A 72,089-nucleotide genomic window follows, 5' to 3' on the forward strand; every position below is an offset into this window, starting at 1 on the left:
GCCCACACTCGAGGGAGAGGGTAAGTCCTGCAAATTCCACAGTCTGGCTTTGCTAAATGTTAAGTACTGCGTGGGCTAACCATGCTTCGGTTCATGGGGATGTCTCCATCAGCTACGCTTCGGTTAATGCAATGTGCTATCATTCATCGTGGTCCTTCAAATGAGCCTGCTGCCTGTGCTGTGTGAGCCTACTCATATCACCCACCCTGCCCCCTCCTCTGCTGCTAACCATTTGTCTGCTCGCTTATATTTTGCAGAACCTGACCTAGGCTGAAGCCAAAGCAGAAGAAGATTCATAGAAACATAGAAACATAGAAAATAGGTGCAGGAGTAGACCATTCGGCCCTTTGAGCCTGCACCACCATTCAATGAGTTCATGGCTGAACATGCAACTTCAGTACCCCATACCCCATACCTTTCTCACCATACCCCTTGATCCCCCGAGTAGTAAGGACTACATCTAACTCCTTTTTGAATATATTTAGTGAATTGACCTCAACAACTTTCTGTAGTAGAGAATTCCACAGGTTCACCACTCTCTGGGTGAAGAAGTTTCTCCTCATCTCGGTCCTAAATAGCTTACCCCTTATCCTTAGACTGTGACCCCTGGTTCTGGACTTCCACAACATCGGGAACATTCTTCCTGCATCCAACCTGTCTAAACCCGTCAGAATTTTAAACGTTTCTATGAGATCCCCTCTCATTCTTTTGAACTCCAGTGAATACAAGCCCAATTGATCCAGTCTTTCTTGATATGTCAGTCCCGCCATCCCAGGAATCAGTCTGGTGAACCTTCGCTGCACTCCCTCAATAGCAAGAATGTCCTTCCTCAAGGTAGGAGACCAAAACTGTACACAATACTCCAGGTGTGGCCTCACCAAGGCCCTGTACAACGGTGTTAACACCTCCCTGCCCCTGTACTCAAATCCCCTCGCTATGAAGGCCAACATGCCATTTGCTTTCTTTACTGCCTGCTATACCTGCATGCCAACCTTCAATGACTGATGTACCACGACACCCAGGTCTCATTGCACCTCCCCTTTTCCGAATCTGTCACCATTCAGATAATAGTCTGTCTCTCTGTTTTTACCACCAAAGTAGATAACCTCACATTTATCCACATTATACTTTATCTGCCATGCATTTGCCCACTCACCTAACCTATCCAAGTCACTCTGCAGCCTCATAGCATCCTCCTCGCAGCTCACACTGCCACCCAACTTAGTGTCATCCGCAAATTTGAAGATACTACATTTAATTCCCTCGTCTAAATCATTAATGTACAATGTAAACAGCTGGGGCCCCAGCACAGAACCTTGCGGTACCCCACTAGTCACTGCCTGCCATTCTGAAAAGTACCCATTTACTCCTACTCTTTGCTTCCTGTCTGCCAACCAGTTCTCAATCCACGTCAGCACACTACCCCCAATCCCATGTGCTCTAACTTTGCACATTAATCTCTTGTGTGGGACCTTGTCGAAAGCCTTCTGAAAGTCCAAACACACCACATCAACTGGTTCTCCCTTGTCCACTCTACTGGAAACATCCTCAAAAAATTCCAGAAGATTTGTCAAGCATGATTTCCCTTTCACAAATCCATGCTGACTTGGACCTATCATGTCACCCCTTTCCAAATGCGCTGCTATGACATCCTTAATAATTGATTCCATCATTTTACCCACTACTGAGGTCAGGCTGACCGGTCAATAATTCCCTGTTTTCTCTCTCCCTCCTTTTTTAAAAAGTGGGGTTACATTGGCTACCCTCCACTCGATAGGAACTGATCCAGAGTCAATGGAATGTTGGAAAATGACTGTCAATGCATCCGCTATTTCAAAGGCCACCTCCTTATGTATCCTTATTCTGGGATGCAGAACATCAGGCCCTGGGGATTTATCGGCCTTCAATCCCATCAATTTCCCCAACACAATTTCCCGATTAATTAGGATTTCCCTCAGTTCCTCAGATGCGGTCGACCCTGAAGAGGAGAACACCTTTCAATCCCACCTTCCAGACCAAGAGCATGGGGGGGGGGGGGCGGGAGGGGGAGTGGGGGATGATGGATGAAGCCCTGTTAGTTCTCTTAATTTTCAATGAAATGCGAACTCCGATTGTAGTTTTAATGTAACTTTATTCGAAGAACATAAGAACATAAGAATTAGGAACAGGAGTAGGCCATCTAGCCTCTCGATCCTGCTCCACCATTCAATAAGATCATGGCTGATCTGGCCGTGGACTCAGCTCCACTTACCTGCCCTCTCCCCATAACCCTTAATTCCCTTATTGGTTAAAAATCTATCTATCTGTGATTTGATTACATTCAATGAGCTAGCCTCAACTGCTTCCTTGGGCAGAGAATTCCACAGATTCACAACCCTCTGGGAGAAGAAATTCCTTCTCAACTCGGTTTTAAATTGGCTCCCCCGTATTTTGAGGCTGTGCCCCCTAGTTCTAGTCTCCCTGACCAGTGGAAACAACCTCTCTGTCTCTATCTTGTCTTTCCCTTTCATGATTTTAAATGTTTCTATAAGATCACCCCTCATCCTTCTGAACTCCAACGAGTAAAGACCCAGTCTACTCAGTCTATCATCATAAAGTAACCCCCTCATCTCTGGAATCAGCCGAGTGAATCGTCTCTGTACCCCTTCCAAAGCCAGTATATCCTTCCTTAAGTAATGTGACCAAAACTGCACGCAGTACTCCAGGTGAGGCCTTACCAATACCCTATACAGTTGTAGCAGTACCTCCCTGCTTTTGTACTCCATCCCTCTCGCAATGAAGGCCAACATTCCATTCACCTTCCTGATTACCTGCTGCACCTGCAAACTAACTTTTTGGGATTCATGCACAAGGACCCCCAGATCCCTCTGCACCTCAGCATGTTGTAATTTCTCCCCATTCAAATAATATTCCCTTTTACTGTTTTCTTTCCCAAGGTGGATGACCTCACACTTTCCAACATTGTATTCCATCTGCCAAACCTTAGCCCATTCGCTTAACCTATCTAAATCTCTTTGCAGCCTTTCTGTGTCCTCTACACAACCCGCTTTCCCACTAATCTTTGTGTCATCTGTAAATTTTGTTACACTACACTCTGTCCCCTCTTCCAAGTCATCTATGTATATTGTAAACAGTTGTGGTCCCAGCACCGATCCCTGTGGCACACCACTAACCACCGATTTCCAACCCGAAAAGGACCCATTTACCCCGACTCTCTGCTTTCTGTTCGCCAGCCAATTCTCTAACCATGCAAATACATTTCCTCTGACTCTGTGTACCTCTATCTTCTGCAGTAACCTTTTGTGTGGCACCTTATCGAATGCCTTTTGGAAATCTAAATACATCACATCCATCGGTACACCTCTATCCACCATGCTCATTGTATCCTCAAAGAATTCCAGTAAATTAGTTAAACATGATTTCCCCTTCATGAATCCATGTTGCGTCTGCTTGATTGCACTATTCCTATCTAGATGTCCCGCTATTTCTTCCTTAATGATAGTGTCAAGCATTTTCCCCACTACAGATGTTAAACTAACCGGCCTATAGTTACCTGCCTTTTGTCTGCCCCCTTTTTTAAACAGAGGCGTTACATTAGCTGCTTTCCAATCCGCTGGTACCTCCCCAGAGTCCAGAGAATTTTGGTAGATTATAACGAATGCATCTGCTATAACTTCCGCCATCTCTTTTAATACCCTGGGATGCATTTCATCAGGACCAGAGGACTTGTCTACCTTGAGTCCCATTAGCCTGTCCAGCACTACCCCCCGAGTGATAGTGATTGTCTCAAGGTCCTCCCTTCCCACATTCTTGTGACCAAAAATTTTTGGCATGGTTTTTGTGTCTTCCACTGTGAAGACCGAAGCAAAATAATTGTTTAAAGTCTCAGCCATTTCCACATTTCCCATTATTAAATCCCCCTTCTCATCTTCTAAGGAACCAACATTTACTTTAGTCACTCTTTTCCGTTTTATAAATCTGTAAAAGCAGCAGCAACAAGTTCTTGGCTTTAAGCCAGGCCTTTATCCTTCTGAAACCACATGGCCAAAATGGCTGTACTTATATCTGGTTCAATTTACAGAAAAGAACTCGCCTTCTTTGACCTTATTGGCTCAATTGATAGTGTGTTAACCTTTAATTGGCTCGCTACCCAAAGGTCCTAAAATGTCAAGTTGTTTGATGACTTAATGCAACGTGGTCTGTGTTTTTTCAAAACTGCAGCCGGGCTGCAGAGCTTGAATTCTCTATTAATCCCCCCTTTGATTCTTTCACAAACTGAATCATAAAACATCAGGTATCACTGGTTAAACATTCTAAAAAATAATTTCATACATGTTAATGGAGTTTCCTTCTAAAATTTGTTGATGTGTTTCGCCACATGTCCGGACTACTAGCTTCCACACAAATTTACACCAACCCGAGTTCCATCGTGGCCACAATGGAAGTCTAGTTTTAGTAGGTTAATTAACCTTATTCCAATTTAATCCAAATCAATATCTTAATTCAACCAGTAAACAACCTTCCTTTAAACATAACATAACCCTGTGCCACGTACAGACGGTCAGCTGGGACCTGCAAGGTGTCTCACCTGTGGGACAGCAGCTACAGCCGCCTGGTCGCAACAACATTTAATCAACATAAACAAACAATATAAAAGTAAAATAATTACAATGAATAGAATTAAACCTTCCACCAATGACGTTCCTATTGAACCTAGTCATTCAGTGGCTCCGCTCCACAAAGTGAATGATGGGGGTTGCTTAAGTTTTTCTACCTCCTTTTGGATATGTTCTGGTAAGTGGATAATTTCTTCGGAGCTATCTGGGATATATTTTTCATACGGGTCGTTTTTCCCCAGACCCTTTTAATTTCGTCCAAGGACCATTGTCCTTTGGAGGTTCCGTACTTTTGTTCGATCTTAATACAGATTTTAGATAAGTTGAATTGTTGCTCTATGTATTCTTTCAACTGTTCGAGGATTTCATCTATCGAAACCTCAGGTGCTATCTGCCCACCTTTAAAAGTTGTCGGCAATTCTTTGCTCTTATCTCCTGCTGCCATAATACTGATTTCTTTACTGGGGTCTCGAGTCGTAGGCTTTCCAGCCGATCAGTGGGTCGGTGATTAATTAACTAACACACCGCCGAAGTTTAGACGTCTAGGGGACCTCGAGCCAACTACCAACCGGAGGGTTCGCAAACCGGAGGCTTTCAGAATCGCGTAGAAGGAGAGGCGAATTTAGACTTTTGACTGAGGACTTTTATAAAGAGGAGTCCTTACCTCAGTATGTAGGTCCGATGTCCAAAATTCAGTTTCTTCCCTCAGCGATCATGTTCATGATGCCAAAATTGTTAGATCTCTTAATTTTCAATGAAATGCGAACTCCGAATGTAGTTTTAATGTAACTTTATTCTGGCAGCAGCAACAAGCTCTTGGCTTTAAGCCAGGCCTTTGTCCTTCTGAGACCACATGGCCAAAATGACTGTACTTATACCTGGTTCAATTTACAGAAAAGAACTCGCCTTCTTTGACCATATTGGCTCAATTGATAGTGTATTAACCTTTAATTGGCTCGCTACAAAGGTATTAAAATGTCAAGTTGATTGATGACTTAATGCAATGTGGTCTGTGTTTTTTCAAAACTGCAGCCGGGCTGCAGAGCTTGAATTCTCTATCAAGCCCCCACTGTTGTACTCACTCTGGAGGATGTGCAGGTGCTGCCCATTGAGGCCCTTTCCTGAGTGGTACAAGTGTTGGGACATTCCATGGTTTCTCACAGTCCAAGGCTGCGGGTCCCAGTGGGGTGCAGTGAGCCACACCCAGGGTGAGGAGGGGAAGGAGAGCTCGACAGTGCTCTCCTGAGGTGCAGGATCTAACAGATGTGGTTCAGATGATGGCAGAGTGTGGAGAGCATTGGCCTTACACGATCACTCCTGGACAACATCAGTGGGGTGGGTGATGAGGTATCGGGCCTGTCAGGAGAAGTAATAACACTCTCTCGCGAAATGTGAACACTGTCCGGGAACATGAGGGAGGGAATTTCACAGGCAACTGATACAATGTCGGTGCACATGAGGGAGGGAATGTCACAGGTAGCTGATGCTCTGTCAGTGATCATGAGGGAGGGAATGTTGCAGGTAGTTGACACACTGTTGGTAAACATGAGGGAGGGAATGTTGGAGGTAGCTGAGACACTATCAGGGCAGATGAGGGAGGGAATGTTGGAGGTAGCTGAGACACTATCAGGGCAGATGAGGGAGGGAATGTTGGAGTTAGCTGCTGCATTAAGGGAACACGCCCAGACCCCGCACCCATTGACAGAATCAACTACCACTCCCACTCCAATCCCCAATCCAATCTGAAGAGGCCCAAGCCAGGACTTCCACATTACCCGAGATGTTCGAAAGAATAAGCTTGGCACCAACCCGAGAAATGCTGTGCCACTGCCTGTGGGCAGGGCTGGAGTCACCGAGACCAAGCGCAGCGGGCGGTCTTAGAATAAGGTGGACGAGAGATGGGTGAAGCCTTTCTTTGCTGTTGTTGTTGTTATTATTGTGTTACTTTTGTAACTATTCTCAAATTAAAAGTTTTTTGTAAGTTATGTAAATTTACAAGTTTAAAAGTTTGAGTAATCTTAAAGCTTTTAAGTGATCTTAGAGTTTGTAAGTGATCTTAAAGTTTGTAAGTGATCTTAACTTAAAACTTTAAAGTTTGATACAAGAATATTTTTATTGATGTTAAGTTAAGTACAAACAAGTGTTTGTTAATCTTTTGAATAAAATATATTTTAAATTATAACTGAATCATTTCCATTATTTGTTCCGTTATTAACACAACTTTTTGAAGTAAAGAAGAATCGTTTCATTATTTGTTCCATTAACACAACATTATGGAACAGGTGCAAACAGTAAACAAGGTCCATTTGTAATAGTTGCCGCTGAGCCTTCAGGCAACATAGCGTTCACAGATGAACTGCTGGCGCAAGGCTCGAGCAATCGTTACAGGGGCACGACGGCCTGCCCTCCTCCACCGTTATGCTCCAGGTTCAGGTAGTTGCATGGCTTCCCGTCCTCCTCCTCGTCATCTGCATCTTCCTCATCATCATCAGCCACTCTCACTTCAGGTGGGTCTTCTACTACCAGCTGCTGCTGCCTCATGATGGCTAAGTTATGCAGCATGTAGTGAGCAGCCCGACAATCTCAAGGGAATATTGCAAGCAGCAGCAAGATGACAATGGTCTTCTCTATTATGCTGCGCATCGCAATGTGTGACGTGTTGTATTGCCAATCATCTTCCGTCCGGGTTACGCGTAGGGACTTCATGAGTCAGGTGGCGAGGCGGTACCCTTGTCTCCCAGCAGCCAGCTCTGCCCTTCTGGCTGCTGCTGAAACATGGCTGATGTAGCTCTCTCACGTAGGATGAACACATGGGTGCTCCCAAGGTATCTCGCATCAACTGACATGATGCGATGCATGTTGTCACACAGGAGCTGCACATTAATGGAGTGGAAGCCTTTTCTGTTCCTGTACATCTCGGAAACCTCCAAACGTATTCGCAAGGCGATGTGGGTACAATCAATGCAGCCCTGTACTTTTGGGAAGCCAGCAATCCTGGAGAAGCCCACAGCCCTTTCACGAATTGCCTGGGCGATCATGGGGAACTTTATGTAGTCATTCCTTCGGGCATATAGTGCAGCAGTCACCTGCCGAATGCAGATATGTATTGCATGTTGAGAAATGGTGCACACATCCCCAGTTTTGGCCTGGAATGATCCAGATGCATAGAATGAAAGTTCAGCTGTAACCTTCACTTCCACTAACAAAGCAGTCCTCCTGACGCTTCGAGGTGGCAAGTCATAAGAACATAAGAAATAGGAGCAGGATTAGACCATTTGGCCCCTCGAGCTTCCTCCGCCATTCAATAAGATCATGGCTGATTTGATCATGGACTCAGCTCCGCTTCCCTGCCCGCTCCCCATAGCACTCTATTCCCTTATTGCTCAAAAAAGTGTCTTTCTCCATCTTAAATATATTCAATGACCCAACCTCCACAGCTCTCTGGAGCAGCGGATTCCTAGATTTACAACCCTCTGAGAGAAGAAATTTCTCCTTGTCTCAATTTTAAATGGACGGCCCCTTATTCTGAGACTATGGTCCAGACTTTCCATAATGGCCCTCAACGTCCGATTGCCTGCTGAGAAGGATCGCTAATGATCGATGAAAAAAACGGGCGAAAATTTCCATTTTGAGGGTGAAGGTGTGTGGAACTGATCGCCTGGAGAATAAATGGGCGTTGCACACTCATTCTCGGCAGTTTTCTCGGCTTTTTGTAGGTGCAAAGTTAGACAAATGGGCAGTCGTTACCGGAATGGACGGTAAGTACAAAAATTTAGGACGAGGCTGCAGTTGGGCCTATGGAGGGGGTAAACTTAAAGAAAAAATTATTATAAAAAAAAACACATACAAAGCATTCCCAAGACAGTTTTAACCCTAATCGCCATGGTAAAATTCTAAAAAAAGTAATTAAATAACCTTTAACTTAACCTTTCTTTGCAGGGTCCCCCCCCCCATTACCGCCCTGTTTAATCAGCTTTTACAGGGCGGGTCTCTCGGCGATCTGGACGTCGGCGGTTGAGCCCAAACTTATGCCCTGGCAGTTGTTCTCGGTGTTGCATGTTTGTGGTCTGGTCCTGGCGGACGACTTCAGATGTGGGCGATAACGCTCGAAAACCTACCTGGAAACTCTCGCCGGGCAAAAAAACAGCTGTAACGCCGAGAAAATCACCGACAATTAAGACAAAAATCTAGCCCTATGTCCCCTAGTTTTAGTCTCCCCCATCAGTGAAAACATCCTCTCTGCAGCCACCTTGTCGAGCCCCCTCATTATCTTATATGTTTCAATAAGATCACCTCTCATTCTTCTGAACTCCAATGAGTATAGACCCAACCTACACACCCTATCTTCATACGTCAACCCCCTCATCTCCGGAATCAACCTAGTGAACCTTCTCTGAACAGTCTCCAATGCAAGTATATCCTTCCTTAAATACGGAGACCAAAACTGTACGCAGTACTCCAGGTGTGGCCTCACCAATACCCTGTACAGTTGTAGCAGGACTTCTCTGCTTTTATACTCTATCCCCCTTGCAATAAAGGCCAACATTCCATTTGCCTTCCGGATTACTTGCTGTACCTGCAGACTAACTTTTTGTGTTTCATGCACAAGGACCCCCAGGTCCCTCTGTACTGCAACATTTTGCAATTTTTTTCCATTTAAATCATAATTTGCTTTTCTATTTTTTCTGCCGAAGTGGATAACCTCACATTTTCCCACATGATACTCCATCTGCCAAATTTTTACCCACTCACTTAGTCTGTCTATATCTCTTTGCAGATTATTTGTGTCCTCCTTACAATTTGCTTTCCCACCCATCTTTGTATCATCAGCAAACTTGGCTACATTACACTCGGTCCTTTCATCCAAGTCATTAATATAGATTGTAAATAGTTGAGGCCCCAGCACCGATCCCTGTGGCACCCCACTAGTTATTGTTTGCCAACCGGAAAATGACCCCTTTATCCCAACTCTCTGTTTTCTGTTAGTTAGCCAATCCTCTATCCATGCTAATATATTACATTACCCCAACCCCGTGAACCTTTATCTTGTGCAATAACCTTTTATGTGGCACCTTGTCAAATGCCTTCTGGAAATCCAAATACACCACATCTTCTGGTTTACCCTTATCCACCCTGCTCGTTACATCCTCAAAGAACTTCAGCAAATTTGTCAAACACGATTTCCCTTTCATAAAACCATTCTGACTCTGCTTGATTGAATTATGCTTTTCCAAATGTCCTGCTACTGCTTCCTTAATAATGGACTCCAGCATTTTCCCAACGACAGATGTTAGGCTAACTGGTCTATAGTTTCCTGCTTTTTGTCTCCTTCCTTTTTTAAATAGCGGTGTTACATTTGCGGTTTTCCAATCCGCTGGGACCTCCCCAGAATCCAGAGAATTTTGGTAGATTATCCACTATCTCTGCAGCCACTTCTTTTAAGACCCGAGGATGTAAGCCATCAGGTCCAGGGGAAAATTGAGGACTAAGTCTTGCTTGGCGATTTGACAACTAGGGGGCACCATACACAGCAGGATTTTCCCCTATTCCCCGGGATGCTGAGGCCAACTGCAGTACCCACTTCCACCTCAGCTGACTTTAGCATGGACAGGAACTTGAATATTGGATCGCACTGCATGGAGCATGTAAAGAAATAATTCGCAATTATTTTGTGCTTTTCACAACCTCTGGACATCTCAAAGTGCTTTTTAGCCAATTCAGTACTTTTGAATTGTAGTCACTGTTGTAATGTCGGGAAATGTGGCAGCCAAGTTGTGCACAGAAAGCTTCCAGAAACAGCAATATGATAACAACCAGATAATGTGTTTTTTAGTGATGTTTGTTGAAGAATAAACATTGGTCCAGGATCTAAACAACTTAATTGGAGTTTCCTTGAACTAAGTAAACGTTGCCAGGCTTGGCTCAGTTGGTGGCACTCCTGCCTTTGAGTCAGAAGGTCGGGGGTTCAAACTAGAAACTAGAGCACAAAATCCAGGCTGACACTCCAGTGCAGTACTAAGGGAGTGCTACACTGTTGGAGGTGCCGTCTTTTGGATCAGACGTTAAACTGAGGTCCCATCTGGTGGATATAAAAGATCCCATGGCACTATTTTGAAGAAGAGCAGGGGAGTTATCCCCGGTGCCCTGGTCAATATTTATCCCTCAACCAACACCACTAAAAAAAATTATCTGGTCATTATCACATTGCAGTTTGTGGGAGCTTGCTGTGCGCATATCGTATTTCCTACATTACACAGTGACTACATTTCAAAAAGTACTTCATTGGCTGTAAAGCGCTCTGTGACACTCTGAGATTGTGAAAGGCGCTGGAGAAATACAAGTCTTTCTTTAAAACATTAAAATTAGAGCGAGGCCGATGTCAGGAAACGCTTCTTCACACATGGGTAGAGGACATCAGGAACTCTCCTTCCCCAGAAGGCTGTGGATGTTGGGGGTCAATTGGAGCTTTTAAAACTTAGATAGATTTTTGTTATGTCAGGGTATCAAGATATATAGAGCAAAGGCAGACAAACTGGGCTGAGGTACAGATCAGTCATAACTGATTGGTGGAACCGGCTCGAGGAGCTGAATGGCCTATTCCAATTTCTATGCTCCTATAACTGTACCTTTTCATTCCCGGTATCATTCTAGTGTACCTACAATACCCTTTCTACAGCTCTAATATCCTTCCAATAATGGGGTGCTCAGAGTTGTGTGATATTTACCCTTATATGTTCAGGTCCTGGTACAGGGGCTCAAACCTGCCACCTTCTGCCTTGGAGGCGAGAGTACCACTGACTGAGCCAAGCTGTCACATCAGTTTCAGCCTGGCATGGGCGTTAATGGAAATAACCCTCGATACATCACTACAGCGAATAGTGAGGCTGATGCATCCTGCTCATTAGGAGAGAGTATACATGCTGTTCACTCAACGCTCATCAATGTTCAACGAAACCAAATATTTATGCTATTCTCACTATCAAAACTGTGTGTGGACACAGGGGCATTGGGAGGACGCTCAGCCATACCCATAGGATCATAGAAGGTTACAGCTCGGATACAGCCTCAACCCGCTGTCCTGCTCATTTCCCACACCCTCTAATGTTACTCTTTTTCAAGCAATTATCTTTTTTTTAATCCGTCTGGGATGTGGGCGTCACTGACAAGGTCGGCATGTATTGCCCATCCCTAATTGAACTTGAGAAGGTGGTGGTGAGCCACCTTCTTGAACCGCTGCAGTCCGGGTGATGAAGGTACTCCCACAGTGGTGTTAGGGAGGTCGTTCCAGGATTTTGACCCAGTGACGATGAAGGAACGGCGATATATTTCCATGTCAGGATGGTGTATAACTTGGAGGGAAACTTGCAGGTGACGGTGTTCCCATGCGCCTGCTGCCCTTGTCCTTCCAGGTGGTAGAGGTGGTGGGTTTGGGAGGTGCTACCGAAGAAGCCTTGGCGAGTTGCTGCAGTGCATCTAGTAGATGGTGCACACTGCAGCCACGGTGCGCCGGTGATGGGGGGAATGAATGTTGAAGGTAATGGATGGGGTGCCAATATAGCGGGCTGCTTTGTCCTGGATGGTGTCGAGCTTCTTGAATGTTGGAGCTGCACTCATCCAGGCAAGCAGAGAGTATTCCATCACACTCCTGACTTGTGCCTTGTAGATGGTGGAAAGCCTTTGGGGAGTCAGGAGGTGAGACATTCGCCACAGAATAACTAACCTATGACCCGCTCTTGTTGCCACAGTATTTATATGGCTGGTCCAGTTAAGTTTCTGGTCAATGGTGACCCCCAGAAATTTAATCGTGGGGGATTTGGTGATGGTAATGCCGTTGAATATCAAGGGGCAGTGGTTAGACTCTCGTTTGTTGGAGATAGCCATTGCCTGGCACTTGTGTAGCGTGAATGTTACTTGCCACTTATCAGCCCTAGCATTAATATTGTCCAGGTCTTGCTGCATGCGAGCATGGGCTGCTCCATTATCTGAGGAGTTGTGAATGGCACTGAACACTGTGCAATCATCAGTGAACATCCCCACTTCTGACCTTATGATGGAGTGAAGGTCATTGATGAAGCAGCTGAAGATGTTTCGGCCTAGGACACTGCCCTGAGGAACTCCTGTAGCGATGTCCTGGGGCTAAGATGATTGACCTCCAACAACCACAACCATCTTCCTTTGTGCTAGGTATGACTCCAGCCAGTGGAGAGTTTCCCCCCTGATTCCCATTGACTTCAGTTTTACTGGGGCTCCTTGATGCCACACTCGGTCAAATGCTGCCTTGATGTCGAGGGCAGTCACTTTCACCTCACCTCTGGAATTCAGCTCTTTTGTCCATGTTTGGACCAAGGCTATAATGAGGTCTGGAGCCGAGTGGTCCTGGCGGTACCCAAACTGAGCATCGGTGAGCAGGTTATTGGTGAGTAAGTGCCGCTTGATAGCACTGTCAACAACACCTTCCATCACTTTGCTGATGATTGAGAGTAGACTGATGGGGCGGTAATTGGCCGGATTGGATTTGTCCTGCTTTTTGTGGACAGGACATACCTGGGCAGTTTTCCACAGTGTGGGGTAGATACCAGTGTTGTAGCTGTACTGGAACAGCTTGGCTAGAGGAGTGGATAGTTCTGGAGCCGGGATGTTGTTGGGGTCCATAGCCTTTGCTGTATCCAGTGTGCTCAGCCGTTTCTTGATATCACGTGGAGTAAATCGAATTGGCTGAAGACCGGCTTCCTTGATGGTGGGGACCTCAGGAGGAGGCCGATATGGATAATCCACTCGGCACTTCTGAAAATGGTTGCAAACGCTTCAGCCTTGTCTTTTACACTTGCGTGCTGGGCTCTGCCATCATTGAGGATGGGGATGTTCATGGAGCCTCCTCCTTCCGTTAGTTGTTTAATTGTCCACCACCATTCACGACAGGATGTGGCAGGACTGCAGAGCTTTGATCTGATCAGTTGATTGTGGGTTCGCTTAGCCCTGTATATGGCAAGCTGCTTCCACTGGCACCTCATTTTTAGGTACACCCGGTGCTGCTCCTGACATGCTCTTCTGCACTTCTCATTGAACCAGGACTGAAACGGCCCTCATCAATTTCACAAATGGCATTCAACGTGACTGCGACAGTGGTAAACTATCCCTCCTCATCCTTCTTGACCTCTCTACAGCCTTTGACATGGTTGGCCACCGAATCCTCCTCCAACACCTCTCCTTGTTGTCCAGTCGGGTGGGACTGCACTCGCCTGGTTTCATTCTTATCTATTCAGTCATAGCCAGAGAATCACCTGCAACGGCTTCTCTTCCCCCCTCCTGCATCGTTACCTCTGGTGTCCCCCAAGGAACTATCCTCGGCCCCCTCCTAGTTCGCAACTATACACTTCCCCTTGACAACATCATCTGAAAAGACAGCATCAGTTTCCACCTGTACGCGGATGATACCTCATCACCACTTCTCTCAACCCCGCCATGGTCTTCTAATTGCCATACTGCTTGTCTGCCATCCAGTCCTGGATGAGCAGAAATGTCTTCCAATTAATAACTGTGAAGATAAAATCCATTGTCTTCGGTCCCTGCCACAAACTGCTTTCCCTAGCCACCAACTCTATCCCCCTGCCTTGCATTTGTCTGAGGCTAAACCAGACTGTTTGCAACCTTGGGGTGTGTTTGACCTTGAGCTGAGATTCTGACTCCACATCCTCTCTATCACCAAGACCGCCTATTTCCACCTCCGTAACATCGCCCGTCCCCGCCCCTGCCTCAGTTCATCAGTTGCTGAAAGCCTCATCCATGCCTTTGCTATCTCTAGACTGGGTTATTCCAATGCACTACTGGCCGGCCTCCTATCTTACATCCTCCATAAACTTGTACTCATCTGCCTGTACCCTAACCTGCACCAAATCCAGCTTACCCAATACCCCTGTGCTCGCTGACCGACGTTGGCTGCTGGTCCGCCAATGTCTCGGTTAAAAAATGCTCGTCCCTCCATTGCCTAGCCCCTCCTGCACTCTGTCATTTTGGCCAGCCCTCCAAGCCGCCGAGATCTCTGTGCTCTTTCAACTCCCGAATTTTGCGTATCCCCCACTCCCTTCGCTCCACCACTGGCTGCCATGCCTTCAGCCATCTAGCTTTGGAATTCCCTCCCTAAACCTCTCTGCCTCTCTACCTCTCTCCTCCTTTAAGACGCTCCTTAATCCCTACATATTTGACCAAACCTGTCCGAACATCTCCTTATGTGGCTCGGTGTCAAATTTTTGGTCTGATTAGGCTCCTGTGAAACACCTTGGGATGTATTACTATGTTGAAGGCGCTATATAAATGCAAGTTGTCGTTGAGCTCAATACATCCACGTGTTAACAAGCTACTCGATTCCCCGTAAAACAATCACGGCGGGGGGCAGCCAGCCAGGGTTGAACAGTATATTGAACGGATAGACAGGCTGGAGTGTTTCTTCATTACCTTTGTGAAACCGGGGGGGGGGGGGGCGGGGTTGCTGGATTGTCCGCCTTCCGCCGCCTCTGTTTTCACCCCGGACAGGCAGCAATGGTAAGGTGGTAAGCTCTCTTTGGCGGGCGGCCAGCCAACAGCGCCCCGCCGGAACTTTCGGTGACAGTATCGGCGGGGCTGGGAGCATTACCGCCCGGAAGAGGCGAGCCTGTGTGCAATGCCCCATGGTTGCGATACCGGCTCGATTTTTGGCTGCTGCCCGATCCGTAGAGCGCCCCCTGCTGGGAGCGCCCGTGAAAGATGGTGGTCCCAGCTGCAGCGGCCACAGTGAGGCAAGTAATGCCCAGCTCAGGTACGTGTGATCGGTTTTATTTTGTTGTGATTTATGTTGTGCTGGTGTGAGTTATTTATTGGGAATGTTTTACCTGTTTTTTTTCCAGGTTTCCCCCCCCCACCCACCCCGTTGCCCAGGCCTCTCTCAGAGGCCAGCTCTTTAGCTCGGGATTTTCTGCTCAGCTGTCCTAGTGCCCTAAGAGAGGTGTGCAACGCCCTCTGTAGCGCCCACCGCCCTCCCCCCTCCCCCACTCAGGGCCCAGCTGCTGAATTTTCTGCCTGAGGCGCAAACTGTTCCCGGGCGCAAACTTTACCGCTCCCATTATCGCCCCGAAATGAGCAGAAGCGAAAATCCAGGGCATTCTGATGCTGGCTTTCTGTTAGGAGATGAAATGGGTGGGTGGTGTCCCCTTACTTAAGGAAGGATATACTAACGTTGGAGGGGGTACAGAGACGATTCACTAGGCTGATTCCGGAGATGAGGGGGTTACATTATGATGCTAGATTGAGTAGACTGGGTCTTTACTCATTGGGAGTTCAGAAGGATGAGGGGGTGATCTTATAGAAACATTTAAAATAATGAAAAGGTTAGACAAGCTAGAGGCAGAGAGGTTGTTTCCACTGGTCGGGGAGACTAGAACTAGGGGGCACAGCCTCAAAATACGGGGGAGCCAATTTAAAACCGAGTTGAGAAGGAATTTCTTCTCCCAGAGGGTTGTGAATCTGTGGAATTCTCTGCCCAAGGATGCAGTTGAGGCTAGCTCATTGAATGTATTCAAGTCACAGATAGATAGATTTTTAACCATCAAGGGTTACGGGGAGCGGGCGGGTAAGTGGAGCTGAGTCCACGGCCAGATCAGCCATGATCTTGTTGAATGGCGGAGCAGACTCGAGGGGCTAGATGGCCTACTCCTGTTCCTAATTCTTATGTTCTTATGTCCACGATGGGAAAGTTTGTACATGGGCTGTGGAAGGTGCCACGTGAATATTAGTTGCAATAAATATATTTTTGGTGTCATTGTTGGATTGCGTGGAAAGTTGGTATTTTTCTGCCGTGATGTTCTGAAGGGAAAGTCACATGAATGAATTATCATTCTTCTCTTGTAGACACAGGGCGGGTGTGGAGCCGTAGGGTTTGGCAGTCTGATGTTGCAGTGCTATTGCATCAGATGAACTCAGTGTACACAATCGCTGACTCCTCCCTCAGCGGCTAAGCTGTCCACCCATTCCACATGATCGTTCCCTACTTCTTACACACATCATAAATATTAGTTGGAGACAGCTCGAGATGCTGTCAGGTGACTCGTCGAGAACTGGAAACAAGCCAGGAAGGAATGTTCCTCGTTGCTTCGGTGGCTGAGTGCAACTTTGCTGTGTGGTGCGGAGTCACGCTGACCCAGGGAGGCTCCAGGCTCCACCACCGGGCTGCCTCAGCTGAGCAAGTGAAGGGAGGAGGCCTCATCACTAACAACAGACGATCTGGTCATTATCACATCGCTGTTCCAGGACAAAGGTAGCGTGCGATGTCCTCTTCAAACATCTATCGGCAGAGGACAAGAAGAAAACAATATCCTCCTGCGGTAGAATCGTGGAAGTTTACAGCGCGGAAGGAGGCCATTTCAGCCCATCGTGACCCCGCCGGCCAACAAGAGCCTACCCAGCCTAATCCCACTTTCCAGCTCTGGGTCTATAACCCTGCGGGTTACGGCAATTCAAGTGCACATCCAGGTACTTTTTAAATGCGGTGAGGGTTTCTGCCTCTACCACCCTTTCAGGCAGTGAGGTCCAGACCCTCACCACCCTCTGGGTGAAAACATTTCCCCTCAAATCCCCTCTAAACCTTCTACCAATTACTTTAAATCTATGCCCCTTGGTTGTTGACTCCTCTGCACGGGGAAACAGGTCCTTCCTATCCACTCTATCTAAGCCCCTCATAAATTTATACACCTCAATAAGGTCTCCCCTCAGCCTCCTCTGTTCCAAAGAAAATAACCCCAGTCTATCCAATCTTTCCACATAGCTAAAATTCTCACGTCCAGACAACAACCTCGTAAATCTCCTCGGTACCCTCTCCAGTGCAATCACATCTTTCCTGTAATGTGGTGACCAGAACTGCACGCAGTACTCTAGCTGTGCCCTAACTAATATTTTATACAGTTCAAGCATAATCTCCCTGCTCTTGCATTCTATGCCTCGGCTAATAAAGGCAAGCATTCCATATGCCTTCTTAACCACCTTATCTACCTGGCCTGCTACCTTCAGGGATCTGTGGACATACACTCCAAGGTCCCTTTGTTCCTCTACACTTCTCAATATCCTACCATTTATTGTGTATTCGCTTTCCTTGTTAGCCCTCCCCAAATGCATTACCTCACACTTCGGATTGAATTCCATTTGCCACTGTTCTGCCCACCTGACCAGTTGATTGATACCTTCCTGCAGTCTGCAGCTTTCCTCTTCATTATCAACCACACAGCCTATTTTAGAATCCTCTGCAAACTTCTTAATCACATCCCCTACATTCAAGTCTAAATACCACAGTATGTTGATGACTTTGGTCCTCCGGAATCACACGCTGCTCTGCAGCACGGTTAAGATGTTCAGATGCTAACCTGGCCTGTCTCTTTAAGGCCGCTGCTCAAGCATTCCCTTTGGGGATCCAAAGAATTGTGGCTGAGTGTAAAAGGCTGACGTGAGTCAGAGGCTCGAAGATTTCAGGCTGCTGGTCAGAAGAATCCGGGATGAAATGCCTGGCTTTCGATCTCTTTCATGAAGTTTGTTTTGAAACTGTAACATGGTGTAATGACTGGAGTGTAATATGTTTTTTTATTGGTTGTGAGCGTCATTGGCAAGGCCAGCCATATTGTCTCCGAAAAGGTGATGGTGAGCCACCTTCTTGAAATAACTGAGTGGCTCGCTAGGCCATTTCAGAGAGCAGTTAAGAGTCAACCACGTGTGCTGTGGATCTGGAGTCACATCTAGGCCAGATCAGGTAAGCATGGCAGGACATTAGTGAACCAAATGGGTTTTTACAGCAATCCAGTAGGTTTGTGGTCACCATTAATGATACTAGCTTTTTATTCCAGATTAATTTAATTTAATTTTTTAATTTCCCAGCTGCCGTGAAGGGATTTGAACTCACGTCTCCTGCCGAAGATGGATATGTTCTGGGTGCAAGACCTTTACAGGTGTAGAACTAACGGATATCCTGTGACTTTGCTCAGGTTTTGAAAGAACTGTGGGGTGGTGGGGGTGGGTATGGGGCTTATATTAAATAATATTACCAGGGACACTGATTTATCCGGATTGGCAGTGACTTGGGATCTGGGAGATTTGGGACCAGGGTTCGGAGTCTGGCAGTACTGGAATGGGGTCTCGGAGTCTTTGAGGGGCCTTTTGGGTTTGGTAGTTCTGATGGCTCCAGTGTCTCGAAGTACTATGGAGCGGATCTCTGGGGGGAATGAAGCAATACTGGGAACTGGAGGAAGAAGTCCCCCAGTCTGAGAATATTGGGGGATGTTTATGGGATCAGGGAACACTAGTTAAGGGGGGGGGGTCCCAGGGTCTTGTTGAATTCCAGGCATTTCTGCAGTCTTGGAGTTTCTGAGCAATGAGACGGGTTCCCAGGATCTGTCAGTGAGGGTGGGAGGAGATCAGAGGGTTCTGACATCCAGGAGGATTGGGGAGGGGGTTCCAAGAAAACTGGGAAGCTAGGATTTGGCAGCCATGGGGGCAGGGGAGCGCCCAAGAGAATGAAGCCCTTGTCTCATTTCAGCCATCGGATGTCCTCCACTAGTCTCCTGTCCTGACCTGTCTGATGCCCTTTTCTCTATTGTCACGTAGGCCTTGCCTTTAAGTACATGCCTGAATGCACTCAGTATGTTTGCTGACTTATGCAATTTTAAATAAACATAAATTATCTTCATAAAACATTCACCGTTTAAGCAGTTTCCAGGTGTTGAACACGAGAAAATATCTTTTGATCCCCCAAAATTACTTCTTGACTTGCTCAGACGAGAACGATTTTGTAACTGAAATAAAAACAGAAAAAGCTGGAAATCTCAGCACATCAAGCAGCATCTGTGGAGAGAAACAGAGTTAACGTTTCAGGTCTGTGACCCTTGGTCAGGACTGGATAAGTTTGAGATGTATTAGATTCTTAAGGAAGTGCAAGGGGGAGGGGAGGAAAGAACAAAAGGGAAGGTCTGTGATACGGCGGAAGGCAGGAGAGATTAGAGAGACAAAAGGGTTGATGGGCAAAAATAAGATGGTAATGGGACAAGTTAAGAAACAAAAGATAAGTCTAGATAGAGTGTGAATGGCGGAATCATGGGAAAGAGAAAAAAAGGGAGCGGGGGTGTGTATAAAAAAAACGGGAAAATAATAAGGGCAGAGGTTATGGTCAACAGATCTTGTAACTGATTTTGGAGCATGAATGAAGAGAGGAGGGGCTTGTAGTGATAGACAGGGTCAGCGGCCAATCAGGAAAAATACAATTAATTTGAATTAATTTTCCAGGTAGGGTTAAATTGCTTCAAAAAATAGACAGAAATACGAGTTAACTTTTCCTTTCTAAATGTCAATAAAATAAATCACTGGGGCTTCTAATCACAGCTGTTGTCGGATTGTAAGGTAAAGGAAATCAACTTATTATTTTAAATGGGTAACCTGCCTGAAATAAAACTTGAGGAATTCAATCTTCATTGTGCCCTGAAGCCGTTTGGAAAAAGCAAAGAAACTCCCAAATCCTCACAGAATGAATTACACAGAATCTACAGCACAGAAACAGGCCCAACGGGTCCGTGCCGCTGTTAATGCTCCACTCGAGCCTCCTCCCACTCTATAAACATATCCTTCTATTTCTTTCTCCCTCATGTGTTTATCTATGCAGCAGTTCGGGAGATCGAGGCCCCGATAAAAGGGCGCGGAGCTCCGGAGGAGGAGCAGCAGTTCGGGAGATCGAGGCCGAAGGTAAAACAAAAAAGTAAAAAGAAATCGAAGAGTGACGTTATAGCCAAGTGGGTAAGTGATTGGCTGGTGGATTGGTGAGTATTTAAACTTTTTTTTTCTTCTGTTATTTCCTTATCAGTAGGTAACCTTTGACATTGTTGCCAAGTTAAGTTAATCTAAGGGTTGAGTCATGACAGGAGAGCCCAGACCCGTAACATGCTTCTCCTGTGCTATGTGGGAGGTCAGGGACGCTCCCAGTGTCCCAGACTGCTATGTGTGCAGGAAGTGCATCCAGCTGCAGCTCCTGACAGACTGCATTGCAGCACTGGAGTTGTGCATGGATTCAATCTGGAGCATCTGCAATTCTGAGGATGACGTGAATAGCATGTTTAGTGAGTTGGTCACAGGGCAGGTAAAGTTTACTCAGGCAGATAGGGAATGGGTGACCATCAGGCAGAGCAGTGGAAGGACGGTAGTGCAGGGGTCCCCTGTGATCATCCCCCTCCAAAACAGATACACCACCTTGGGTGCTGTTGCGGGGGATGACTCATCAGGGGAGGGCAGCAGCAGCCAAGTTCATGGCACCGTGAGTGGCTCTGCTGCACAGGAGGGCAGGAAAAAGAATGGGAGAGCTATAGTGGTAGGGGATTCTCTTGTAAGGGGAATAGATAGGTGTTTCTGCGGCCGCAATCGAGACTCCAGGATGTTATGTTGCCTCCCTGGCGCAAGGGTCAAGGATGTCTCGGAGCGGCTGCAGCGCATTCTGGAGGGGGAGGGTGAACAGCCAGTTGTCGTGGTGCATATATGTACCAAAGATATAGGTAAAAAATGGGATAAGGTCCGACAAGCTGAATTTAGGGAGCTAGGAGTTAAATTAAAAAGCAGGACCTCATAGGTAGTAATCTCATTTTGCTACCAGTGCCACGTGCTAGTCAGAGTAGAAATAGCAGAATAGCTCAGATGAATACGTGGCTTGAGGAGTGGTGCAGGAGGGTGGGATTCAAATTCCTGGGACATTGGAACCAGTTCTGGGGGAGGTGGGACCAGTACAAACTGGACGGTCTGCACCTGGGCAGGACCGGAACCAATGTCCTAGGGGCAGTATTTGCTAGTGCTGTTGGGGAGGGGTTAAACTAATATGGCAGGGGGATGGGAACCTAAGCAGAGAGTCAGAGGGAAGTAAAATGGGGGCAAAAGCAAAAGATAGAAAGAAGAAAAGTAAAAGTGGAGGGCAGAGAAACCCAAGGCAAAATTCAAAAAGGGCCACATTACAGTAAAATTCTAAAGGGACAAAGTGTGTTAGAAAGACAAGCCTGAAGGCTCTGTGCCTCAATGCGAGGAGTATTCGTAATAAGGTGGTCGAATTAAATGCGCAGGCAGCTATTAACGAATATGATATAATTGGGATTACGGAGACATGGCTTCAGGGTGACCAGGGCTGGGAACTCAACATCCAGGGGTATTCAGCATTCAGGAAGGATAGACAGAAAGGAAAAGGAGGTGGAGTAGTATTGCTGGTCAAAAAGGAAATTAACACAATAGTAAGGAAGGACATTAGCTTGGATGATGTGGAATCTGTATGGGTAGAGCTGCGGAATACCAAAGGGCACAAAAATGCTAGTGGCAGTTGTGTACAGACCACCAAACAGTAGTAGTGAGGTTGGGGACAGCATCAAACAAGAAATTAGGGATGTGTACAATAAAGGTATAGCAGTTATCATGGGCGACTTTAATCTACATATAGATTGGGCTAACCAAACTGGTAGCAATACGGTGGAGGAGGATTTCCTGGAGTGTATTAGGGATGGTTTTCCAGACCAATATGTCGAGGAACCAACTAGATGGCTGGCCATCCTAGACTGGGTGATGTGTAATGAAAAAGTACTAATTAGCAATCTTGTTGTGCGAGGCCCCTTGGGGAAGAGTGACCATAATATGGTAGAATTCTTTATTAAGATGGAAAGTGACACAGTTAATTCAGAGACGAGGGTCCTGAACTTGGGGAAAGGTAACTTCAGTGGTATGAGACGTGAATTGGGTAGAATAGATTGGCGAATGATACTTAAAGGGCTGACAGTGGATAGGCAATGGCAGACACTTAAAGATCAGATGGATGAACTTCAACAATTGTACATCCCTGTCTGGAATAAAAATAAAATGGGGAAGGTGGCTCAACCGTGGCTAACAAGGGAAATTAGGGATAGTGTTAAATCCAAGGAAGAGGCAAATAAATTATCCAGAAAAAGCAGCAAACCTGAGGACTGGGAGATATTTGGAATTCAGTAGAGGAGGACAAAGGGTTTAATTAGGAGGGGGAAAATAGAGTATGAGAGGAAGCTTGCCGGGAACATAAAAACTGACTGAAAAAGCTTCTATAGATATGTGAAGAGAAAAAGATTAGTGAAGACAAACAGGTCCCTTGCAGTCAGAATCAGGTGAACTTATAATCGGGAACAAAGAAATGGCAGACCAATTGAACAAATATTTTGGTTCTGTCTTCACGAAGAAAGACACAAATAACTTTCCAGAAATAGTAGAGGACCGAGGGTCTAGCGAGAAGGAGGAACTGAAGGAAATCCTTATTAGTCAGGAAATTGTGTTAGAGAAATTAATGGGATTGAAGGCCGATAAACCCCCAGGGCCTGATAGTCTGCATCCCAGAGTACTTGAGGAAGTGGCCCTAGAAACAGTGGATGCATTGGCAATCATTTTCCAACAGTCTATCGACTCTGGATCAGTTCCTATGGACTGGAGGATAGCTAATGTAACACCACTTTTTAAAAAAGGAGGGAGAGAGAAAACGGGTAATTATAGACTGGTTAGCCTGACATCGGTATTGGGGAAAATGTTGGAATCAATTATTAAAGATGAAATAGCAGCGCATTTGGAAAGCAGTGACAGGATCAGTCCAAGTTAGCATGGATTTATGAAAGGGAAATCCTGCTTGACAAATCTTCTAGAATTTTTTGAGAATGTAACGAGTAGAGTGGACAAGGGAGAACCAGTGGATGTGGTGTATTTGGACTTTCAAAAGGCTTTTGACAAGGTCCCACACAAGAGATTGGTGTGCAAAATTAAAGCACATGGTATTGGGGGTAATGTGTTGACGTGGATAGAGAACTGGTTGGCAGACAGGAAGCAGAGAGTCGGGATAAACGGGTACTTTTCAGAATGGCAGGCAGTGACTAGTGGGGTGTCGCAGGGCTCAGTGCTGGGACCACAGCTACTTACAATATACATCAATGATTTAGATGAAGGAATTGAGTGTAATATCTTCAAGTTTGCAGATGACACTAAGCTGGGTGGAGGTGTGAGCTGTGAGGAGGATGCTAAGAGGCTGCAGGGTGACTTGGACAGACAAGGTGATTGGGCAAATGCATGGCAGATGCAGTATAATGTGGATAAATGTGAGGTTATACATTTTGGTGGCAAAAACATGAAGGCAGAATATTATCTGAATGGCGACAGATTAGGAAAAGGGGAGGTGCAATGATACCTGGGTGTCCTGGTTCATCAGTCATTGAAAGTTGGCATGCAGGTACAGCAGATGGCGAAGAAGGCAAATGATATGTTGGCCTTCATAGCTAGGGGATTTGAGTATAGGAGCACGGAGGTCTTAATGGAGTTGTACAGGGCCTTGGTGAGGCCTCACCTGGAATATTGTGTTCAATTTTTGTCTCCTAATCTGAGGAAGGACATTCTTGCTTTTGAGGGAGTACAGCGAAGGTTCACCAGACTGATTCCCGGGATGGCAGGACTGACATATGAGGAGAGACTGGATCGTCTGTATTCACTAGAGTTTAGAAGAATGAGAGGGAATCTCATAGAAACATTTAAAATTCTGAAGAGACTGGACAGGTTAGATGCAGGAAGAATGTTCCTGATGTTGGGAAAGTCCAGAACCAGGGCTCACAGTCTAAGGATAAGGGGTAAGCCATTTAGGACCGAGATGAGGTCAGAGTTTACTCAGGCAGATAGGGAATGGGTGACCATCAGGCAGAGCAGTGGAAGGACGGTAGTGCAGGGGTCCCCTGTGATCATCCCCCTCCAAAACAGATACACCACCTTGGGTGCTGTTGCGGGGGATGACTCATCAGGGGAGGGCAGCAGCAGCCAAGTTCATGGCACCGTGAGTGGCTCTGCTGCACAGGAGGGCAGGAAAAAGAATGGGAGAGCTATAGTGGTAGGGGATTCTCTTGTAAGGGGAATAGATAGGTGTTTCTGCGGCCGCAATCGAGACTCCAGGATGTTATGTTGCCTCCCTGGCGCAAGGGTCAAGGATGTCTCGGAGCGGCTGCAGCGCATTCTGGAGGGGGAGGGTGAACAGCCAGTTGTCGTGGTGCATATATGTACCAAAGATATAGGTAAAAAATGGGATAAGGTCCGACAAGCTGAATTTAGGGAGCTAGGAGTTAAATTAAAAAGCAGGACCTCATAGGTAGTAATCTCATTTTGCTACCAGTGCCACGTGCTAGTCAGAGTAGAAATAGCAGAATAGCTCAGATGAATACGTGGCTTGAGGAGTGGTGCAGGAGGGTGGGATTCAAATTCCTGGGACATTGGAACCAGTTCTGGGGGAGGTGGGACCAGTACAAACTGGACGGTCTGCACCTGGGCAGGACCGGAACCAATGTCCTAGGGGCAGTATTTGCTAGTGCTGTTGGGGAGGGGTTAAACTAATATGGCAGGGGGATGGGAACCTAAGCAGAGAGTCAGAGGGAAGTAAAATGGGGGCAAAAGCAAAAGATAGAAAGAAGAAAAGTAAAAGTGGAGGGCAGAGAAACCCAAGGCAAAATTCAAAAAGGGCCACATTACAGTAAAATTCTAAAGGGACAAAGTGTGTTAGAAAGACAAGCCTGAAGGCTCTGTGCCTCAATGCGAGGAGTATTCGTAATAAGGTGGTCGAATTAAATGCGCAGGCAGCTATTAACGAATATGATATAATTGGGATTACGGAGACATGGCTTCAGGGTGACCAGGGCTGGGAACTCAACATCCAGGGGTATTCAGCATTCAGGAAGGATAGACAGAAAGGAAAAGGAGGTGGAGTAGTATTGCTGGTCAAAAAGGAAATTAACGCAATAGTAAGGAAGGACATTAGCTTGGATGATGTGGAATCTGTATGGGTAGAGCTGCGGAATACCAAAGGGCACAAAAATGCTAGTGGCAGTTGTGTACAGACCACCAAACAGTAGTAGTGAGGTTGGGGACAGCATCAAACAAGAAATTAGGGATGTGTACAATAAAGGTATAGCAGTTATCATGGGCGACTTTAATCTACATATAGATTGGGCTAACCAAACTGGTAGCAATACGGTGGAGGAGGATTTCCTGGAGTGTATTAGGGATGGTTTTCCAGACCAATATGTCGAGGAACCAACTAGATGGCTGGCCATCCTAGACTGGGTGATGTGTAATGAAAAAGTACTAATTAGCAATCTTGTTGTGCGAGGCCCCTTGGGGAAGAGTGACCATAATATGGTAGAATTCTTTATTAAGATGGAAAGTGACACAGTTAATTCAGAGACGAGGGTCCTGAACTTGGGGAAAGGTAACTTCAGTGGTATGAGACGTGAATTGGGTAGAATAGATTGGCGAATGATACTTAAAGGGCTGACAGTGGATAGGCAATGGCAGACACTTAAAGATCAGATGGATGAACTTCAACAATTGTACATCCCTGTCTGGAATAAAAATAAAATGGGGAAGGTGGCTCAACCGTGGCTAACAAGGGAAATTAGGGATAGTGTTAAATCCAAGGAAGAGGCAAATAAATTATCCAGAAAAAGCAGCAAACCTGAGGACTGGGAGATATTTGGAATTCAGTAGAGGAGGACAAAGGGTTTAATTAGGAGGGGGAAAATAGAGTATGAGAGGAAGCTTGCCGGGAACATAAAAACTGACTGAAAAAGCTTCTATAGATATGTGAAGAGAAAAAGATTAGTGAAGACAAACAGGTCCCTTGCAGTCAGAATCAGGTGAACTTATAATCGGGAACAAAGAAATGGCAGACCAATTGAACAAATATTTTGGTTCTGTCTTCACGAAGAAAGACACAAATAACTGTCCAGAAATAGTAGAGGACCGAGGGTCTAGCGAGAAGGAGGAACTGAAGGAAATCCTTATTAGTCAGGAAATTGTGTTAGAGAAATTAATGGGATTGAAGGCCGATAAACCCCCAGGGCCTGATAGTCTGCATCCCAGAGTACTTGAGGAAGTGGCCCTAGAAATAGTGGATGCATTGATGATCATTTTCCAACAGTCTATCGACTCTGGATCAGTTCCTATGGATTGGAGGGTAGCTAATGTAACACCACTTTTTAAAAAAGGAGGGAGAGAGAAAATGGGGAATTATAGACCGGTTAGCCTGACATCGGTATTGGGGAAAATGTTGGAATCAATTATTAAAGATGAAATAGCAGCGCATTTGGAAAGCAGTGACAGGATCGGTCCAAGTCAGCATGGATTTATGAAAGGGAAATCCTGCTTGACAAATCTTCTAGAATTTTTTGAGAATGTAACGAGTAGAGTGGACAAGGGAGAACCAGTGGATGTGGTGTATTTGGACTTTCAAAAGGCTTTTGACAAGGTCCCACACAAGAGATTGGTGTGCAAAATTAAAGCACATGGTATTGGGGGTAATGTGTTGACGTGGATAGAGAACTGGTTGGCAGACAGGAAGCAGAGAGTCGGGATAAACGGGTACTTTTCAGAATGGCAGGCAGTGACTAGTGGGGTGTCGCAGGGCTCAGTGCTGGGACCACAGCTACTTACAATATACATTAATGATTTAGATGAAGGAATTGAGTGTAATATCTTCAAGTTTGCAGATGACACTAAGCTGGGTGGAGGTGTGAGCTGTGAGGAGGATGCTAAGAGGCTGCAGGGTGACTTGGACAGACAAGGTGATTGGGCAAATGCATGGCAGATGCAGTATAATGTGGATAAATGTGAGGTTATACATTTTGGTGGCAAAAACATGAAGGCAGAATATTATCTGAATGGCGACCGATTAGGAAAAGGGGAGGTGCAATGATACCTGGGTGTCCTGGTTCATCAGTCATTGAAAGTTGCATGCAGGTACAGCAGATGGCGAAGAAGGCAAATGGTATGTTGGCCTTCATAGCTAGGGGATTTGAGTATAGGAGCAGGGAGGTCTCACTGCAGCTGTACAGGGCCTTGGTGAGGCCTCACCTGGAATATTGTGTTCAATTTTTGTCTCCTAATCTGAGGAAGGATGTTCTTGCTTTTGAGGGAGTACAGCGAAGGTTCACCAGACTGATTCCCGGGATGGCAGGACTGACATATGAGGAGAGACTGGATCGTCTGTATTCACTAGAGTTTAGAAGAATGAGAGGGAATCTCATAGAAACATTTAAAATTCTGAAGAGACTGGACAGGTTAGATGCAGGAAGAATGTTCCTGATGTTGGGAAAGTCCAGAACCAGGGCTCACAGTCTAAGGATAAGGGGTAAGCCATTTAGGACCGAGATGAGGTCAGAGTTGTTAACCTGTGGAATTCCCTACCGCAGAGAGTTGTTGATGCCAGTTTGTTAGATATATTCAAGAGGGAGTTAGATATGGCCCTTACGGCTAAAGGGATCAAGGGGTATGGAGAGAAAGCAGGAAAGGGGTACTGAGGTGAATGATCAGCCATGATCTTATTGAATGGTGGTGCAGGCTCGAAGGGCCGAATGGCCTACTCCTGCACCTATTTTCGATGTTTCTAAGCTGCCCCTTAAGTACATTGATTCACTGCAGCACTGGAGAAGTACCACCAACGCTGCTTCCTCAAAATTCTGCAAATTCATTGGCCTCCTTGAAAAATGTAACATCCCCACGACTCATGGGGATCCTTGGCCCAGGACCGCTCAAAGAGGAGGAGAAGCGTCCGGGAAGGCACTGAAAACTTCGCGTCTCTTTGCCGGGAGCACGCGGAAGCCAAGTACAAAGAGAGAAGGACAACCCAAGCACCCCCCTCCACCCGTCCCTCCAACCACCGTCTGCCCCACCTGTGACAGAGACCGTAGGTCCCGCATAGGACTCCTCAGTCACTTGAGAACTCATTTAGAGTGGAAGTAAGTCATCCTCGACTCCGGGGGGCTGCCTCAGAAGAAGAACATGGTTCGATTCTACTTGCCTAAATCACTCCCTGTGGCAGCGTGTTCCACATTCCCACCACTCTGGGTAAAGAACTTTTTCTGAATTCCTTATTGTATTTACTAGTGACCATCTTATATTTATGGCCCATAGTTTTGGCACTTTACACTAGTGGGAACATTTCTATATCTACCCTCGGGAAACCCAGGGAGGTGAAGGAGGAGATCCTGCAGACACAGGTTCCATCCTACAAGGTACGAGGTGCTGACTACCTGTGATGATAAGCAGAAAGACTGCGGAAAGGGAAGCCACAATTCTGACCAAGGCGCCACGGAGCAGAATGCTGTCTAATGGGGGGGGGGAGCGGAACAGAAATGTGGTAGTTGTGGGGGAATCAATAATTCGGGAGATAGACAACGTTCTCTGCAGTCACGAGCAACAGTGAAGGGTGTGTTGCCGACCTGATGGCAGGGTAAAGGATATTATTAGGGCTGCAGCGGAATCTAGATAAGGAGGGGGAAGATCAGTTGTCGTGCTCCATGTTGGGGCAAACGACATCGGAAAGAACAGTGAGGAGTATTAGGAGCTAGGACCTGAACAAACATCGTCAACACCTTCACCGAGGCGCACGAAAGCATGGGCCTTACACTAAACATCCTTAAAACAAAGGTCCTCCATCAATCTGACCCCACTACATTGCCCCCCAGTCATCAAAATCCACTGCGCGGCCCTGTATAACGTGGACCACATTCCATACCTCGGGAGACTATTATCAGCAAGGGCAGACATCAACGACGAGGTCCACCACCACCTCCTGTGCACCAGCGCAGCCTTCGGTCGCCTGGGGAAGAGAGTGTACGACGATCAAGCCGTCAAATCTGGCACCAAGCTTATGGTCTGCAGGGCTGTAGTGATACCTGCCCTCCTGTACGGCTCAGAGATGTGGACCATATACAGTGGACACCTCAAATCTCTGGAGAAATACCACCAATGATGTCTCCGCAAAATCCTGCAAATCCCCTGGGAGGACAGACGCACCAACGTCAGTGTTCTCGATCAGGCCAAACATCCGCAGCATCAAAGCACTGACCACACTTGACCAGCTCCGTTGGGCGGGCCACAATGTCCGCATGCCCGACACAAGACTCTCAAAGCAAGCGCTCTACCTGGAACTCCTAAACGGCAGGCAATGCCCAGGTGGGCAGAGGAAACGTTTCAAGGACACCCTCAAAGCATCCCTGATAAAGTGCAACATCCCCACCGACACCTGGGGGTCCCTGGCCAAAGACCGCCCTAAGTGGAGGAAGTGCATCCGGGAGGTTGTTGAGCACCTCGAGTCTCGTCGCCGAGAGCATGCAGAAAGCAAGCGCAGGCAGCGGAAGGAGCGTGTGACAAGCCAGGCTCCCCACCCACCCTTTCCTTCAACCACTGTCTGTCCCACCTGTGACAGAGACTGTAATTCCCGTATTGGACTGTTCAGTCACCTGAGAACTCACTTTTAGAGTGGAAGCAAGTCCTCCTCGATTTTGAGGGACTGCCTATGATGATGATAAAAGGCAGGATCTTAAGGGCAATGATCTTGGGCTTATTACCCAGTCCACGTGCTAATTAGCACATGGACAAATAGATCAGGAAGCTAAACACATGGCTGAGGATTGGTGTGGGAAAGAAGCGTTCCATTTCCTGGGATACTGGAACCTGTACTGGGACAGGAGGGAACTGTAATGCTGGGAAAGATGGAACGGTAATGCTGGGACAGGAGGGAACTGTAATGCTGGGACAGGAGGGACTGTAACACTTGGACAGGAGGGAACTGTCATGCTGGGACAGGAGGGAACTGTAACGCTGGGACAGGAGGGAAGTGTAATGCTGGGACAGGAGGGAACTGTAATGCTGGGACAGGATGGAACTGTAATGCTGGGACAGGAGGGAACTGTAACGCTGGGACAGGAGGGACTGTAATGCTACGACAGGAGGGAATTGTAACGCTGGGACAGGAGGGACTGTAATGCTGCGACAAGAGGGGACTGTAATGCTGGGACAAGACGGCTGTAATGCTGGGACAGGAGGGAACTGTAATGCTGGGAAAGGAGGGAACTGTAATGCTGGGACAGGCTGAGCCTGGACTGGGCTGGGACCAGGATCCTAGCGGACAGGATAAATAGGGCCATAGAAAGGACTTTAAACCAATACAATGGGGGAGGGGAGGGGAGGGCTCAGGCAGAAATAAAAATAAAATGAACATAGCCTAAAGATTAGAAAAAGGGATGAGAGCAAAGTCCAGATCATAAATAGTGCTAACGGTGAAATAAATACCACAGGTTCAGATTAAAATATCAGAAATAATAATAAAATAACTGATAAAATTACAACAGGAGTTATGAAAAACAAGGAGTGTGAGAGGTTAAAATGTGTGAGGAAAACAGTCCCAGGGTTACATTGCATTAGCAATGAAACAAGTGAATTAGAAGTGACTCGGTGACCATCACTGGCCGGCTACATGCTGGGCATTACTGGGAGATAAATATACCGGGAATAAGGTCTTTAGAAAGGACAGCGATACTGGAACAGGAGGAACAGGGGCCATATTGATAAAGGACCCTATTGCAGCATTGGAGAGAGGCGATATCAATTAGGATGATCAGGCAATAGGAACGCTATCGATAGAACTGGGAGATAGAAAAGGATTGAAGTCTTTGGTGGGAGTTGTGTACAGGCCTCCTGATAGTAGTGATAAAGTAACGGGATGTATAAGCACAGAGACCAGAGAAGGTTGTTGGAAGAACAGAGTAGTTAAAGTGGGTGACTTTACTTTTCACGAAGACTGATGAGGCAGAACACGAGTCCCAAAGGCAGCAAATTTTTAAAAAATTGTCCCTGCGATGTCACCATCGCTGGCAAGACCAGCATTTATTGTCCATCCCTGATTGGCCTTGAGAAGGTGATGGTGAGCCGCCTTCTTGAACCGCTGCAGTCCGTGTGGTGATGGTACTCCCACAGTGCTGTTAGGGAGGGAGTTCCAGGATTTTGACCCTGCGACGATGAAGGAACAACGATATATTTTCAAGTCAGGATGGTGTGTGATTTGGATGGGAACGTGGAGCTGGTGATGTTGCCATGCGCCTGCTGCCCTTGTCCGAGGTGACAGAGGTTACTGGGTTTAGGAGGTGCTATGGAAGAAGCCTTGGCGAGTTGCTGCAGTGCATCTTGTAGTTGGTACACACTGCAGCCACGATGCGCCAGTGGTGGAAGGAGTGAATGTTTAAAATGGTGGATGGGCTGCTTTGTCCTGGATTGTGTCGAGCTTCTTGAGTGTTATTGGAGCTGCACTCATTCGTGCAAATGGCGAGTATTTCATCACACCCCTAACTTGTGCCTTTTAGGTGATGGAAAGATTTTGGAGAGTCAAGTGTCGAGTCACTAACTACAGAATGCCCAGCCTCTGACCCGCTCTTGTTGCCACAGTATTTATGTGGCTGGCCCAGTTAAGTTTCTGGTCAGTGGTGATCCCTAGGATATTGATTGTGGGAGGTTCGGTAATGATAATGCCGTTGAATGTCAAGGGGCGGTGGTTAGACTCTCGCCAGTTGGAGATGGTCATTGCCTGGCACTTTTGTGGCACAATTGTTACTTGCTACTTAACAGCCCAAACCTGAATATCGTCCAGGTCTTTCTGCAAACATCCCCACTTCTGACCTAATGATGGAGGGAAGGTCATTGATGAAGCAGCTGAAGATGGTTGGGACACTGCCCTGAGGAACTCCTGCAGCAACGACCTGGGGCTGAGATGATTGACCTCCAACAACCACAGCCATCTTCCTTTGTGCTAGGTATGACTCCAGCCAGCGGAGAGTTTTCCCCCTGATTCACATTCACCCCAATTTTACTGGGGCTCTTTGATGCCACACTCGGTCTAATGCTGCCTTGACGTCAAGGGCAGTCACTCTCACCCCACCTCTGGAATTCAGCTCTTTTGTGCATGTTTGGACCAAGGCGGAACCCAAACTGAGCCTCGGGGAGCAGGTTGTTGAAAGAAAGAAAGGCTTTCATTTATATAGCGCCTTTCATGACCACCGGACATCTCAAAGCGTAGTCTCAATTAATGAGCGAGTGCCACTTGAGACAGTTTCCTGGAACAATATGTTCTTGAGCGAATTAGAGAAAAGACCATCTTAGATTTAGTGATGAGTAATGAGCCTGAATTAGTCAATAATCTAATGGTAAGGGAACACCTCGGTAACAGGGACCATACATGATTGAATTCGACATTAGGTTTGAGAGGGAGAAGGGTGCGTCACGATCCAAGGTTTTAAATTTAGATGAGACGGACTTTAGATGAGAATGGCACAGCCCCGACCTGGATGTCCGTTTTTCGCGCCTAAAAGTGCAACAGAAAAATACCTCTTAATTCTCCAGCTCCTTGCTGGTCCCTGGGAGCTCGGCGCGGCGTGCAAACAACAGCGGGCGGCGGAGCCACAGAGTCTTGGTAGTTGGGTTGTATATTCTGCACACAAGTCGAGTCCAGGGCCCGTTCAATGGTAGGTTTCCCAGCCGGTAACAGTCCGTCTCCGTTCTCTCTCGGTTTCTGTCGGTCTGTGACTGCTACTGCTTCTCGACTCCTTCTCCTACCGCTCCAGCGGCTTATCTCCTTCCTCACTGCTCCAGCGGCTTCCTCTCTGTTCTCCCAGTGGTTCTCTAGGTCCTATATTTGTACCCAATTGTGTAAGTTTGGGCGGAGCGATAGCTTTGAATGTTTAATCAGAAGATGTTCATAATTTGATTAGGGGTGGGTCATATTTTCAAACTGGGCCGGGTAGTCCCCATTGGTTGAGGATTTCCCCGCTTCAGGCCCAACTTGACCCCTGATTGGCCTGCCAGAATGCACTTTTCCCCCATTGGCCTGTGCCTCTGTCTCGCTTGTGAGCCAGACTCTACAATGTCTGTATCCGCCCACACATTTCCCAGCCTGCCTGGTCTGAGGATTTTACTTGGCCAAAAATGTTCATTTAAAATGTATAGAACGATCCCATTTAGTTTTCGTGTCCTTAGGGTGTTCCAATAAAATGTGGCCGTGGATTTTCGAACCTTACAAGGTAAACACGGAAGATTTTTAGAAGTATATTAAGAGAAAGAGGATGTTTTAGAGTAACATGGACTGCTTAAAGGCAGTCGCAGGTGATATTGGACCAAATCTTCCTGGTCTTATAACGGTGTGTTAACGTCGTCTGCCGTTATTAATGTATAAGTCGGCCAGTAGATTCCGGACATTCAGAGATACGGCGGGAGTTGCTAATCTTTTGAACTTGCTGGTCGATTTACGCCGCTCCGCTGTTTGCTTCACACAGACGGCATCTCGCCTTCAGCCTCCACGATATTTTTAAGAACTTGCTGGATTTCCACATCCCATCAAAGTCGCCACAGAAAGTATGGGCTCATAATTAGCAGCATAACCTGTAGCCAGAGAGGATTGGAAAATGATGGTCAGAGCCCCTGCTATTTCCTCTTTTGCTTCGCTTAACCACCTGGGTGGTGTCAGGAAGCACTTCTTCACACAAAGAGGAGTGGAAATTTGTAACACTCTCTCCCAAAAATATTTTGAGGCTGGGGGTCAATTGAAAGTTGAGATTAATAGATTTTTGTTCGGTAAGAGTATAAAGAGTTACGGAACCGAGGCAGGTAGATGGAGTTAAGATTTAGATCAGCCACGATCTCTTTCCACTCTCTCATCGTTACCTCTGGTGTCCCCCAAAGATCTATCCTCGGCCCCCTCCTATTTCTCGGGGCCGAAATTGCCCCTCTGAGAAAGGCCCGCTTGCACCTCAACCCAGCGGTCGCGCTGCGGAGTCCAGTGGCCACTGAGCTCCCGCCAAATGGCCGCCAACTTCGCAATTCCCCTGAGGTGGTCTGCAGCTCTCCACCTCTTCCCCTTCACTTCTGCGCCGGTGGTTGACAGCACTCAGCGTGTCATCACTCCGCGCACCGCCGAGGTCACGGGAAGGAAGCGAGATTCCGGTTCCAAAGTCATACGGCCGCTCGCCAGTCCCAAGAGTTGCTTTTTTCCGGTGTTGCATTGTTGCAGCTGCTCACCGCCGGAACGTATCAAAGGCTTGTTGCTGGAACAGGATTGCGTGCCGACGACTTTTTGACATTGTTCGACTTGCAGCGACAGGCTTCAGTGTGCTCTGCTTGCCGAGTGCTGGAAGCGCCTTCCAGCTGTGGAAGAGGGAGGCCACTTCGAGGAGGCTGCACTTGTGGAGGGTCTTGAGATGGGGGCAGTGCTGGCAGGCCAGCGCCTCCTGCGCATTGTGCGTGCCGCCGAGGCAGGGAGGGGGAGACGGCGCTGGGGGCAACGGCTGCAGGGGCAGCGGGCAAGGGACGCAGGCATCACTGCGGCCTAGCGTGGAGAGGGCCAGGGAGATGGCCACAGAGGGCAAGCAAGCGAGCTGGTGCACGAAGGCCTACAGCAAGGGCCTCCCCCAAGCAGGAGAGTCAGGTACGCCGACCCTCACACCAGATACTGGGCCAGCAGCCCAGGAGGCAGCCTGCAGAGGAGCCAGAAGCTGGGCAGCAGCGGCCGGCAGAGGTGGAGGAGGCAGAACAGCAGCAAGATGGCCACACAGAAATGGGGGCGAGAGGGCATATCGTGGAAGGGTTGCCCGCCAAAAATTTTGCATGCACTGATATGAGTGCCTGTGAGATTCTACTTAAGCCTGCATCTGGCCATTTCCATGGCCCAACCTGTGAGCCCTCTCACACATTATTCCCGCACACTGTCACGAGAAAGCTGGTCACAAATTCCAAACAATAAAGATTTATGACAACCCAAACAATGGGTCTCAAAAACACTTACATTATCCAGTCTCACTTTGTCCAACTCCTTACGCAGACCTATCCTTACAGTATGCCACACCCCACCTCCCCCACCAAGCTGCTGGACCACATGTTGGCACTGTGTGGTGGAACCCTTAGGTCCCCGGTGAACCGTCGTGGGCACAGCCGCAATGGCAACAGTCAGAAGTTGCTTAGCCTTCAGCTGACACTGCGTGGCAGCAGCCACATTCGGGAAGCCATCAGAGGCTCCATGCCCTGTTGCCCAGAGTGCATGAGAGCATTCTGAGCTTCCAGGGCAGCGGCCATTCTGTCCAAAGAAAGGTCAGGACAAACTGAAGACACAGCTGTGTAAGTGGTTTCCCTCAGGTGTTTTCGAAGCACCCCCACTTTACAATAGTTCTAACGCTGGGAGTGATTACTGTACTGAACAGATTAATGAGTCAGGGACGGGTACCTTGGTCCGAGTACCAGCAATGCTTTTATTAAAGTTAAAACACACACCTGCACCCAGTAAAACCACACACACCCTGGTGTGTAAAACAAACAAATGCAGTACAATACACAGTCTGGCCCATCTAAACAGGCCCCTTAGGCGAAGTACCCATGTCTAAAACACCCTTGCTCAGATCCAAAATTGCATCACTAAATCTGTCCAACAGAAATGTGCGTACGCTTATGATCCTTGCAAAAACCTCCCCACTAAAACATCTAAAGTTTGGATGGGACACACGACACCCTTTCACACTATGCGGTGGTCTTAAAGATGCGTGGGCTGGGATAAATGCTCACTCATTACCCCTCTGGCTTACTCGCTGCTTCTCCCGATGAGGCATATCTTCTGGGTCCATACCAAACTGTGGTCTTCAAGTCCAGTCTCAAGATCAGGCTCCCAGTCGAAGTAGCGAGGCCCCCTTGGCTCGTAGATGGTGGTTTCTTCTCTCCGTTCCAGATGGAGTGCTCGGTCCTTGTGCGTTGCAAGCAGGCCTAGACGAAGGGAGAGAGAGAGAGGTGGCTTCCAACTGCTGTTCTCTGCAAGACTGCTAAAAATCCTACTGTCCTTCCCGCCTGAGGCTGTCCAACTGAAAAGCAAATCACATCTGCAGCCTGTCTCTTTGTCAATGGGGCTGTCCCTTGATGGGTGACTCTGATGAGTCTGTGGTCAAAATAGCTTTCCTTTGTCTTTCGATGGCCTGAAACACTGGCCTCTTTACTTAATGTCTCAATGATGGGTTCCCAGTCCATGACATTCCATGCCTGTCCTTTCCCGCCCCGTTGATGTGTATTCAACTTAAAACACATTTGGACTTGCCCAGATTAGCTCTTCTGCTGTACAGTGAATGTGTCCTAGCAAAGTTCAAAACTTATAAGTCCAAAGTTTTATGCTGATGTTTACGCCGAATCACACAACTACAGAACCTGTCCTTTGAGAAGGCCAGGGGGTAGCTGCATCATAAGCATGGTGGTTTTGCATCAAATGGATGAGGAGAATTTCTCAGCACAAACACCACATCACTGAAAGCAGCCATTACCACCGGGAATTAAGACTCCGCTCGGTTTATGACCATAAAAAGGAGCAATTTCGATCTTATTACCACTGCAATCATATCGGTGGTAACGGACAACCACCCCATTTCAGGCAGAGGGCAATTTCGGGCCTCTGATCTACATATCGCCCCTTGGCGACATTATCTGATAACGGAGCATCAATTTCCACATGTATTCGAACAACACTCAGCTCTACCTCAACACCACGAGGCCAATATTGCCCTCCGCTGCCTCTGCACCCCTTGCCACCGGCGGCCCTTGCCCGCTGCCTCTGCATCCCTTGCCCCTGGCGGCCCTTGCCTGCTGCCTCTGCACCCCTTGCCCCCGGCGGCCCTTGCCCGCTGCCTCTGCACCCCTTGCCCCTGGCGGCCCTTGCCTGCTGCCTCTGCACCCCTTGCCCCTGGCGGCCCTTGCCCGCTGCCTCTGCACTCCTTGACATCCAGGCCTCGGAGCCACGCACAATGCGTAGGAGGCCTGCAAGCACTGCCCCCACCTCAAGACCCTCCGCAAGTGCAGCCTCCTCGAAGTGGCCTCCCTCTTCCGTAGCTGGAAGGCTCCTCCAGCGCTCGGCAAGCAGAGCACACTGAAGACAGCGGTGCAAAGTTATGGAACATAACGGAGTTTAAAAGGGGGAAAAAGCTCCTCAGGCTGAATAATAATTTGATGTAGCGAGATACTTTAAACAGAAATAAAGGTGTGAACTCACTCCACTGGTCTTTCCCCCCCGCAGCCGGCACGGAATTCTGTTCCATCAACAAGCCTTTAAGAGGCTCCGGTGGTGAGCGTCTGCAACGATGCAACACCGGAAAAAAGCAACTCTTCGGACCGCCGAGCAGCCGCGCGACTTCAGAAGGGGCATCTCGCTTCCTACCCGAGACCTCGGCGGTGCGCAGCGTGATGACGTACTGAGTGCTGTCAATCACTGGCGTGGAAGTGAAGGGGAAGGGATGCGGAGCTGCAGACCGCCTCGGGGGAATTGCGATGTCACCGGCCATTTTGACGGGAGCTCGGCCGCCACTGGACTCCGCAGCGTGGCCGCCGGGTTGAGGTGGTGACGGGCATTGCTCAGAGGGGCAATTGCGGCCCTCATCTCTCTCAAACCCTCCACTGTCTCTAAATTGTCAAACTGCTTCTCTGACATCCAGTTCTGGAGGAGCAGAAATTTTCTCCAATTAAATATTGGGAAGACCGAAGTCATTGTTTTCGTGCCCCGCCACAAACTCCGTTCCCTAGCCACTGACTCTATCCCTTTCCCCAACTCCTGTCCGAGGCTGAACCACACCATTCGCAACCTAGGTGTCATATTTGACCCTGAAATGATCTTTTGACCACATATCCACAGCATAACTAAGACCGTCCATTTCCACCTCTGTAACATCACCCGTCTCCGCCCTTGCCTCAGCTCATCTGCTGCTGAAGCCCTCATCCATACCTTTGTTACCTCTAGACTTGACTATGCCAACGCACTCCTGGCTGGCCTCCCACATTCTACCCTCCATAAACTAGAGGTAATCAAAAACTTGGCAGCCTGTGTCCTAACTCACACCACGTCCCGATCACCGATCACCCCTGTGCTCGCTAACCTACATCGCTAAAATTCTCATCTTTGTTTTCAAATCCCTCCATGGCCTTGCCCCTCCCTATCTCTGTAATCTCCTCCAGCCCCACAACATCCCGAGATGTCTGCGCTCCTCTAATTCTGCCCTCCTGAGCATCCCTGATTATAATCGCTCCACTATTGGTGGCCGTGCCTTCAGTTGCCTCGGCCCCAAGCTCTGGAACTCCCTGTCTAAACCTCTCCATTTCTCTACCTCTCTTTCCCCCTTTTTGACCTTAAAACCTACCTTTTTGACCAAGCTTTTGGTCATCTGCCCTAATTTCTCCTTATGTCGCCTGATGTGAAATGTTTCTCTTTTAACACTCCTGTGAAGTATCTTGGGAAGATTTACTACATTAAAGGAGCTATATAAGTACAAGTTGTTGTTGTATGATCTAATTGAATGGTGGAACAGGCTTGAGGGACTGAATGGTCTCCTCCTGTTCTTATGCTTCTAAATTCTCGCTTTTTATCTTTCTTTCTTGTAAGAACATAAGAACATAAGAAATAGGAACAGGAGTAGGCCATACGGCCCCTCGAGCCTGCTCCACCATTTAATACGATCATGGCTGATTTGATCATGGACTCAGCTCCACTTCCCTGCCCGCTCACCATAACCCTTTATTCCCTTATCGGTTAAGAAACTGTCTATCTCTGTCTTAAATATATTCAGTGACCCAGCTTCTCTGAGGCAGTCAATTACACAGATTTACAACCCTCTGAGAGAAGAAATTCCTCCTCGTCTCAGTTTTAAATGGATGGCCCCTTATTCTAAGATATGCCCCCTAGTTCTAGTCTCCCCCATCAGTGGAAACATCCTCTCTGCATCCACCTTGTCAAGCCCCCTCATAATCTTATACGTTTCGATAAGATCACCTCTCATTCTTCACGAGGCCAGAATTGGAGGAGCGCAGCTATCTGGGAGCGGGATGGGGGAGGTTACAGAAATTGGGAGGGGCCAGAGATCACGAAGGGAGTTGAAAGCAAGGAGGAGAATTTTAAAATCGAGACGTTGCCAGACCAGGATCAAATGCAGGTCAGCGAGCACAATCGAAACCGAAACCTGACCCATTTAGTTTCACGGAACCTGTGACAAGGTTCCAGGAGGGAAAAGGGAACCTTTAGCCATAGAAGTGGCTGGGGGAATTTACACTGAAAGATGAGCCACATATCATCCAGGCAGACTGTAAAACGGGTTACTGAAAACCAGCACCGTTCTGAACAAGGTTAACCCTTACAGCATTGTCTCGGAGTCTGCAGGAATGAAAAATTAATCTCCTGGCTTGAATGTCTATGTGAAGAGTGGGTAACTGACGAAAGATGTGCAAGCTTGCCTTTAATAATACCTGATCATACCCTCAGGACACTCACTGATTTATCTTTGAAGTACAGTCCCTGTTATAAAGGAAAAATCTTGCATTTTTATAGCATCTTTCATCCCCTCAGGTCATCCCAGAATGGTTTACAGCCAATTAAGTACTTTTTGAAGTGTAGTTACTGTTTTAATGGAGGAAACATAGTGATACCCGCCCTCCTGTATGGCTCAGCGACATGGACCATGTACAGTAGACACCTCAAGTCGCTGGAGAAATACCACCCAACGATGTCTCCGCAAGATCCTGCAAATCCCCTGGGAGGACAGACGCACCAACATCAGCGTCCTCGTCCAGGCCAACATCCCCGGCATTGAGGCACCGACCACACTTGACCAGCTCCGTTGGGCAGGCCACATAGTTCGCCTGCCCGACACGAGACGGGCGGCGGACATGTTACAAGGACACCCTCAAAGCCTCCTTGATAAAATGCAACATCCCCACCGACACCTGGGGAATCCCTGGCCAAAGACCGCCCTAAGTGGAGGAAGTGCATCCAGGAGGGCGCTGAGCACCTCGAGTCCCATTGTCGAGAGCGCGGGCAGCGGAAGGAGCGTGCAGCAAACCAGTCCCACCATCCTTTCCCTCAACCACTTGTGACAGAGACTGTGGTTCTTGTGTTGGACTGTTCAGCCACCTAAGAACTCATGCTAAGAGTGGAAGCAAGTCTTCCTCGATTCCGAGGGACTGCCTATGATGATGATGATGATGATGTAGGTAACGCAGCAGACAATCCAAGCACAGCAAGATCCCACAAACAACCATGTGATCATGACCAAATGATCTGGGGCTGAAACTGCCCCTTCCCTGCGCCCTATTGGTGCCGCCGGGTGGGGGCTAATGTGGTGCGATTGCCTTCTCGCCTGGGGGGGGGGGGGGTGGGGTCGGGGGACGGGCGGTGGTGGCGCTTGGGACAAAATTGCTCCCTGAGACTTTAGGGGCGATTTGGAGTTTGTGCCGCGCCCCCGTGATTTGCAGCCCGGGCTGGCGCACACCCGGCCATGAGGTCATCGGCGTGCGCACCGACCCCTGTGCGCCCCGTGGGGGAAATCGTCCCGCTGACGCAGACCGACGTGGGGGCCCGCTTTGCGGAGCACTGGCATCCGTCCGGGGCATCCCTTAAAGGGGAGGCCGTGTGCGCTCCGGGCCGCCATTTTGTTTTGTCGGTCGACTTCTCCATTGCGCTGACTTGTTCAGCGGGACACTCAACGCCACGCTGACGATTCGGGAGCACACCTCCAACAAGATGGAGCGCCTGAGACAGCTCCACACCTCACTTGAGGGGCGCAAAGGGCAATTGCACTCTCGGGGGGAGGGGGGGGGGGTGGAACTTCCGCCCCCGCCGTTAACATACCCGGACCCGGAAGGTTACCACCCCCCGGACGGGCCGCGGGGCAATTTCGCCCCCTCTGTTTTCTAGTGATGTTGGTCGAGGGATAAATATTGTCCTGCGCACTGGGGAGAACTCCCCTGCTCTTCTTCGAAATAGTGGTCGTGGGATCTTTTACGTCCACCTGAGAGAGCAGACGGAGCCTCGGTTTAACGTCTGGTCCGAACCAGACGACATCTCTGACAGCGCAGCACTCCCTCATTTCCTTGGGTCAGAGGTTATGCTGTATTGCATTGTGGGGCCTCGGCAGGATTGGCGCCACCAAGAGAGAGCCCGCTGTGGCAAGCAAGGAAAATTCAGGCGATCCCTCAGTGGAACCACTGCTGTAATACCTGAGGAGCAAGGGGACACGGAAAGGGGGCGGTACACCCCATGGATTGTGGAGGGACTTTTTTTTACTGAAAAGGTGAGTGTTTGCATCCTGAGAAGTCTCCAGGAATTAAACATTAATCTGCAACCGACCCAGTTATGACCATTAAAAAACTGTGCATTGTTTTTTTAATTTTCTTTGAGCACTTCCATTTATTCAAGATGGAGATAGACAGATTTTTGAGCGATAAGGGAGTTAAGGGTTATGGGGAGCGGGCAGGGAAGTGGAACTGAGTCCATGCTCAGATCAGCCATGATCTTATTGAATGGCGGAGCAGGTTCGAGGGGCCCAATGGCCTACGCCTGCTCCTATTTCTTATGTGCTTATGATATGAAAATATTAAAGATGGGGAAAATGAGGCTTTTTGACTGGGCTAGGCGGTTGGAGACAGGGACTCCTGAGACGAAAGCTCCAGGTAACGTTCACCCAGAGTTGGGAACTCTGGTCCTGAGTGAAGGGAGAAATTCCCACTCCCTCCACAAGAGGCGTGAGCTGGCCGTCCTCTGCTTCTCTCTCCTGGTGGTCCCTGGTGTAAGACAGGGACAACATTCCCAGCTGGTGCGGAGGATGGAAGATTGAGGATTGGGCTGGAAATGCGACCGATTTTTTTCCAATTTTTCCTCAGTGGGAAGTAATATCTGGCGGTGTATAAACCTGCCACCCGAACCAATCCTGTCAGTTTACCACCAGGTGGATTAGGTTCAAATTACCCAGTCCCCCCCCCCCGCCTCTCTCACTCCGTCTCCCTCTCTCACTGTCCCTCTGTCTCTCTATTTCTTTTCCTTCCTCTCTCTGTCTGACTCAGCGTTTCTCAGTCTCTGTTCCTCTCTCTGCCTGCTGAACAACATGCAGCAAGACCTGGAAAATATTCAGGCCTGGGCTGATAAGCGGCAAGTTACATTTGCGCCACGCAAGTTCCAGGAAAGGACCATCTCCGACAAGCGAGAGTCTAACCACCTCCCCTTGATATTCAACTGCATTACCATCGCCGAATCCCCCACCATCAACATCCTGGGGATCACCATTGACCAGAAACTTAAATGCTGTGGCTACAAGAGCAGCTCAGAGGCTGGGTATTCTGCGACGAGTGTCTCACCTCCTGACTCCCCAAAGTCTTTCCACCATCTACAGGACACAAGTCAGGATGAGTGCAGCTCCAACAACACTCAAGTACCACTCGACACCATTTTGACAAAACAGCTCGCTTGATTGGCAGCCCATCCACCACCTTCAACATTCACTCCCTCCACCACCGGCGCCCCCTGGCTGCAGTGTGCACCATCTACAAGATGCACTGTAGCAACTCGCCAAGGCTTCTTTGGCAGCACCTCCCAAACCCGCGACCTCTACCACCTAGAAGGACAAGGGCAGCAGGCCCATGGGAACACCATCACCTGCAAGTTCCCCTCCAAGTCACACACGATCTTGACTTATATATCGCCGTTCTTTCATCGTCGCTGGGTCAAAATCCTGGAACTCCCTCCCTAACCGCACTAATGGAGAACCCTCACCACACGGACTGCAGTGGTTCAAGAAGGAGGCTCACCACCACCTTCTCAAGGGCAATTGGGGATGGACAATAAATGCTGGCCTTGCCAGCAACACCCACATCCCATTAATGAATTTAAGATAAAGTTTCTCCCTCTCATTCTCACTCTCTGCCTCTCTCGGCCTGTGATTCTTTCATTTTCTCCTTCTATCTCTATCCCACTCTCTCAGCTAGTTTCTGCTACTATCTGTCAAACAGTATTACCCTCGCTGCCTAATTCTCTCACTCATTTTCTCTCACTATCCCTCTCTCTCTCACTCTCTGCCTGGCCCTCTTTATACCTCCCCCTCTCTCTCTTTCTCTCACTCACTTCTTTTCCCTCCGAGATAATTGTATTTTCTCTGTATATCCGCTCCCGAGTGCCGCGGTGTGATCGACACATGAACGCTGCCCGACAGGTGCATGTCCTCTGGCCGACCTAGGAGACTCTCCTCCGTGACCTTCTGCTGATGACCCGGGGATGTTGCTCAGTCCCCACACCGTCAAACACACACAAACCCGTTCCTTGACAAGAGAATTAATCATCACCGGCCTCCGGTGTACTGTCTCGGAGATAGACTTGCAGTTGAGGTAAATTGAATTTGACTACAATTTAAAGAAAAAAAAGAACTTGCATTTATATAGCGCCTTTCATGACCGCAGGTCGTTCCCAAAGCGCTTTACAGCCAATGAAGTATTTTTGAAGCGCAGTCACTGTTGTAATGTAGGAAACAAGCGGCCAATTGCGAACAGCAAGCTCCCACAAACAGCAATGATCAGATAAGCTGTATTAGTGATGTTGTCAAGGGATAAACATCGTCCAAGACATCAGGGAGAACCCCCCTACTCTTCTTCAAAATAGAACCTTTTAATCGTTTACTTCCACCTGAGAGGGCAGACGAGGCCTCGGTTTAACATCTCATCTGAAAGACGGCACCTCTGACTGTGCAGCACCCCCTTAGCACTGCACTGGAGTGTCAGCCTAGATTTATGTGCTCGAGTCTCTGGAGTGGGACTTGAATTCATGATCTTCTAACTTGGAGGCGAGAGTGCTACCCACTGAGCCACGGCTGAGGACATTTAATGATCTTACACAATGGGGTTAGGAGTTCATAGAAACATAAAAAATAGGTGCAGGAGTAGGCCATTCTGCCCTTCGAGCCGGCACCACCATTTAATATGATCATGGCTGATCATGCAACTTCAGAACCCCATTCCTGCTTTCTCTCCATACCCCTTGATTCCTTTAGCCATAAGGGCCACATCTAACTCCCTTTTGAATATATCTAACGAACTGGCCTCAACAACGTTCTGTGGCAGAGAATTCCACAGGTTCACAACACTCTGAGTGAAGAAGTTTCTCCTCATCTCGGTCCGAAATGGCCTACATCTTATCCTTACACTGTGACCTCTGGTTCTGGACTTCCCCAACATTGGGAACATTCTGTCCAATCCTGTCAGAATTTTATATGTTTCGATGAGATCCCCTCTCATTCTTCTAAATTCCAGTGAATACAAGCCTAGTTGATCCAGTCTTTCTTCATATGTCAGTTCCGCCATCCCGGGAATCCGTCTGGTGAACCTTCGCTGCACTCCCTCAATAGCAAGAATGTCCTTCCTCAGGTTAGGAGACCAAAACTGAACACAATATTCCAGGTGAGGCATCACCAAGGCCCTGTACAACTGCAGTTCAGCTCAGGCAAGGCTTTTGGACACATGCCATATAAGGATGACTGATTATTTGCATTGCTAACTTCCCTTCCTTTCCAACTGCAGTTACAGATATCGGGTCGCGCTGCCCTAGTAGGTTCTGAGTGTACCTATTCCCCTCTGAACCTTTTGTTCTCAGTCACAATGAGAGTACACAACGTATCACTTTGTGTCTTGCTCTCTGTGTCCTCCTCACTGAGCTGGGGTCAGGGTATTGTGTTCCTAACACAGATGAGGCTGCACACAGGGAGGTTAAAGTAACAGTGACCTCAGTCTTTAATAAGACACTCCAGAGTTAGAAACAGGTCTTAGGGGCCGGCTTATATACAGTGCTCCGAAGGGATACTGGGATCCCTTGGGACTACAGGGGAGGCGATCCCTGGTGGCGGAACATGGGAGTGCATGCTTTACAGATACACAACATCACTCCCCCGCCAAAGTCAAAGTGAAAACTATTTACAAGGTGAGGCGGTCGGGAGCCTTTCTTTCCCTGGTGGACCGCCTCGGTACAAATGTCTGTTCTGGTGTGTTGGCTGTGACCTCGCTGGGCTGGCGTGTTGTTGGCCCTACAGGGCTGCTGGGTGAGCCTTGGCTTGCTGGGTTGTTAGGCATGATGGGTTCGATTTCCTGGTCCAGTGTGGTGTCGTTGATCCTTTGGCTGTGTGTTGTGGGCTCGAAAAATTGGTGTCTGCTGTGGGTTGTTCAAGGCAGTCTGTGAACCGCAGCCTCGTTTGGTCCAGGTGCTTTCTGCAAATTTGTCCATTGTCTAGTTTGACCACAAACACTCTATTCCTTTCTTTAGCTATCACCGTGCCCGCGATCTACTTGGGACCATGTCCATAGTTTAGCACATATACAGGGTCATTCAGATCAATTTCCCGTGACACAGTGGCGCGACCATCATTTACATTATGTTGCTGCCGCCTGCTCTCTACCTGATCATGCAGGTTGGGGTGAACCAGCGAGAGTCTGGTTTTAAGTGTCCTTTTCATGAGTAGCTCAGCCGGGGGCACCCCTGTGAGCGAGTGGGGTCTTGTGCGGTAGCTGAGCAGTACTCGGGACAGGCGGGTTTGGAGTGAGCCTTCTGTGACTCGTTTAAGGCTCTGTTTGATGGTTTGTACTGCCCGCTGTGCCTGCCCATTGGAGGCTGGTTTAAACGGGGCCGAGGTGACATGTTTGATCCCATTGCGGGTCATGAATTCTTTAAATTCGGCACTGGTGAAACATGTCACTGACCAGTATGTCAGGCAGGCCATGGGTGGCAAAGATGGCCCTCAGGCTTTCAATGGTGGCGGTGTGTAGGGGTTTTTTGCTCTGCTCAATTACGGGGGCCTTTGGGGGCTGTTGGTGTATTGGGCCTCTCTGTCCCTTCTAGGTGACGGTCCAGCAGCTTATGGCTCGCTGACCACTAAACTGGCGGTTTCGAAGCGCCCTAGCACCCCTATCTGGTTCTAACCTCAGAATTTTGGTGGATTATGAGCTTCCACAAGGGAAAACAAAACACTCAGAGACAAGTGGTCCTTGGAACAAAAAAAAATGGGTAAGTGCAATTTATTAACCACGGTAAGTTTTCAACAAGGTCAAACTTCATCAAAACCCATATCTGACACACACTTATAAACTATGAAAATCTATGGGAAGAAACGGACACAACGAAAACCTTACACAATTTTATCTTTACAAGACAGTTCTAACACCACCCCCACCCCGCTTTTTACCTGACTGACCTCGGCTGACAGTTGGGAAAAGAAAACCCCAGGATAATACTTACGATCCCTTTTTGACAGTTATTCCTTTCAGCCTTAGGATGGTTGGTTTACGGGGTAGCTGGAGTGAATGTTGCCTCTCCCAGTTACTTCGGTCTCCGGTTCTTCAGCTGGTTGGCCTCGGAGCGTTGTTCGGTGTGCGGCTCGGCTTCTTGAGACGATGTTGGGCCTCTCGGTAGTTGGGTTGTATATTCTGCACACAAGTCGAGTCCAGGGCCCGTTCAATGGTAGGTTTCCCAGCCGGTAACAGTCCATCTCCGTTCTCTCGCGGTTTCTGTCTTGTCTGTGACTGCTTCCTATTGCTCCAGCTGCTTTTCTCTACTATTTTCGAACTGGGCCGGGTAGTCCCCATTGGTTGTGGATTTCCCCGCTTCGGGCCTGACTCGACCCCTGATTGGCCTGCCAGAATGCACTTTTCCCTCATTGGCCAATTCCTCTGTCTCGCTTTTGAGCCAGACTCCACAATGTAATCAGAAGATGTCACAGGTAGGTGTGAGGACAGGGGTATTATTTCAGTGCACATTGGTGCCTCAATGTCTGCTGGTCCATTGACTCCCAGGTCTGTTACAATCACCGCAGTGATCTCAGGACTATTGTCCACTGTCCATATTAATTAGGTAGATAATGGTCCACATTCATAATTTGATTCGGAGTGAGTCATATTTTCAAACTGGGCCGGGAAACATAGAAACATAGAAACATAGAAAATAGGTGCAGGAGTAGGCCATTCGGCCCTTCTAGCCTGCACCGCCATTCAATGAGTTCATGGCTGAACATGCAACTTCAGTACCCCATTCCTGCTTTCTCACCATACCCCTTGATTCCCCTAGTAGTAAGGACTTCATCTAACTCCTTTTTGAATATATTTAGTGAATTGGCCTCAACAACTTTCTGTGGTAGAGAATTCCACAGGTTCACCACTCTCTGGGTGAAGAAATTCCTCCTCATCTCAGTCCTAAATGGCTTCCCCCTTATCCTTAGACTGTGTCCCCTGGTTCTGGACTTCCCCAACATTGGGAACATTCTTCCTGCATCTAACCTGTCTAACCCCGTCAGAATTTTAAACGTTTCTATGAGGTCCCCTCTCATTCTTCTGAACTCCAGTGAATACAAGCCCAGTTGATCCAGTCTTTCTTGATAGGTCAGTCCCGCCATCCCGGGAATCAGTCTGGTGAACCTTCGCTGCACTCCCTCAATAGCAAGAATGTCCTTCCTCAGGTTAGGAGACCAAAACTGTACACAATACTCCAGGTGTGGCCTCACCAAGGCCCTGTACAATTGTAGCAACACCTCCCTGCCCTTGTACTCAAATCCCCTCGCTATGAAGGCCAACATGCCATTTGCTTTCTTAACCGCCTGCTGTACCTGCATGCCAACCTTCAATGACTGATGTACCATGACACCCAGGTCTCGTTGCACCTCTCCTTTTCCTAATCTGTCACCATTCAGATAATAGTCTGTCTCTCTGTTTTTACCACCAAAGTGGATAACCTCACATTTATCCACATTATACTTCATCTACCATGCATTTGCCCACTCACCTAACCTATCCAAGTCGCTCTGCAGCCTCATAGAATCCTCCTTGCAGCTCACACTGCCACCCAACTTAGTGTCATCCGCAAATTTGGAGATACTACATTTAATCCCCTCGTCTAAATCATTAATGTACAGTGTAAACAGCTGGGGCCCCAGCACAGAACCTTGCGGTACCCCACTAGTCACTGCCTGCCGTTCTGAAAAGTCCCCATTTACTCCTACTCTTTGCTTCCTGTCTGACAACCAGTTCTCAATCCATGTCAGCACACTACCCCCAATCCCATGTGCTTTAACTTTGCACATTAATCTCTTGTGTGGGACCTTGTCGAAAGCCTTCTGAAAGTCCAAATATACCACATCGACTGGTTCTCCCTTGTCCACTCTACTGGAAACATCCTCAAAAAATTCCAGAAGATTTGTCAAGCATGATTTCCCTTTCACAAATCCATGCTGACTTGGACCTATCATATTACCTCTTTCCAAATGCACTGCGATGACATCCTTAATAATTGATTCCATCATTTTACCCACTACCGATGTCAGGCTGACCGGTCTGTAATTCCCTGTTTTCTCTCTCCCTCCTTTTTTAAAAAGTGGGGTTACATTGGCTACCCTCCACTCCATAGGAACTGATCCAGAGTCAATGGAATGTTGGAAAATGACTGTCAATGCATCCACTATTTCCAAGGCCACCTCCTTAAGTACCCATTGGTTGAAGATTTCCCCACTTCAGGCCCGACTCGATCCCTGATTGGCCTGCCAGAATGCACTTTTCCCCCATTGGTCAGTGCCTCTGTCTCGCTTGTGAGCCAGACTCCACAATGTCTGTATCCGCCCACACGTTTCCCAGCCTGCCTGGTCTGAGGATGTTACTTGGCCAAAAATGTTCATTTAAAATGCATAGGACGATCCCTTTTAGCTTTCTTGTCCTTAGTGTGTTCCAATAAAAATGCGGCCGTGGATTTTCGAACCTTACAGGTGGCGGTGCTTCCCGACATTATTTCACATTCAATCCATTTTGAAAAAGCATCCACCACCTCCAGGAACATTTTAACGAGAATCGGGCCCGCATGGTTGACATGGATCCTCGATCATGGTCTGGAGGGCTAGGACCACAAACTTAGTGGTGCCTCTCTGGGCGCGTTGCTCAACTGAGCACACACGCTGCATTGCCGTACACAGGACTCTAAGTAGAATTGATACCGGGCCACCACACGTGGGATCTGGCTATCGCTTTCATCATTACTATACCTGGGTGTGTGTTCTAGAGATCCGAGATGAACGTCTCCCTGCCCTTTTTTGGGTAGCACTACGCGGTTACCCCACAACAGGCAGTCTGCCTGAATGGACAGCTCGTCCTTTCGCCACTGGAACGGCTTGATTGGCTCTTGCATTTCAACGGTGATGCTGGCCCAGCTCCCATGCAGTACACAGTTTTTTACTAGGGACAGCAGAGGATCTTGGCTGGTCCAAGTCCTAATCTGGCGGGCCGTGACAGGTGATTTATCATTTTCAAACACTTCCATGACCATCAACAAGTCTGCGGGCTGCGCCACCATCAACAAGTTTGCAGGCTGACCATTTCCACCCCCGTGGTGGGCAATGGTAACCGACTGAGAGCATTCGCACAGTTCTTGATGCCTGGCCTGTGGCGGATGGTATAGTTATATGCTGATAGCGTGGGTGCCCACCTTTGTATGCGGGCTGAGGTATTAGTATTTATTCCCTTGTTTTCAGCGAACAGGGATGTGAGGGGCTTGTGATCGGTTTCCAGCTCAAGTTTGAGGCCAAACAGGTACTGATGCATTTTCTTTACCCCGAACACCTCTTTCTCAATCATGCTGTCAGTCCTCTCGGCCTTAGACAAGCTGCCTGAAAGCATAGGCGACAGGTTGCAACTTCCCCGCAACGTTAGCTTGTTGTAATACACACCCGACTCCGTATGATGACGCGTCACATGCTAGCACTTTTACATGGGTTATACAATACAAGCAGCTTGTTGGAGCATAAAATGTTTCTGGTTTTCTCAAAAGCAATTACTTGTTTTTTTTTCCCCATACCCAGTTCTTACCTTTGCGAAATAACACATGTAGGGGCTCTAAAAGGGTGCTTAACCCTGGTAGGAAGTTACCAAAATAGTTGAGGAGTCCCAGGAATGACCGCAGCTCCGTGACGTTCTGTGGCCTGGGCGCGTTCCTGGTAGCCTCTGTCTAGGCGTCTGTGGGCCGAATGCAGTCCGCCGCGATCTTTCTCCCCAAAAACTCCACTTCTGTTGCCATGAAGATGTATTTCGACCTCTTCAGCCGCAGCCCTACGCGATCCAGTCGCTGGAGGACCTCCTCCAGGTTTTGTAGGTGCTCGGTGGTGTCCCGACCCGTGACCAATATGTCATCCTGAAAGACCACTGTGTGTGGTACCGATTTGAGTAGTCTCTCCATGTTTCTCTGGAAGATCACTGTAGCCGACCAAATTCCAAATGGGCATCTGTTGTAGATGAACAGTCCCTTGTGCGTGTTGATGCAGGTGAGGCCCTTTGAAGACTCTTCCAGCTCCTGCGTCATGTAGGCCGAAGTCAGGTCGAGTTTGGTGAACATCTTGCCTCCTGCCAGCGTCGCAAATAGGTCGTCTGCCTTAGGTAGTGGGTATTAGTCGTGTTGCGAGGAACGATTAATAGTTACTTTATAATCGCCGCAAATCCTGACCGTGCCATCACTTTTGAGTACTGGAACAATTGGGCTGGCCCACTTGCTGAATTTCACTGGGGAGATGATGCCCTCGCATTGCAGCCTGTCCAGCTCGTGTTCCACTCTCTCCATCATCATGTGAGGTACCGCTCGCGCCTTGTGGTGAATGGGTCATGACTCTGGGACCAAGTGAATCCGCACCTTCGCCCCGGAAAAGTTCCCAATGCCTGGCTCGAAGAGGGAAGGAAATTTGTTAGGAACCTGGGTACATGAGGCCTCATCGACATGTGATAGCGCTCGGATGTCATCCCAGTTCCAACGGATTTTGCCCAGCCAGCTCCTTCCAAGTAGTGTGGGGCCATCGCCTGGGACAATCCAGAGTGGCAGTTCATGCACCGTGCCCTCGTAGATGACCTTGACCATGGCTTTGCCCAGGACAGTGATAAGCTCTTTGGTGTATGTTCTCAGTTTCGTGTGGATGGGGCTCAGGGCTGGTCTGAATGCCTTGTTGCACCACAGTCTCTCAAACATCTTTTTACTCATGATGGATTGGCTAGCGCCAGTGTCCAGTTCCATGGCTACGGGTAAGCCATTCAATTTTACGTTTAGCATTATAGGTGGACATTTCATCTAAAATATGTGCACCTCGTGTACTTCAGCATCTACCTCCTCTCTCTGAGGCTCGAAATTGCTTTGATCCACCATGGACCGATCTTCCTCTGCCACATGGTGATTAGCAGGTTTTGCAGAGCTTGCAGCTCATTTGCAAGCTCATTGGAGGTGCCCCCATTGTTCCACAGCTCTTGCAAACATACACTTTGAAGCGGCATGAATAGGCTGAATGGAAGCCTCCACAACACCAACAAGGTGTGATTTGCCTTGCATTCATCCTTTGTTGGGGACTCTGAGTCATCTGGATCATCTGTGGCCTGCTGGCAGTTGCAGACTCATGGGTTCTGCCCTGTACATTTCTGCTCACAAACACAGTTCCAGTTAATTTATGAACATTGCTAGCACTTGTGTGCTGAGAGACTTGTTTGGTGTTATCACTGGTGGACAGTGCTATCGCAATGGCATTATTGAGGGTCAGTGTCCCTACAGTCAAACATTTTCATAGGATGGTCTCGTGGCCAATGCCCAGTACAAAAAAGTCTCTGAGCATTTGCTCCAGGTAGCCAACAAACTCACATTGTCCTGCAAGTCGCCTTAGCTCGGCGACGTAGCTCGCCATTTCCTGACCTTCAGATCGCTGGCACGTGTAGAACCGATACCTTGCCATCGGCACTCTCTCCCTCGGGTTACGATGCTCCCGAACCAATGTACACAGCTCCTCATATGACTTATCTGTGGGTTTCACCGGAGCCAGGAGATTCTTCATGAGGCTGTAGGTCGGTGCCCCGCAGACTGTGAGGAGGACCGCTCCCCTTTTTGCAGCGTTTCCTTTTCCATCCAGCTCGTTGGCTACAAAGTACTGGTCTAGCCATTCGACATAGGCTTCCCAGTCCTCACCTTCCGAGAACTTCTCCAGGATGCCCACAGTTTGCTGCATCTTTGCATTGGATTCGTATTCTCGTCGCCAGTTATTGTGTTCCTAACACAGATGAGGCTGCACACAGGGAGGTTAAAGTAACGGTGACCTCAGTCTTTAATAAGACACTCCAGAGTGAGGAACATGCCTTAGGGGCCGGCTTATATACAGTGCTCCCAAGGGGTGCTGGGATCCCTTGGGACTTCAGGGGATGAGCTCCCTGGTGGCGGAACATGGGAGTGCATGCTTTACAGGTACACAACACAGGGCTTCCCCCACTTCAGTGGTCTCCTGCACTCCTGGCTTGGTTTCTATATATCATCATGATAGACAGTCGCTCGGACCGAGGATAACTTGCTTCCACATCAAGAAGTTCACGATGGGACTCAATGAGGGACTTAATATTCCAGGTCCCGAACTAAATCTTGAAGGGTTGAAGATGCCTGTGCGTGGATTTTTTTAACGTGTGGTGGCCGTTGCACACCAGCCGCCAGACGGGCTTGACAGAGCTAGGTCTTGGTCCAGTGGCAAGGATCAACCAAGACGACCAGAGACCAGCTCTGCTGCATGGACCTAGTGTGCACACGTATAGTAGTGTAGGCTGGCCCATTCTTCCCCTGGACCCGCGCCTTTCCTGGGCCTCGAACTCGTGCCTCTCCTGGGCCCCGATCACGCCCCTCGGCAATCTCTCGCCGTTCCTTCGCCCCGACCTCGCCGCTCCTGCTGTACCTGCCCGCGTTCCAATCACCGACCTGGACCTTGGTGACGTCCCTTTTCACTGCCGTTGCTCTCCTGCTCCAGCACGTGGTGCTCCTTGAAGTGGTACGCCACCACGCTTCTCCTTCCGCTCCCCGGCTTGCTCTCAAAGTGCTCACAGCCCGGAGGCCGCACAGCCTGCTGGGCTAGGCCACCACGCTTCTCCTTCCGCTCCCTGGCCTGCTCCCATGGTGCTCGCAGCCCGGAGACCGCACAGCCTGCTGGGCTAGGCCGCCACGCTTCTCCTTCCGCTCCCCGGCTTGCTCTCATAGTGCTCACAGCCCGGAGACCGCACAGCCTGCTGGGCTAGGCCGCCACGCTTCTCCTTCCGCTCCCCGGCTTGCTCTCATAGTGCTCACAGCCCGGAGACCGCACAGCCTGCTGGGCTAGGCCGCCACGCTTCTCCTTCCGCTCCCCGGCCTGCTCCCGTGGTGCTCACAGCCCGGAGGCCGCACAGCTATATATGACCCCCACCCTCCAAACATTCCCGTGGCTATTGTAGAATTAACAATATTTCGCAAAGATTCCTGGTACCTTTCCCCTGCAGAGGAGAAGAATCCCTTTCTGGACTTTTAAAATGGAAGGAAAAACTTCGGGACACAAATGAGTTAAAAGGGCAGACGAGGTCTGCAGGGGATAAAAGGGGATGCATTTATGGAGACCCCCCCCGCAATGTTTGGACTCATAGGAAAGGGAATTTAATTTGGAACTCGATGAACATTTTGGTATCCTAGGAAAAACTCTGAGGAAGATACCTCAGAGCTTTACAAGTTTAAGATCTCTAAAGGAACATTTTGGAAGAGACTGCTAGAACAGAGGGTGGGACTTCACTCAGGAATTGGGTATTGGAGCTAATTTAATTTGTCTGGGAGAATGAGTCGATCGATAACTAACAAGAACTGTGAGACATAAAAATTCACTCCCTAGTGACAATAAGCACATCAAGAGCTATCAGGCTAATCACCGGAGACCATTAGTGGTATGCATGTGCAAATAGACCTATAGAAATCACGGGCCCAGCCCAACGGCCCAAGAGTTTAAACACTGCTCCAACAATGCCAACAGGTGATTTTCCACATTAACACATCATAATCAAATTACTGCTGAACGAGCTCGACAAATTCTGACAAAGAGAGCTCAAAACTAATGAGCAGCTCCCTTGAAACAAAGAGCCGGGACAGATTTGGTGGGAGATAAGGAAGCCTTTTTGGGGTATATCTATTCCCAGTTTTACAAGGAAAAGATCACAAGCAGCCAGAGGTGGGGAGTGAAGAAATGGAGTAGTGGAGAAAACTACAAGAAATCATCAAGGACCGACCGAGCACGAGGCCCACGAAACGGAAGGTTGTCAGCAACCAAATTGACAACCCGGGCCACCACAACCAGCGAAACGACCAACCAAAACCAACTCAGCAAAAACCGAAGAATCGACATTTATTTCCACTCTACAATCTACTTCTGAACGACCAATGGGTGAGAAATTACCAAAAAGGACTAACTAAAACTATTCCTAACCAAAGAAAGTGGCTACTTACATCCAAAATGCAACTTACCGCATCGACGGACTCACCCCAACTGAAGACTACGCAGTCCGAAGTCCTCTCCTCCGTCCGGAGTACGGCTCGCCTAGAAGGCCAAGTGCAGCGAACCCCGAAACCGCGATTCACCGGCAACTGTCTAAAGGGATTGGTGAGCATAGCCCCTGAACCCCCAGAGCCATAACTTAGTTAGTTAGGGGAATTGGGAGGGGGGAGGCTGGGATAACTTGTGTAAATGTTTCTGCATTCGCCTCTTTACCCCATTTAGAGTTTGAGCTGTATTCTTTTCCCCACAGGCTGTATGTTGACAATTTATTCAATGTGTTGTACCCCTCAGTGTGTATTGGTCTGTGTGTGTTATTAAAGGTGTGCCTTTTACTTCCTTTTAAACACAATAAAGCCATACCTGCTTCCTACCTTGAAACCGATTGTCTGTCCAAGTCTGTCACAGTCCCTTCATAATTCCAGTGTCTAGAACCAAGGGTGTGGGAGCAATTCGGAACCGCTCATATAAGATCAGAAGGGAAAGCTGACCCCCCAGATAGACCACCCCTTACACTATTCCGACCGGAATGCCGTCAGGATTCCCCCTGAAACAGCCAGAATCTGTCTGGCATCCAGATGTTGCGGGAGGAACTGGCCTTTCTTTGAGGTTTCCTCGGTGGGGTCGGAGGGGGAGGGGTAGGGGTGTGTGTGGAGCCTCTGCCCATCCGAACTTGAGCACCGACATACAAGAGGATGGTGCCGTGGGGTGGGGAGTGGGGTGTGGGGGGGGGGGAAATGGAGTCTGGGACCCTGAATGTCAGACTTCCCACGTCCTGGCCTTGAGGGAGAGCCAACATATGGCAGGTGGAGGGATCCTTGATGCTCAACTAGGGGTTTAGAAGTAGGGACTCCATTCAGGCTGGGGTCAACCACACCAACGTGCTCCCCCCCCCACCCCGGCGCAGATCATGCTAATAATTCCAGAGCCAAAGGCACTCCCATGTTTGGACTCAGGAACTGAAGCAAAGTCAGGCTGCAATTTACACTGTTTGGAAAGCCAATTGGTAAGACCTTTCACAGCAGAGGTAATGGACTTAAGTCGTGGTTAGTGTGAAAGGTTGTGCGACCAAGAGAGAACTTGCAAATTGATGTTATGATTGGGTAGTGAATGGGAAACAGGGCAGTTATTGGTGGTAACAGTTCTAATGTACAGTTATGGCCATCTCACAGAGCAAAGAAAGAAGACCTTGCATTTCTATAGAGCCTTTCATGACCTCACGACCTCCCAAAATGCCTTACAGCCAATCAAGCTTTTGGTCACCTGACCTGATATCATGACCTCTGCCCCCATGTTTGTGGACGACTGCTGTTGCTGATGATTCTGCCATTCCTAGTTACACCTCCTCTACGCCCATTTTTTGTTTCTTTACTTGTCCCGTTATCATTTCATTTTGCCTTGCACCATCATCGCTTCTGTCATTTAATCTCTCCTGCCTTCCACCCTATCACAGACCTTCCCTTCTGTCCTTTCCTCCCCACCTCCAACCCCCTCCGCCTCTGCTTTCCCAACCTGTTACATCTCTAACTTTTTCCAGTTCTGACGACAGGTCATCGACCTGAAACGTTAACTCTGTTTCTCCCTCCACAGATGCTGCTTGACCTGTTGAGTATTTCCAGCATCTTCTGTTTTCATTTCTGATATCTCCTTACGTGGTTCAGTATCAAAATTTAAAGAAAGCATTGCATTTATATATTTATATACAGCCTATTAAGTACTTTTGGAGTGTAGTCACTGTTGTAATGTGGGAAATGCGGCAGCCAATTTGTGCACAGCAAGCTCCCACAAACAGCAATGTGATAATGACCAGATAATCTGTTTTTGTTATGTTGATTGAGGAATAAATATTGACCAGGACACCAGGTAGAACTCCCCTGCTCTTCTTCAAAATAATGCCATGGGATCTTTTACGTCCATCTGAGAGGGCAGACAAGGTCTTGGTTTAACATCTCATCCAAAAGACAGCACCTCTGGCAGTGCAGCGCTCCACTGGAGAGTCAGCTTATACTTATGTGCTCAAGTACCTGGAGTGGGACTTGAACCCAAACTCTCCTGACGCACAAGCAAGTGTGCTACCCACTGAGCCACAGCTGACATACTGGTTTAATAATGTGCCTGTGAAGGGCCTTGAGATGCTTTACTATGTTGTAGTTGTTATTGTTGTAGAATGCAGATCAGAGGATGTTCTGTTGGTGATATGCCATGTCCTGGTTGGATACATACCTCGCATTGTATCCATATCTGGGTTGCTGAGACAGCAGGGAGACATTCAAGGTTTGGCGATGATGCAGAGGAGAGGCTCAAGGCTGGTCCTCATCATTAGAGGATTGAGCTTTTGAGGAAAGACCAGAGAATCTCAGGCTCTTCGGCTCTTTAGCCTGGAAACTGAGGCAACTGGCAACGAATCTCAGAGAGGTCTATCGGGCATAGAAAAGTTAAATCTGGGGCAGTATCTCAAGGTAAGCCATGACAATTGGACAAGATTCAAGCTGATGAAAGTTCTTCACACAAAGAGTGACCAACATGGAATGGGCTAACAGGTAGAGCAACGGTGGAAAACACCTTGGAACTTACACTGAAGAACGGTTGTTTTTATGCATGTATGCTGGGATGGAAGGACAATCGGTTTTCATGAATGAATGGGATGAAGGGCTGTCGCTTTCATTGTTGAATGAGTTAAGATGGGCTGTTTGGCCTTGGTAAATTGTACTTATCTTGTGATCTCCTAACGTGTTTTTTATTGAGCTCAATGAGCAGAGTGCAATAAAAGCACGGTTGAAAAGACTATCAATGATACGTGTATTTACATCACATCATTTGCTGAATAGTCTCACACAATCCATTACTTCTTAAAGTCCAGTTACTGTTGGTGTATCGGCAAATACCCCACTCACACTTTAAAAACAGGAATTAAATGAAAGACCAGTTATTGCAATGCTTGGTTCATAAATCAGGAGGGAGTAATTAGCTGAGACCATTTGAGTTTTAAAGGCCAGAAGTCGACAGTTTAGTGCACTGTGCGTGCATTTGGTGACGGATAGCGTCTTTATTAAACAACAGAGCGAATTTTAACCCCAAAAATGGGGAGGGGTGGGGGGGGGGGGGGCGGTCAGATGGAAGGAAAAATGAAAAGATTCTCAAACGCCAATTCACCTTGCCTAGAACCTGCTCACTTGTGGTTTTAACGGAGACAGGACTGGCGGCGGGCAACAATCCCACTCCCAGGAGGAGGGTCTCTCATTTAAATGCAGCTAAAGGGAGGTGAGGACTACTACATGGGAGAGGTAAGTACTTTCCCAGCACTTCTTTACATTCTCCCTCCCATCTGACCCAAGCTGACTGCCCCCCACCCCCTCCCCCGCCATTTTTGGGGTTAAAATCCGCCCCGTTGTTTAGTGAACACGCCATCCGTCACCGTTTCCCCAAGCAAACCTGTTAACCTCCCCAGTGACCTCTCCGTCCCACTGTGACCTTCTCCCCCCTCCCCCAATCTCTCCCCCTCCCCCAATCTCTCCCCCTGACCTTCTCCCCCTCCCCCAATATTCCACTGACCTTCTCCCCCCTCCCCCAATCTCCCCCCTGACCTGCTCCCCCTCCCCCAATCTCCCCCGACCCTCTCCCCCCTCCCCCAATCTCCCCCTTACCCTCCCCCTCCCCCAATCTCCCCCTGTCCCTCTCCCCCTCCCCCAATCTCTCCCCCTGACCCTCTCCCCTCTCCCCCAGTCTCCCCCTTACCCTCCCCCTCCCCCAATCTCCCCCTGACCCTCTCCCCACTCCCCCAATCTCCCCCTGACCCTCCCCCTCTCCCAATCTCCCCCTGACCCTCCCCCTCCCCCTATCTCCCCCTGACCCTCTCCCCCTGACCCCAATCTCCCCCTGACCTTCTCCCCCTCCCCCAATCTCTCCCCCTGACCTTCTCCCCCTCCCCCAATCTCTCCCCCTGACCCACTCCCCCCTCCCCCAATCTCCCCCTGACCCTCTCCCCCTCCCCCAATCTCTCCCCCTGACCTTCTCCCCCCCTCCCCCAATCTCTCCCCCCTCCCCCAATCTCTCCCCTTGTGACCTTCTCCCCTCCTCTCCCCTTCCCATATCACTGAATCTCCATAAAACAAACTAATATTACCTTGTAAAATGCTCAAATGTTCAGTATTTATGCAATTTTTTAAATCCCTTTGACCTCCAAAATGGATTAGAAGAGGAAAAACATGAATGAATTTTCAACAGTAGTAACTAGCAACCCATTCTCATTAAACAGCTTCTTTTTTTTCTTCTTTAAATATCAGGAAAGCAACAACAATCACGAGAGCTTCCGTTCACACTTGTTACAGCATGGAAGGAGGCCATTCGGCCCATCGTGCCTGTGACGGCTCTTTGAAAGAGTTCTCCAATTTGTCCCACTCCTCCTGCTCTTTCCATGCATCCCTGAAAATGTTCCCTTCAAGTATGTATCCAGTTCCCTTTTTAAAGTTACTATTGAATCTGCTTCCACCGCCCTTTCAGGCAGTACATTCCAGATCATTTCCACTCGCTGCGTACAAATATTTTTCCTCATGTCACCTCCGATTCTTCTGCCAATTACCTTAAATCTGTGTCCTCTGGTTACTGACCCTTCTTCCACTGGAAGCAGTTTTTCCTTATTTACTCTATCAAAACTCTTCATAATTTTAAACACCTGTATTAAATCTCCCGCTCACCTTCTCTGCTCTAAGGAGAACAATCCCAGCTTCTCCAGTCTCTTCACATAACTGAGGTCCCTGGTACCATTCCAGTAAACCTCCTCTGCACCCTCTATAAGGCCTTCACATCCTTCCTAAAGCGCGATGCCCAGAATTGGACACAATACTCCAGTTGGGGCCTAACCAGTGTTTTATAAAGGTTTGGCATAACTTCCTTGCTTTTGTACTCTTTACCTCTGTTTACAAAGCCAAGGATCCCATATGCTTTTTTAACGGCCTTCTCATCTTGTCCTGGCATCTTCAAGGATTTGTGCACATACACTCCCGGGTCCCTCTGTTTCTGCACCCCTTTTAAAATTTTTACATTTATTTTATATTGCCTCTCCTTATTCTTACTAACAAAATGCATCACTTCACATTTTTCTGCGTTAAATTGCACCTGTCATGTGTCTGCCCATTTCACCAGAATGTCTTTGTCCTCCTAAAGACTGTTACTATCCTCCTCACTGTTGGTTACATTTCCGAGTTTCATGTCATCTGCCAGCTTTAAAATTCTGCCCTATGTACCCAAATGCTGACCGCTGGGGACACCACTGTAGACTGAAAAACTACTGTTCACCACGACTCTCTGCCTTCTGTCTCTTAGCCAATTTCGTATCCATGCTGCCATGGACTTCAATTTTGCTGACAAGTCTTTGATGCGGTATTTTATCAAACAGCTTTCGAAGGTCCCTATACACAAATTCACCTGCACAACCCTCAACCACTCTCTCCGTGACTTTATAAGAACATAAAGAACATAAGAAATAGGAACAGGAGTAGGCCATATGGCCCCTCGAGCCTGCTCCGCCATTCAATAAGATCATGGCTGATCTGATCATGGACTCAGCTCCACTTCCCTGCTCACTCCCCATAACCCCTTATCCCCTTATCATTTAAGAAACTGTCTATGTCTGTCTTAAATTTATTCAATGTCCCAGCTTCCACATCTCCCCGAGGCAGCGAATTCCACAGATTTACAACCCTCTGAGAGAAGAAATTTCTCCTCATCTCTGTTTTAAATGGACGGCCCCTTACTCTAAGATTATTCCCCCTAGTTCTAATCTCCCCATCAGTGGAAATATCCTCTCTGCATCCATCTTGTCAAGCTCCCTCATAATCTTATACGTTTTGATAAGATCACCTCTCATTCTTCTGAATTCCAATGAGTACAGGCCCAACCTTCTCAACCTTTCCTCAGAAGTCAACCCCCTCATCCCCAGAATCAACCGAGTGAACCTTCTCTGAACTGCCTCCAAAGCAAGTATATCCTTTCGTAAATGTTATGTATTTAACTCTTTGTAACCTGCATGACACTTGACCACTAGAGGGCCAACCCGTTGGAGTCCCAAGGGATCCCAGCATCCCTTGGGAGCACAATATATAAGCAGACCCATGAGGTACTTGCACTCTGGAATCTTATTAAAGGAGCTAAGGTCACACTTGCTCATTACACACAGTACTCAGTTTTACCCTTTATTGTGAGTGTATCAATTGGCGACGAGATAACGAACAACCGTGTGAAAATGCAAAGGTCAGTTGGTATCCTGGAGAAGTTCTTAGAAGGGGACGATTGGGAGGCCTTCGCGGAGAGACTCCACCAATACTTCGTGGCCAATGAGCTGGAAGGGGACGAGAATGCTGCCAAACGAAGGGCGATCCTCCTAACTGTGGGGCAACAACCTACGGCCTCATGAAGAATCTCCTAGCCCTGGCAAAACCAATAGAGAAATCCTACGAAGAATTGTGTACGCTGGTCCGGGAGCACCTGAATCCTAAGGGAAGTGTTTTGATGGCGAGGTATCAGTTCTACACGTGTCAACGATCGGAGGACCAGGAAGTGGCGAGCTACGTCGCTGAACTATGGCCTCGCAGTACATTGTGAGTTTGAGGGATTCCGAGAACAAATGCTCAGAGACTTTTTGTACTGGGCATCGGACATGAGATAATCCTTTGCAAACTGTTGACTGTAGAAACTCTGAATCTGAGTAAAGCCATAACGATAGCCGAGGCATTTATATCACCAGAGACAACACCAGGCAGATTTCACAGAACAAAGGAGTTTCGGCCAGTACTGTGCATAAAGTAACGTCGGTTTTGAGCAGAAATGTACAGGGCAGAATGTACACACCGGCTGCTGTGGCCTGACCTCAGATAACCCAGAGTCCGCCATCATTCGTTAATGTGAGGCAGTTAACACCTTGTTGGCGCTGCGGAGGTGATCATAGGCCCCATCAATGCCGCCTTAAGCTCTATGCGAGCAATGGTTGCAGAACAATGGGACACCTCCAACGAATGTGCAGGCGAGCTGCAAACCCTGCAAACCAACACGTTGCAGAGGAAGATCAAGCTACAGTGGATCAGACTGAATTGGAGACTCGTACTGAGGAGGCAGAAGTGTACAGGGTACACACGTTCACTACGAAATGTCCACCAATAATGTTGAAAGTTGAACCGAGCGGCATTCCAGTATCTATGGAGCTGGACACGGGGCAAGTCAGTCCAATATGAGTAGTCCAGGCTGTGGGGCAAAAAGGCACACAGGCCCAAGCTCAGCCCCATTTACACCAAACTAATGACTTTCACCAAGGAACTAATCCCTGTAATTGGCAGTGCAGAAGTCAAAGTCTCCTGCACTGGAGCAGTACACGAACTCCCGCTGTGGATTGTACCAGGGGTTGGCTCCGCGTTGTTTGGCAGAAGCTGGCTGGGAAAAATCCGCTGGAACTGGGATGACATCCGAGTGCTTTCGTCCGTCAACGATGCCTCATGTACCCAGGTTCTGAACAAGTTCCCAGCGTTGTTCGAGCCAGGCATCGGAAGCTTCTCGGGGGAAAAAGTGCAGATCCATTTGGTTCCCGGTACGCGACCCATCCACCACAAGGCTCGGGCGGTACCGTACATGATGTGTGAAAAAGTGGAAACTGAGCTGGACAGGCTGCAGCGCGAGGGCATCATTGCAGCGGTGGAATTCAACGACTGGGCCAGTCTGATTGTCCCGGTACTTAAGGAGGACGGCATGGTTAGAATTTGTGGGGACTATAAAGTAACGATTAATCGTTTTTCACTGCAGGACCAGTACCCTTTACTCAAGGCAGACGATCTATTCGTGACCCTGGCTGGAGGGAAGACATTCACCAAGCTGGACCTGACCTCGGCCTACATGACGCAGGAGCTGGAGGAGTCTTCGAAAGGCCTCACCTGCATCAACACACATAAACGTCTGTTTATCTACAACCGGTGCCTGTTCGGAATTCGGTCAGCTGCGGCGATCTTCCAGCGGAACATGGAGAGCCCGCTAAAGTCGGTTCCTTGCACGGTGGTCTTCCAGGACGACATATTGGTTACAGGTCAGGACACCATGGAGCACTTGAAGAATCTGGAGGAGGTTCTTAGTCAGTTGGATTGCGTTGGGCTCAGGTTGAAACACTTGAAGTGTGTTTTCCTGGCACAGGACGTCGAAGTCTTGGGAAGGAGAATCGTGGCAGGCAGCATCAGACCCACCGACGCTAAGACGGAGGCTATCGAGAATGCGCCGCGACCACAGAATGTAACGTAGCTGCGGTCGTTCTGGGATTCCTTAACTATTTCGGTAATTTCCTGCCTGGGTTAAGCGCCCTGCTAGAACCCCTACATGCGCTACTATGCAAGGGAGACGACTGGGTTTGGGGGAATTCACAAGAGGCTGCCTTTAAGAAAGCCAGAAATCTGTTGTGTTCTAACAAACTGCTGGTCCTGTATGACCCTTGTAAATGATTAGTGTTAGCTTGCGATGCGTTGTCATACGGGGTCGGGTGTGTGTTACAACAGGCTAACAAATCGGGGATTTTGCAACCGGTCGCTATGCGTCCAGGAGTTTGTCCAAGGTTGAAAGGGCCTACAGCATGGTTGAAAAAGAGGCTCTAGTGTGCGTTTATGGGGTAACAAAATGCACCAGTACTTATTTGGCCTCAAGTTTGAGCTTGAAACTGACCACAAGCCGCTCATATCACTGTTCTCTGAGAGCAAAGGGATTAATACCAATGCCTCTGCCCGCATCCAAAGCTGGGCGCTCACGCTGTCGGCATACAATTATGTAATCCGCCACAGACCGGGCACAGAGAACTGCGCAGATGCTCTCAGTCGGCTGCCATTGCCCACCACCGGGGTGGAAATGGCACAGCCAACGGACTTGCTCATGGTCATGGAGGCATTCGAGAACAAGAAGTCCCCCGTTACAGCCCGCCAGATCAGGACCTGGACCAGCCAGGACCCTTTACTGTCCTTGGTAAAAAACTGTGTCCTCCATGGGAGCTGGTCCGATGTCCCAGTGGAGATGCAGGAAGCGACTAAGCCATTCCACAGACGCAAAGACGAGTTGTCCCTGCAGGCGGACTGTCTTTTGTGGGGCAATCGCGTGGTCTTGCCCAAGAAAGGCAGAGATACGTTCATTTGCGAACTGCACAGCACTCACCCAGGCATTGTAATGATGAAAGCCAGATCCCATGTGTGGTGGCCCGGCATCGACTCAGATTTAGAGTCATGCGTGCGCCAGTGCAACACTTGCTCTCAGTTGAGCAATGCATCCAGAGAGGCACTGCTAAGTTTGTGGTCGTGGCCCTCCAAACCGTGGTCGAGGATCCATGTAGACTATGCGGGCTCATTCTTAGGCAAAATGTTTTTGGTTGTCGTGGACGCTTACTCAAATTGGATTGAATGTGCAATAATGTCTGTAAGCACATCCACGGCCACCATTGAAAGTCTACGAGCCATGTTTGCCACGCACGGCCTGCCTGATGTCCTAGTCAGCGACAATGGGCCGTGCTTCATCAGTGCTGAATTCAAGGAATTCATAACCTGCAACGGGATCAAACATGTCACATCTGCCCCGTTCAAGCCCGCATCCAAAGGTCAGGCAGAACGGGCAGTTCAGACCATCAAGCAAAGCTTGAAACGTGTGTCGGAAGGCTCCCTGCAGACCCGGTTGTCCCGAGTGCTGCTCAGCTACTGCACCAGACCCCACTCACTCACCGGGGTTACCCCAGCTGAGCTGCTCATGAAAAGGGTGCTTAAAACAAGGCTCTCTCTTGTCCATCCTGATCTACATGATCACGTGGAGGACAAGCGGCATCAACAAAGTGTGTGCCATGACCGCGCAAATTTGTCACGTGATATTGAGATCAATGATCCTGTGTTTGTGCTCAATTATGGACATGGTCCCAAATGGCTCGCTGGCACGGTCACAGCCAAAGAGAGGAGTAGGGTGTTTCAGGTCAAACTGACCAATGGACAAACGTACAGAAAACATTTGGACCAAATCAAATTGCGGTTCACCAACAGCTACGAACAACCCGAAGAAGATACCACCAACTTTGACCCTCCAACATACACACACAAGTGGTAACTGACATCATGGTTGACCACGAAACCAAACTCATCGTCCCCAGCAGCCCGGCAAGGCCAGCTGCCCAACAGCCCAGTGAAGAACTGACCAACCCACCCACATTTGTACCGAGACGATCGACAAGGGAGCGCAAAAGCAAAGCCCCAGATCGTCTCACCCTGTAAATAAGTGTACTGTTGATTTCACGGGGGAGTGATGTTATGTATTTAACCCTTTGTAACCTACATGACACCTCACCACCAGAGGGTCCACCTGTTGGAGTTCCAACGGATCCCAGCATCCCTTGGGAGCACAGTATATAAGCAGGCCACCCATGAGGTACCTGCACTCTGGAATCTTAATAAAGGAGCTAAGGTCACACTTGCTCATTACACACAGTACTCAGTCTCACCATTTATTATGAATGTATCAGTAAATATGGAAACCAAAACTGCACACAGTATTCCAGGTGTGGCCTCACCAATATCCTGTATAGCTGTAGCAAGACTTCCCTGCTTTTATACTCCATCCCCTTTGCAATAAAGGCCAAGATTCCATTGGCCTTCCTGATCACTTGCTGTACCTGCATACTAGCCTTTTGTGTTTCATGCACAAGTACCCCCAGGTCCAACTATACTGCGGCACTTTGCAATCTTTCTCCATTTAAATAATAACTTGCTCTTTGATTTTTTTTCTGCCAAAGTGCATGACCTCACACTTTCTAACATTATACTCCATCTGCCAATTTTTTGCCCACTCACTTAGCCTGTCCATGTCCTTTTGCAGATTTTTGTGTCCTTCTCACACATTGCTTTTACTCTCATCTTTGTATCATCAGCAAAGAATTCAATCAAGTTTGTCAAACATGATTTGCCTTTAACAGATCCAAGCAGGCTGTCGTCTATTTTTATCTTATCCAATTTCTCTGCTACCTGCTCCATTACTATGTCATTGGCAGAATCCTCTTCTTTAGTGACGGCAGATGCAAAGTACTCATTTAGATTTAGTACCTCAGCCATGCCCTCTCCGACTACAAGATCATTTCCTTTTTGGTCCATTATCCATCCCACCCTTCCTTTGACTACCCTTTCACTATTTATATGTTTATAAAAGACTTTTGGTTTCCCTTTTATGTACTAAGCTCAAAGTCTTTTGGAAAAAGCAAATAAACTTTCAAATCTTCAGAGGCTGTGAGGGCACAGCCTTCTCTCCTTCAACCCCTCTTGATGCTCAGATTGCATGCTGGTAAATTGCGCAAACTGTACCTGCCCGCTCAAAGCTCAGGCTTTTGAGATACACGGAGGAAGTAAAAGCTTTCAAAGACACAAAGGATAATTCAATGGGCAAATTTAATCATATCATCTGTGGTGTATCTAGCACACAAATCATTGACTCCGCACGGTCTGGTGTAAGTCTAACTGCTGTGACCTTCGTCCTTTATTGTTCAGCTCCAGAGTGCCTCTCAGGTGTGGTGGTCAGCCTGAAGTAGTGCCTGTTGCAGGCACTTCCAGGTTTCCCACCACAGCGCCCTCGGTGGTGTGACATTGTGCTTACATTACATTTAAGGTACCAGGACGATACACACATCAATACATAATATCACCGAACACCGACTCAGAAGAAATTTTCAGGCAGCCTACAAGATATCCACACTGTTGTCCCAGAAGCTTTGGCCAGGCTATCTGACTTACATATTGACTATTAAGTTTTATTTTTTCTGTTACTATATGGCAGAAGAGGAAGAAGATCATTTTATCGTCAAATTAAAAAGTAACTGTGTTTTTTTTAATAGTTTGATTAACCATTATTGTAGACATTGGGGGTGGGGGGGGGGCGTGAAAGTGGCCTGCTTTGTGCCTCCTGTTAACGCCTGTGGGGGGTGGTAAAGGGGCGGTAAGGGGTTACCGACTGAGCACGGTGAATCCACCAACTTCCCTGGTAGTTTTGTGCTGGCGCTCACACTTACCGCCTCGCTCGTGACGTCACCCGATGCGTAGCGCCCTGTTGCCGAGGCGGCATGCAGTCAGATGGTCGCTGGAGGAGGGGCATTTAACGGCATCAACATGCGCTTCATTTGTAGTCGGCAATGAAGGCTGCCTTGTCATGGTGAGATCGGCAAACAGCTGTTCAGAGCGATTTTGTCATGTTTCACTTTCAGGAGTCATCTGCCTCATAAACATTATTCAGGTGAGATTTAAAAGTGCTACATCGCCATTACGTTAATGGGGGCTGTACTGGCACTGGACCTGGCCCTCCAGCATCAGTGTCGGAGGCAGCGGAGGCAGAGAGAAAGAGTGCAAAATGTGGCGGGAGGGAGGAGGGCCAACGGGGCTCGCAACAGGCGGCCTCACCGGACCAGCAGCAGTTCTCCCTACATCCATTTCACCGAGGAACAGTGTATTTGAAGGCGGCGCTTCACCAACCAAGGACGTGGTCACAGAACTCTGCCACTTCCTGTGACCAGACCTCGAGCCTCAGACCAGGGTGAGAACGGCTCTCCCAGGGGCAGTCAAGGTCACCGCCGCCCTCAATTTTTATGCCAACAAGATCCTTCCATTCTGCAACAGGAAACATCTCCAACATCTCCCGGTCCGCGAGGTCACTGATGCTCTGTACAGAAGGAGATGGAACTAAATTTCCTTCCCCATCACCAGAGAGAAGCATCACGAGTGTGCATGTGGCTTTGTCAGGATAGCAGCAGGCTTCTCCATGGTGCAGGGCACCATTGACTGTGCCCACGTCGCTTTGCAGCACCGCATCACGATCCTCAGATATTCCTAACCGCCAAGGCTCCCACCCAGCTGGTGTGCGACCATACTCACCAAATCCTCACCATCAATGCCCGCTATCCTGGCAGCAGCCATGATGCCTTCATCCTGTGCCAGACCGCTGTTCCAGCTCTGTTCCAGCCATCACATCAAGCTCAAGGGCAGCTGCTGGGAGACAAGGGCTATCCGCTATCCACCTGGCTTATGACTCCCCTCCGCAACCCCAACATCCCTGCCCAGCACTCATTTAATGACAGCCACACTGCCACCATCACTGAGCAGGCCATTGGAGTGCTCAAGCAATGGCTCCGCTGCCTTGACTGCCCGGGGAAGGGGTCCTCCAGTACTCAGCGAAGTGGGTGGTCCCTTTTCGGCATGGCGTGCTGCATGCTGCACAACCTGGCCAGCATGAGGGCCCAGCCATTGTCACCAGGCACAGCTCCACCACCTCAGGAAGAGGTCGAGGGAGACAAGGAGGACGAGGACGAGGAGGAGGAGGAACAGGAGCACGAACAGCAGCGACGGAGGAGGTAGCCACTCGATCGGCCTCATGGAAGGGTGGTCCGTGACCACCTCATCAGACCGGATCCAATGATTTCCAGGCCATTTCCCGGTTGCTCAGTACGTCTCCCTCATTCCATCAATTTCCCATTCCATATCACAACGCAAAGCTGAAATGAGACACAGCACCAAATCTGCCACATTGTATTAATAAAGTTATCCAAATTCAATAACCACATATATACAACAACAATACCCTTGTGCAAACCCTACTTCCCCTCTTTTCAGTGCCTTTTCCTAATCTTCTGCTCCTACGTAGTGTCTCCCCAGTGGCTGCAGCTCGGCTGGTGGAAGGCTGCTGTGTGTTGGTGCCAGAGACTATAGCAGACCTTGTAGGATGCCCTCGACCAGCTCTGGGCCCAGAAGGCCTGGCTGCCGACAGCACCACCTCAGGCTGGGCGGCTGCAGTCTGAGCTGGTCGGATGACAGGCAGCGACAAGTGCAACGGTGGAGTGGTGGTGGTGGGATCAGGAACGCTGTCATCCTGAGCGAGGGCAGCACGTTCCAGCTCCGCTGACCCGCTGCCACTCCCCCTGGGGCAGCACCTCAGCATCCCTGCCAATCTGCTGGTGCAGAGATCGGTGGCCTGCTGCGACACCGTAAGATCCCCGGTGGACTGTGGTGGACCCAGCGACGATGGCAGCGGTCAGAGCACGTGTGGCATCGAGCTGAGATTGCGTGAGAGCAGTCTGAGACTGGATGCCACCAACCATTCTCTGCATTACAGCACCAAGACATTGAGTTGCTTCCGCCTGTGCTGCAATGGAAGTTGCCACGTTGCCCATGACATGCGTCATGAGGTCTGGGTCCGATTGTCTCCCTTGGAGTCCACCATCCTCTGCAGACTGGAACTGATGGGCTCCATCGTGTGCACAGAGCTCTGTGCAATGCTGGAGGCGGACTCCTCCACGCTCCTTACCACTGCAGAGAGGCTCTCGGGCACCCTTGCCATTGCACTTATCATCTCGGAATGCATGGCCATCACCCTTGTTGTGGACGCCTCCCCACTGAGGTCCTCATCTGAGTCCTGTGAAGCAGAACTAGCATGTGAACTCTCCCTCCCGGGAGCTGGTTCCCGAGGTTCCCTTTCCCCCTTGACCTTGCTGCAACCCACTCATCCCCGGTGCATTACCCAGTGCAGACCCCCCTACTAAACCTGCCTCTAAAGCTCGAGCAGTGCCAGTATCTGAGGTGGTGCCTGCGGGTGAGAGATGCAGTGAGGCAGTGCTTTGCTCTTCCTCCTCCTCCTGCCTCATTCTCACTGGGGAGTGCTCAGGGACAGGCTGGTTATCTGGTTGCTGATTATCTGAAAGCATAAATGCACAAGGCTCGCATTAAGGGGAGGGCAGGGGGGCAGGAATGGAGCAAGGAATGCAGACAGTATCAGGAGACAGTATCTGGAAAGTGAGAAAGGCCTGGTGTGAGGGAGAAGCGGGATAAAAGAAGGAGAGGGGATGAAGATACTGTGAGAGCTCAGATGAACAGGACCCCAAGAAAGAATGCAAAAGGCAGGAGGCAACAGAGCAGAGTAGCACTGGGGTAAGTGTAAACCACAAGGTGATAGGAAGGGACAATATGTATGAATATAAAGGGGCTGCAGGAGGGGTCAAAACTAAAAATCATGGTTTAAAAACTAGTATTAAAACACTCTACCTAAACGCACGCAGCATTCGAAATAAAGTAAATGAGTTGACGGCACAAATCATTACAAATGGGTATGATTTGGTGGCCATTACAGAAACGTGGTTGCAGGGGGGCCAAGACTGGGAATTAAACATACAGGGGTATCTGACAATTCAAAAAGATAGACAAGAAGGGAAAGGAGGTGGGGTAGCTCTGTTAATAAAGGATGATATCAGGGCAGTTGTGAGAGACGATATTGGCTCTAATGAACAAAATGTTGAATCATTGTGGGTGGAGATTAGAGATAGTAAGGGGAAAAAGTCACTGGTGGGCGTAGTTTATAGGCCCCCAAAAAATAACTTCACGGTGGGGCGGGCAATAATCAAGGGAATAATGGAGGCATGTGAAAAAGGAACGGCAGTAATCATGGGGGATTTTAACCTACATATTGATTGGTCAAATCAAATTGCATGGGGTAGCCTTGAGGAGGAATTCATAGAATGCATACGGGATTGTTTCTTAGAACAGTATGTTACAGAACCTACAAGGGAGCAAGCTATCTTAGATCTGGTCCTGTGTAATGAGACAGGAATAATAAACAATCTCCAAGTAAAAGATCCTCTCGGAATGAGTGATCACAGTATGGTTGAGTTTGTAATACAGATTGAGGGTGAGGAAGTAGTGTCTCAAATGAGCGTACTATGCTTAAACAAAGGGGACTACAGTGGGATGAGGGTAGAGTTGGCTGAAGTAGACTGGAAACACAGACTAAACGGTGGCACAATTGAGGAACAGTGGAAGACTTTTAAGGCGCTCTTTCATAGTGCTCAACAAAAATATATTCCAGTGAAAAAGAAGGGCGGTAACAGAAAAGATAACCAGCCGTGGATAACCAAGGAAATAAAGGAGAGTATCAAATTAAAAACCATTGCGTATAAGGTGGCCAAGGTTAGTGGGAAAATAGAAGATTGGGAAAATTTTAAACGACAGCAAAGAGTGACTAAGAAAGCAATAAAGAAAGGAAAGATAGATTACGAAAGTAAACTTGCGTAGAACATAAAAACAGATAGGAAAAGCTTTTACCAATATATAAAATGGAAAAGAGTGACTAAAGTAAATGTTGGTCCCTTAGAAGATGAGAAGGGGGATTTAATAATGGGAAATGTGGAAATGGCTGAGACCTTAATCAATTATTTTGCTTTGGTCTTCACAGTGGAAGACACAAAAACCATGCCAAAAATTGCTGGTCACAGGAATGTGGGAAGGGAGGACCTTGAGATAATCACTATCAGTAGGGGGGTAGTGCTGGACAGGCTAATGGGACTCAAGGTAGACAAGTCCCCTGGTCCAAATGAAATGCATCCCAGGGTATTAAAAGAGATGGCGGAAGTTATAGCAGATGCATTCGTTATAATCTACCAAAATATTCTGGACTCTGGGGAGGTACCAGCGGATTAGAAAGCAGCTAATGTAACGCCTCTGTTTAAAAAAGGGGGCAGACAAAAAGCAGGTAACTATAGGCCGGTTAGGTTAACATCTGTAGTGGGGAAAATGCTTGAAGCTATTATTAAGGAAGAAATAGCGGGACATCTAGATAGGAATAGTGCAATCAAGCAGACGCAACATGGATTCATGAAGGGGAAATCATGTTTAACTAATTTACTGGAATTCTTTGAGGATATAACGAGAATGGTGGATAGAGGTGTACCGATGGATGTGGTGTATTTAGATTTCCAAAAGGCATTCGATAAGGTGCCACACAAAAGGTTACTGCAGAAGGTAAAGGTACGCGAGTCAGAGGAAATGTATTAGCATGGATAGAGAATTGGCTGGCGAACAGAAAGCAGAGAGCCGGGATAAATGGGTCCTTTTCGGGTTGGAAATCAGTGGTTAGTGGTGTGCCACAGGGATCGGTGCTGGGACCACAACTGTTTACAATATACATAGATGACCTGGAAGATGGGACAGAGTGTAGTGTAACAAAATTTGCAGATGACACAAAGATTAGTGGGAAAGTGGGTTGTGTAGAGGACACAGAGAGGCTGCAAAGAGATTTAGATAGGTTAAGCGAATGGGTTAAGGTTTGGCAGATGGAATACAATGTTGGAAAATGTGAGGTCATCCACCTTGGAAAAAAAAACAGTAAAAGGGAATATTATTTGAATGGGGAAAAATTACAACATGCTGCGGTGCAGAGGGACCTGGGGGTCCTTGTGCATGAATCCCAAAAAGTTAGTTTGCCGGTGCAGCAGGTAATCAGGAAGGCGAATGGAATGTTGGCCTTCATTGCGAGAGGGATGGAGTACAAAAGCAGGGAGGTCCTGCTACAACTGTATAGGGTATTGGTGAGGCTGCACCTGGAGTACTTCGTGCAGTTTTGGTCACCTTACTTAAGGAAGGATATACTAGCTTTGGAGGGGGTACAG

At 48.3% G+C, this 72,089-nt stretch overlaps 1 long non-coding RNA gene across 1 annotated transcript; it reads right to left on the minus strand.

Moving 5' to 3' along the window:
• Positions 1-7,697: 7,697 nt before the first annotated feature.
• Positions 7,698-31,284, minus strand: LOC139266943 (uncharacterized). The gene is made up of 3 exons (XR_011593807.1): positions 31,252-31,284; positions 19,327-19,420; positions 7,698-7,762 (listed from the first exon to the last, which is right to left on the minus strand). It is a non-coding gene; the product is annotated as an uncharacterized lncRNA (long non-coding RNA).
• Positions 31,285-72,089: the final 40,805 nt, after the last annotated feature.

The sequence above is a fragment of the Pristiophorus japonicus genome, chromosome 7, assembly GCF_044704955.1.
Source record: "Pristiophorus japonicus isolate sPriJap1 chromosome 7, sPriJap1.hap1, whole genome shotgun sequence".
NCBI lineage: Eukaryota > Metazoa > Chordata > Chondrichthyes > Pristiophoridae > Pristiophorus > Pristiophorus japonicus.